Source organism: Odocoileus virginianus, chromosome 28, assembly GCF_023699985.2.
Source record: "Odocoileus virginianus isolate 20LAN1187 ecotype Illinois chromosome 28, Ovbor_1.2, whole genome shotgun sequence".
NCBI lineage: Eukaryota > Metazoa > Chordata > Mammalia > Artiodactyla > Cervidae > Odocoileus > Odocoileus virginianus.
In genome coordinates this window covers 12,231,719-12,303,807 of record NC_069701.1, presented here as the reverse complement: position 1 = coordinate 12,303,807, position 72,089 = coordinate 12,231,719, and the positions used below count along the sequence as shown (strand labels likewise).

The 72,089-nt window shown below is 38.0% G+C and overlaps 1 long non-coding RNA gene across 1 annotated transcript; it reads left to right on the top strand.

The window, feature by feature from the left end:
* Positions 1-20,990: 20,990 nt before the first annotated feature.
* LOC110146652 (uncharacterized) lies at positions 20,991-60,562 on the top strand. Its single transcript, XR_002316604.2, has 3 exons — positions 20,991-21,067; positions 47,446-47,547; positions 59,640-60,562. It is a non-coding gene; the product is annotated as an uncharacterized lncRNA (long non-coding RNA).
* The last annotated feature ends 11,527 nt before the right edge of the window (positions 60,563-72,089 follow it).

Below are 72,089 nucleotides of genomic sequence, written 5' to 3'. Positions count from 1 at the left end.
TTACTCTCAGTAAAACACAAATTAAGTGAAAAATTCTATGGTAGCCACATTATCATATCTATTTTATTCTTAATTCAAGTATCATTAGCCCCAAAAGAATATCTAGTCCTGTGAAAAAATGCATTCAGATGTCTCTCATATTGAGTTAGGTTATATAGGGACCATAACTTTATCTATATATTTTCATCTTACTTCTTATTTTATTTTTATCTTATTTTTATTTTATTATTTTGAAATCATATTGTCAAGAAACAACATCTAGTTTTTTGGTTATAATCTTAAATATTTAGACATATTAACTTTCATTTCTACTTTTGTTCCAAAAGTCAAGAAGTATCAGGGGTTAGCATCTTAGTTACATAATTTAAGATAAATTACAAATAAATCCACATTTGTGACATTGAAGGAACCTATACTTAATCCTTATCACAACATGTAATGTAAGTAAAATTTATAATCCTGATTTTGGGTGTAACCAGTATCTCAGAGATGTTAAAAGGCTTTTCCAAGACAAATAACTAGTAAATTGACAAATCAGGACTAGATTTCAGGTTTTTAATTCAGTCATCTTTCCACCATACCAAGAAAAAGATTTAGTATTTTAAGCCATCTCTACAGAAAGCATTTAAGTGACAATTCAAATTTCATCAAGAGCACCCTTAATTCTAAATAAGGTATTTTTAAAATAAAAATGTAAGTATATAACTTTTAAGTAAAATCCTTTTCCCCCAAACTATAAATCAATCAATTTCTATCATCTTCTCAACTATCTTTATAGTCTTACAATGTTTTTTTCTTGACAAATATGTGGTGCTACATTGTTTTTCAGAATTAAGGAGGGACATTTTTAGTGGGGGGACTGACAAAAGCCTTCCTTGGTACCTTCCCTGGTACCTGCTACCTTCCCTGATAGCTCAATTGGTAAAGAATCCTCCTGCAATGCAGGAGACCTGGTTCAATTCCTGGGTTGGGAAGATCCCCTGGAGAAGGGATAGCCCACTATTCTTGGGTTTGCCTTGTGGCTCAGCTGGTAAAGAATCTGCCTGCAACGTGGGAGACATGGGTTCAATCCCTGGGTTGGGAAGATCCCATGGAGAAGGGAAAGGCTACCCACTCCATTATTCTGGCCTGGAGAATTCCATGGACTATACAGTTCATGGGGTCACAAAGAGTCGGACCCAACTGAGTGACTTGCACTTTCAGCTGACAGAAGCAGTGAATACTGGATTTCAGATATTTATGGATTCTGTGATATCCACTTCTTTGGCTTAAGGTACACAACATATCCTCATCTCCTTTCTAAGTCAAAGAAGTCTTTTTTTTTATCTTCCTGTGAGGAAGTAAAACTCAAGAAGATGAATCCTTTTTAATCTGTGTTTTCCCAGATGTGAGATTTGCATCATTCAGTTTCTCCAGCTAGGTGACATCAAAAGTTCAATTTGGAAACTTACCCCCTAGGAATTTCCTCCAGTCATTCAGTGTTTGTGTCTCATAAGGCGTTAGTCTTGCCAGAGTAATGCCCATAATCACAGTAATGAAGTGACATGAAATATTTTCAACATCTTCTTTGTGGCAGGCTCTTTTCATATATGGCAGGGCAATTTAATACAGTGATTAGTGTATGTATGTCTTTATTGCTATGCAAGAATAGAAAAAGAATAAATTAAATGCCTTTCTCTGGGTTTTATTACTAGTCTACCACTCTACAAACTTTTTCAGAAAATTTTGGGTCCTACAACATCAAGTTTGTCTTTCCCCCAATGAAAAATAAATACCAATATACAAATATTCATAAGAACACTAGCTGTGGTTTTTTCTTTCTTCCTTTTTTTTTGAGGCATGGCTAATGATTGGTGAGGGGAGGAAAGAAGCAGTATCTCAGACATTATAAGTGGAGAAGCAGAAATGGCTGAGTTATCCTCTTATGTGAAAAACACACATTTCTGAGGCACATCTCAGTGAATAATACTGACCTGTATCCCACTTTGACAGCATTGTAAGGGCTGAATAAAGTCACTGCTGGCAGGCATGTCTGGGTTAAGATTTCTGTCCCTTCTAGTTATAGCCTTGGAAACTTCTGAGCAATGACATCTTTTACTTCCATGAAGAGATATAACCCTAAACACACACCCATTCACACCCATTGAAAAGGCTCATATCTCTAATTCTCTACTTTGGGGAGCGTGCTGCTCTTAGAGAAGGTTTTGCTGGTTCCCTAGGCCCTCTTTGCTGGTGTACACAGGACTTCATCATCCAGGGATGCCACGATCTAAAGCCAAGTGTTCCAACTTGGTTTCTTTCTAGAAACAAAGGTAATGTTATAGTTTTATCTTTTGTTTTTTCAATGATATTGCCAAAACTGTGCAGGAATTCTGGCTGAGAAAAGGGTGTAATTCATAACCCTCACTGAATCACAACAGTATTTATTCACCTATATAATATTTTGTATTTATTAAGTTACTACTATATACAAGGGATTTCTCTAAGTGCTAACACTACCCTTTCCAACATGTAGCTTTAAAAGGACTGTGTGGGTTTCTCTTCCATGATAAATGAGCCAGATTGAAAGGATAAGGGCTGATATACTGATGGATCTTTACAAAGTTTTCCTCATTCATTACTTCATAAATTGTATGTTTTTTAAACCATTAATTGAAGAAGGTTTTATAATAAATACGTACTGAATGAATGAATAAGTTAGTAATTGTTTGGAGTGGAACAGAAACGTAAGATACAATAGTCTCCACTTATTATAAGCTACTAGATCCCCAGCAGACGACTGAAACCACAAATATGAAGACTATCAAGCCCTACGTATACACTAAGCTTTTCCCTGTTTTGTCCCTAGACTAACATAAGTTTAAAGTATGCTTCAAGGATATGTTGGATATGCTTCCAGGATATGTTGGATGTGCTTCAAGGATATGTTGGATATGCTGGACATGCTTCAAGGACATGCTGGACAAGGATGATTCATGTCTGGGATGAGATGGAGCTGACACTGTAAGCCAGCTGAGAGTTCATGGTGCTACTCAAAACAGCCACAATTTAAAACTCATGAATTGTTTATTTCAGAAATTTACCATTTAATATTTTCAGACAAGAGTTGACTGAGTAATTAAAATAATGGAAAACAAACCATGGAAAAGTGAGGACCACTGCGGTTAAACTTCTTTCACAGGAAAGTCTTGAGTCCACTCTGTGAAGGCGGAGAGACAAAATTCAAAGCCTCAGCTAGGTCACCTACCAGTAATTGGACCTTCTCTGCACAAGTATGTAACCTTTGTAAACCTCAACTTTAATATCTGTAACATGGGGGAAAAGTATATAGCTTAGAGCATTATTGTAACTTTTATAAATAACATGACACTCTTGGAGCATAGCAGGCACTGAGGCACCAAATCAGAGCTATTTGATAGACTGTTTCTGAGTTAAGCTCAAACCAAATGCATTCACTTGGTTCAATACAACATGCCTCTTATTTGAAGCCTCATGCTGTGAAGACACAAGGGGAAGAGACAGTAAATGTAATATTTATCACTCACATCAGTAGTCTTGGACCGATCAAAGGAAATACATTTACCAGTTGACTAAAAAGCAGAGCTTCATCCCGGCTCCTTGAGAAAGCAGCCTGAAAGGAAGAAAATATCTTAAGCCTGAATCCAATCAGAGCTCATTAATTTTGTGACAACAGAACTGTTTACTCTGAAACCAGAGAAAATGAAAATATTAACACAGGGAGACAAATAGGTATTTGCAAAAGAATTAATTGATCTCAGAAAAGAATAAGGGTGATTTAATGATTAGGCTTCTGTAAAAGTTCAGCAGTTTTTATGCAGTGACACCACTAGAATAAACTTGGCTTTCATTTTACTTCTACAGCATAAGCAGATACACAAAATTAATAACATGGAGCAAAAATAAAAGTGGGGACAAGGAATTTGCAGAAAGATTCTTCAGTTGATGAAGCAATGCATCAGAAAGCATTTAAGAATTTAATGTGGGACAGTCAACTGGGGGAGATGATCAACCCTATCTAGAGAGAGGAATCCAGAAGACCTATTAACTGTATAGGGATGGGAGGTAGGCAACATTCTCTAGAAGGGGGAGAAAAGTCATAGTAAAAAATAAAGGCAGAAGAGCAAAGAATGCAAAGAGATATGAGGTTTACCCAACTGATAATGAAAGAGTTAAAAATCAGTTAACAATGCAAATTTTGGATACAGGGAGTAAAAAGGGAGATGAAAGTATGGATAAATAATATTTCAAGACTAATCTCCCTGACTCATCCTATATTCTTCTGTTCTTTTTCTCTGATCTGGATTTTGGCAGGGTTGACGGAACCAGGGACATGTCTCTAAAGCAGCAGAATAACTTCCAAAACGCGCAATCTGAGAAGGAGTGCTGTGATTTCAAAAGGGCCTGTGGGGAAAGTGGGTGGCGGCCTAAATCGCCATCTGCTGTTTGTTTTTTCCCCCAGCCCCTTTTGTGGCTCTTTCCCAATGCTTCAGAAACTGAGTCATTCCTAGTCAACACCAAGTGCTGTTTGAAATAAAGAACTTAATGTAAGTTTCGACACAATGTATTGGCTCTAACGCTTTACCATCTAACTTCTTTTTAATGAAATATATGCTATTGTCCACCAGGAGTTGTTGCAAATACCCTATAACCCAAATTCAATTTAACCAAAGTTGATTGAATTTACTCCATGAATCAGTTTAATATCATTTTCATGCTCCAGGCTAGGAATAACATAAGAATCCAGTTCTCAAACAGTCCAGTAGGAAGGATTCTGTATATGCAGGTAGCCAATGACCTACCTGTTAGGGATTAATGCACCAGATACTTGGTCTAGCTTGGTGGTCATATGCATCTTGTATTCAAGAACCCTGATTTCTAAGCCCTTGAGTGGATCTGCCTAAGGCCTTTTCTGTGTTTCTCTTACACTATAGCAGAAAGTATAGAATACTAAAACACCTAGAATTCCCATAGTGAACTGCCAGAAATGGAAAAAAGAAAAACAAAAACTCTAGAATGTCATATACAATTTAAGGTATTGGTGTAAGAAAAGTCTCCTTTAATCAAAATGCTGTAATTCACGCATCATATTTATATAAAAACATTTCCAATAAAATTTAAAGTATTATTTAATAATTACTAGAGTTTAAGTTGTTAGATTCAATTGTATACTCTTATAAGTGTAACTTCATGGTACTCTCAAATATTGGTACACAAATTTGAGGAAAATAAATATATATATTTGATTGCATATTTATGTTGTAGAATATGATAGTGTAACCCATAAAAATACAAATATTCAAGTACACAAAGGTATTACATTGGGACAAAATTCAGAGGGACAAGTGGAATGATGATATAATATCAAGGAGAAAAAGAAGTAAAATCTTATCCTTATATTTTTTAAATGAATTTTCCTGGTTAACAATTTCCTGTAATATTTGGATTGTTTTAGATACATTTAACCCATGATCACCTGACCTGCCTCCTGAGAAATCTGTATGTCTTCCTGGACATGAAACAACAGACTGGTTCCGAATAGGGACAGGAGTATGTCAAGGCTGTATGTTGTCACCCTGCTTATTTAATTTATATGCAGAGTACATCATGAGAAATGCTGGGCTAGAAGAAGCACAAGCTGGAATCAAGATTGCCGGGAGAAATATCAATAACCTCAGATATGCAGATGACACCACCTTTACGGCATAAAGTGAAGAAGAACTAAAGAGCCTCTTGATGAAAGTAAAAGAGGAAAGTGAAAAAGTTGGCTTAAAACTTAACATTCAGGAAACTAAAATCATGGTATTCGGTCATACCACTTCATGGCAAATAGATAGGGAAACAATTTAAACAGTGAGAGATTTTATTTTGGGGGGCTCCAAAATCACTGCAGATGGTGACTGCAGTCATGAAATTAAAAGATGCCTACTCCTTGGAAGAAAAGCTATGATCAACCTAGATAGCATATTAAAAAGCAGAGACATTACTTTGCCAACAAATGTCCATCTAGTCAAAGCCATGGTTTTTCCAGTGGTCATGTATGGATGTGAAAGTTGGACTATAAAGAAAGCTGAGCGCCAAATAATTGATGCTTTTGAACTGTGGTGTTGGAGAAGACTCTTGAGAGTCCCTTGGACTGGAAGGAGATCCAACCAGTCCATCCTGAAGGAAGTCAGTCCTGAATATTCATTGGAAGGACTGATGCTGAAGCTGAAACTCCAATACTTTGGCCACTTGATGTGAAGAACTGACTCATTTGAAAATACCCTCATGCCAGGAAAGGTTGAAGGCAGGAGGAGGAGATGACAGAGGATGAGATGGTTGGATGGCATCACTGACTTAATGGACATGACTCTGAGTAAACTCTGGGAGCTGGTGATAGACAGGGATGCCAAGCTGCAGCTCATGGGGTTGCAGAGTTGGACAGGACTGAGCGACTAAACTGAACTGAGCTGAATTGATAATTTATAATTTATTCAATGATCTTATTTACTTCTAGGAGTGCTTGCTCTCTTAGAATCTCCTTTATTTATCCAATGATGATAGGGTTGCACTGTCATTATTTGGTAGATTTTTATTTATATTGGAGTTTTGATTTCTCCACTCAGTACTTTCAAATCCTATATACACTTATTTTTATGTGTTTATTTTTTACATGTATTTGTTTAAGATCAATTTGGCAACCATTATATTTTACTTGGAGCATATTGGTAGGCAATTATATTTAATTCAATTATTGATTTAACTAGATTAAAATTATATCTTAGCATATTTTTCCTGTCCTGTCTAGCATGTGACCTTTTTTGCTCCTTTCCTTGCTTTCTTCTAGATGCTTTTTAATTATTCAATTTTCCATCTTTGTTTAGAAACAAAGATAAAGTCATTTGTTAATCTTTTAGTGGTTACCTGACAGTTTCAGCATGCTTCTTTCCTTATCAGAATAGTTAATTTAACTTTCTTCCTAGGCAATATCAAAGAAGTTCTGGCAGAAAATCTCCATTTACCTGGTTTTATCAAACTAGTTTCTTTTCCTCACTTTACCCTTTAGTGCTAACTCTACTTTCTCAGAGTAGCCTGTGGTAATACACTTTCCCTTCAAACTAAACACACAATTAAAGAAAATAAATAAACCCTGCACTAATTTCCAACTGCACTATATGATTTTCTCCAAATATGTTATCATAATTAGTAATATATTTCTTTTGGATGATATTTAAGTCTTAGTCCTCCATTTGAAGTTACATATCATGAGATGAGACATTTTAATTGTGTATGTGGTATATCTCTGCACTGGATCTTTGTAGACAATAAATTGCTCATTTACAACATGAGTCCTCCTACCATGAATTATTTCAAACTATGAACTAGATGTTACTAATGCATATATGGGAAGATACATAGTACATGACTGAAAGTAGGATTTCTGTCACTTGCATTAGAAATTGCTAGAAACCTACTAAGTGATCCAAAATTCCCCTTTTATGGTCTAAATTAATATTTGAAAAAAATGCTTGACACATGGAATATTTTTAGATAACTTACCTTGGAATATATATAGTTTTGATTATGACACATTTATTTTTTCCAAATCATTTGAGCATTCTTTTTATATTAATATATGTGTTTTTCCTAATAGGTATGTCACATAACCAGATTATTAGTTTCTTGATCTATTTGAATGAAAGTTGCTTTAACTAATAACCTCAGCATATTTGGGTTCACCAAATGAATAAAATACACCACATACATATATCTACTACCTTTGGTGAAGAGAGTGGTTCTGGCTATATTTAGTTAAACATTTAGCTCACCCTGCACAAGAGTCTAGATAAGCACAAGCTTACCTAATGTATTTCTATGCATGCATGCATGCATGCTAAGTCACTTCAGTCGTGTCCAACTCTGTGCGACCCTATGGACAGGAACCCACAAGGCTCCTCTGTCCACGGGATTCTCCAGGCAAGAATACTGGAGTGGGTTGCCATTTACTTCTCCAGTGTTTTTCTATAAGTCTACCCAAATTCAAATCTCCCATTTAAAATAAGACAAGGAGAGATAGAAAATAAACACAGATCATTGGTATGTTACTAGGCTAAAGGATTTCCTGCTAAGAAATCCAAGGATTTATCTACATTAAAAATGTAATTTATTTCAGAAAGAGAATAATTAAGCATTAGTCAATAGCTAAGGCATTTTAGTTGGTATCTTTCTAACAGCTGAAAGTGCATTAAAAGACTAAATCTGGACCTAAGAAAAGCTTCATTAATTAAACAAAAATCCTTTTTCTTCACACTGGGAAACTGTCAAAATGTTTTCTAAAATGGGTATCAAACGAAAGAGATACACAGCTACACATAGAACAACTTTGAGTTCATATGGGTCCTAGAATTTGGAAACATTAGCCATTTGATGAAATCAAACTGGGAAAAGAATTCAGATTCTATCAATGTCTTACATATTATCAAAAGGAATTAATTAAGCATAGCCTGTCTGGAGGGCTCCCTCTATACCCAGCTAACCCCTGTGGGCAATATTATGGACTTTGGAAAATTACTCCCTGACTTTAAGGTTCTTCGACCTGGACTTGGTAAACTGGACAAAGTTCAGTTCAGTTCAGTCACTCAGTCGTGTCCAACTCTTTTCGACCCCATGAACCGCAGTACGCCAGGCCTCCCTGTCTATCACCAACTCCCAGAGTCCACCCAAATCCATGTCCATCAAGTTGGTGATGCCATCCAGCCATCTCATCCTCTGTCATCCCCTTCTCCTCCTGCCCCCAATCCCTCCCAGCATCAGGGTCTTTTCAAGTGAGTCAGATCTCTTCAAATAAGTCAGTCTTTTCAAATGACTCAAATGAGTCACTGCATCAGGTGGCCAAAGTATTGGAGTTTCAGCTTCAGCATCAGTCCTTCCAATGAACACCCAGGACTGATCTCCTCTAGGATGGACTGGTTGGATCTCCTTGCAGTCCAAGGGACTCTCAAGAGTCTTCTCCAACACTACAGTTCAAAAGCATCAGTTCTTTGGCACTTAGCTTTCTGTATAGTCCAACTCTCACATCCATACATGACCACTGGAAAAACCATAACCTTGACTAGACGGACGTTTGTTGGCAAAGTAATGTCTCTGCTTTTTAATATGCTGTCTACGTTGGTCATAGCTTTCCTTCCAAGGAGTAAGCTTCTTTTAATTTCATGGCTGCGATCACCATCTGCAGTGATTTTGGAGCCCAGAAAAATAAAATGAGCCATTGTTTCAATTGTTTCCCCATCTGTTTGTCATGAAGTGATGGAACTGGATGCCATGATCTTAGTTTTCTGAATGTTGAGCTCTAAGCCACCTTTTTCACTCTCCTCTTTCACTTTCATCAAGAGCCTCTTTAGTTCTTCTTCACTTTCTGCCATAAGGGTATTGTCATCTGCATATCGGAGGTTATTGATATTTCTCCTGGCAATCTTGATTCCAGCTTGTGCTTCCTCCAGCCCAGCGTTTCTCATGATGTACTCTGCATACAAGTTAAATAAGCAGGGTGACAAGTGAAATAATAAAAACATAAGTACACCCTGCTTGGGTAATACTACATAGCCAGCATACAGAGGAAGGAAAAACAAGTATGAACTGTAATATTCAGAGACTGCTGCCTAGATAAAAGTGTGTGTGTGTGTGTGTGTGTGTGTGTGTGTGTGTATTGAATAGGGTAGACACTGTTTCTTAAGTTTTTAAGAGTGGATAGAATTGGAAAATATTGGAGGGTCATAGTTCTTTTGAGGGAATTGCATAAATGAGAATTAAGAGAAAAAAAAGATCAGATGCATACTAGGACTAATGAGATACATAGAATATCAGTCTGATTTCCTTGACTCTTGTGGGCCAGTGGAGCTGAAAAGCTGCATCAGCACCTACTGACCTTTGAATACTGCTGGAAAAATAATAATGATATAATAGTAAGAGATGACCATGTGTAAGCCACACAGATGCTTTAATTTTTACAATAGCTCTAAGCATGTATTGTTTCAGTTTACAGATAGGAAACTGATTTTTAGGAAGGATAAGTTGGCAGTCCAAAGCTCATACTAATACATTGCAGAGCTGGGTTTCAATTGACTGCAAAACTGATATTCCATGTGCCTGTGCCAACACAGGCAGAGTTAAAGGAAGATCACAAAATGCCTTAATCCCTGATTTCTAGGAGGGAAAAGGGAATCAACAGCAATTGTACATTTTAAAATGCTCACTGGAGAGGAGATCAAGATGGTGGATAAAAGAATGTGAAACACCCCTCCCGGCCATGAACACATCTACTTCCACTTGAAAAATAATCTCAAGAAAACCAACTGGAAACTGGCAGAAACACTCCTGTACAACCAAAGCTAGAATAAGGGTCCACACAGAATCAGGTAAAAAAGAAGGAGAAGTAATCAGATTGAGATCTGTGCCCCAGAAAGTGGCCCAGAGGAAAAGGGAGATTACACAAGAACAGAGATCCTCTCTGGGGGGTGACTGGTTTGAGCCACATATCAGTGCCCTAGTCCTGGGGTCTGACAAAGGGAAGACAAGCCCCCTTGGCTGGCTGGCGGGTCCGTGGGAATGACAGGAGGGCTATGGGAAAGCCTGGACTCTCCTCCTGAGGAACATGCATGCTACTTGCTTATTCCTGGAATAGGGCAGAGAAGGCAGATTGCACAGGTGACTGACTGGTATCCTGGGTGACTGACCGCCCTAGCAGGCACCACAGCCTGGGCCAAGGGAACACTCCAGCCCCGCTTACTTCACTTCAGAGTTCCACACTGGAATGAGGGGTGAGGAAAGGACTGAGGACTGAGGAGAGAGTTCAGTCACAAGATACAGAGGCTGCTCCATCCTATAGTGGTGTCTGAACACAGTGGAGGCAGTCCTTACTGGCACTTACACTGGCACTTATACATGATCCTTATAAAATACTCATGACATTTTTTCACAGAACTAGAACAAGTCATCCTAAATTTATATGGAACTACAAAAGACCCCAAATTACCAAAGCAATCTCAAGAAAAAGAAAGAAAGAAAGGAAGAAAAAAAAAAGCTGGACATGGTATGCTCCCTGACTTCAGACTATACTACAAAGCTACAGTAACTGAAACAGTATGGTACTGTCATCAAACCAGAAACGTAAATCAATGGACCAGAGTAGAGAGCCCAGAAATAAATCTATATACCTATGATCAATTAATCTATGACAAAGGAGGGAAGACTAGACAGTGGAGAAAAAAGTCTCTTCAATAAGTGGTGCTGGATCGAAACATGTATATTATCTAGGGTGAAACAGATCACCAGCCCAGGTTGGGTGCATGAGACAAGTGCTCGGGCCTGGTGCACTGGGAAGACCCAGAGGGATCGGGTGGAGAGGGAGGTGGGAGGGGGGGACCAGGATGGGGAATACACGTAAATCCATGGCTAATTCATTTCAATGTATGACAAAAACCACTGCAATGATGTAAAGTAATTAGCCTCCAACTAATAAAAATAAATGGAAAAAAAAATAAGTGGTGCTGGGAAAACTGGACAGCCACATGTAACAGAGTGAAACTCAAATATTTCCTCATACCATTTATAAAAATAAACTCAAAATGGATTACAGATCAAAATGTAAGACCTGAAATCCTGAAAGTCCCAGAAAATAAATAGACAGAACAGTCTGACATAAATTGTAGCAATATCTTTTGGATCTTTCTCCTAAGGCAAAACAAATCTAAGCAAAAATAAGCAAGTGGGACCTAATTAAACTCAAAAGCTTTTGCACAGCAAAGGAAACAATAAACAAATAAAAAAGACAACTTACTAAATGGGATAAATTATTTGCAAATGATACAACTGATAAGGGGTTAATATCCCAAAATATATAAACAGCTCTTTCAACTCAATATCAAAGGAACAAACAATCCAACTTAAAAGAATGAACAGAAGATATTTTTCCAAAGAAGTGATACAGATGACAAACAGGCACATGAAAAGATGCTCAACATTGCTAGAGAAATGCAAATAAAAACCACAATGAAATGTCACGTTACATCTGTCAGAAGAGGTATCATCAAGATATCTGCAATAATAAATGCTGGAGAGGGTGTGGAAAAAAGGGAACCCTCATATACTGTTGGTAGGAATGTAAATTGGTATAACCTCTAACGGAGAACAGTATGGAGGATCCTCAATAAACTAAGAATGCAACTACCATCAGATCCAACAATTCTACGTCAGGGTATATATCTGAAGAAAATAAAAACATCAGTTTCAAAATATACATGCACCCCAATGTTCACAACAGCACTATTTATAGTAGCCAAGATATGGAAGCAGTCAAAGTGCCTATCAAGAGATGAATAGTTAAAAAGATGTGAGACATATATGTAGATGCTATATACATATCTATACACTACTATGTCATACAAAGAATGAAATTTTGCCATTTTCAACAGTATGTTTGGACCTGTAAAGCATTAGGCTTAGTGAAATAAATCAGATAAAAACAAATATTGTAAGTTATCAGTTATATGTGGAGTCTAAAAAACAAAATGTATTTATATAACAAAACAGAAATAGACTCACAAATATGGAGAACGAACTAGTAATTACCAGTGGGCATGTCTAGGAGAGGCATATAACAAACACGCAACTGATGCTGTTTGTTACTGTCTCTATTTTGCAGACATGAAAACTGAGGGACAAGGGGTTACCAGCCAACCTTAACCACTCATAACAAACAGTCAGTAAATAAATAAATAACTTAGCTAGAAATGATAACTATGTAAAGTGTGATAATATAAAGGATTATGAAAGATGTAAGGTGATGGGGATGTAATTTCCTAGAGCTTAGGGAGTAAAAAGTGAATAATAGGTGAAATCTGAGTATTCTCTTGAACTACATCACATACAATCTTGTAGGTCATAGTCAAGAGTTTTAATTTTTTGTGGATGTTACTGAGAAATTTTAGGGAAATGGTTTCATCTGATTAAGTTTTTAATAGGTTACTGTGACTAGTGTAGAAAAACTGGAGGGGCCAGAAGTAAATAGGTATATCACCTATTATGTTATTCAGACAACAGAAGATAGTTGTTTGAACTAAGGTAATAGCAGTGGCTATAAATTCCTTATAATCCTATAAGTTTCTGTATGATTCTTTTCCCCTAGATTGTTCAAGGACAGAGAAGTTGGTCACTTTAAGTTTCTGTATGATTCTTTTCCCCTAGAACATTCAAAGACAGAGAAGTTGGCCACTTTCTGGCTGACAAACTCATTCCATTAAAATCTGTTGTCAACATTAGCTGGGCATAAAGGGACACGTGTGTCCCTGGGCAGCCTTCGGTCTGTTCCCGCCTGGCAGCCCTCCTCAATCCCACTCACATAGAGGAAAGATGGGTTTCTCTGTGTCCCCCAAGGAAGTTCTTTTGCTTTTTTATATCTTTGCCTGCCCTCATTTCTGAGGTATTTACTTTTAAACTCTGACATTCAGAGAGGGAAAGAAAGATAAGAGCCACATGTTGTAATGGTAAAAATGAAAGAGAGTTGAAAATATATCACACAGTCATAGGTCAGAAGAGAGTCCAGCAGAGTGGTAAAGACTATGTAAGGATTCCTACTGCCTTTTGCTATCTTTGATTCAGATACCATTTCCTGACCTTCATTTGCAGGTTGACCAGGACACAGGGGGACATGCTATACACAGGAGATCTCAACAGGCATCAGTGTTTGACCAGGGGACCAACAACTGAGAACAGAATTGCATAACTTCAAACGACAGATGAAAACCAAGCACGGCCATAGGACTGGAGGCGCTGGAGTGTGGTCGAGTTCCTAGAGCACTTGCTGAACTTGACATGTAGCCTGACCTTATGTAGCATAGTGCACGCTCATCAGCACACAATTTCAAAATCTGGTGTTTGTGGATATTATCCTGGACCTCTCCAGTAATTTCAGATCTGTTTCAGTATTTAATTTCTCTGTTCTTTTTATATTTGCTTAATTCCTCAAGCCCTCTCCAAGGACCCTGGATCTAACTTATCATTGGCTTTTTCTACTTGAGGAATCTCAGTTCTTGTACTTCTCATAGCAGAGTCTCTCTGAATCAACTTCTCATTATCTCTAGCTGGTCGGTGCTCTTGTTTGCCCTCCTAGTATTCTATTCAAGGAGAAATAGGAGGATTCAGATATTGGGATGTAGGCACACACACAAAAAGAAATATACCTTGTTTCTTGAATTGGCTCCAAGAAGGGTACTTCTCAAAGAGCACGTCATGCGTCTAATTGTTAGAGTTGAAGCATAGGATAAGAAAATGATTCTTCTTCAGGCTAATCTAGTTTTCCTGAGTTGTCTGTTTTATGACCAGACCAGAGAACTGATCATAAAATTAAAAACGAGGCTAAATCTGTTTCAGGAATCACTTGGCAACAGATGTGGAGAGTTGGGCAATTTAGAACTTTTTTTTGTGGACCATTTTTTTCTTTTTTTTGTCTTTATTGAATTAGTTACAACATTGCTTCTGCTTTGTTTTGGTCTTTTGGCTACAAGGTATGGAGGATCTTAGCTCCCTGACCAGAGATCAAACCCACTCTCTGCAATGGAAGGCAGTCTTAACCACTGGACCACAGGGAAGTCCCGAGTTGGACAATTTAGAAGGCTGAACACACAGAAAGTTTACTTATATTTGTGTGTTACTGCCTCTCATTTTCCACAGGAGGGCGTATAGGCTTGGGAAGACAACACACTCACAGAAAAGGTGCTCTTTTAAGGAAACCTTTCTTTTCATATTTTTATTATCTATGATTTGTAGTAATGTTTAAACTTATAATGAAAGGACAGTACAGTAATAATTAATTAATAATTTCAAATAATCATTCTAAAACCCCAAATTCTATAACTTAAGCACAATTTTTTTTCTTTTCAGTTTTTTTTTTTTATTTCATCTAGTTAGAGAATGATCTGTGTATAATTTGTGTATTGTTTTGCATTTATGTGTGTGCATGTGCACATATGTGAGAAAGAGAGGAAGAGAGAGTATGTGTGTTTGTTTGTATGTGCTAGTATTCTGCCATTTCATAAAGAATATCAGCATGGATACTTCACATTTTTCTACAAAATTTTCAGATGTTTGTTAGTTTCCTTTTACTTCCACGTCAAATTATTGTAAATTTAGGTCTTCACACCACGTAAATTTATCATCTCACAGTTCTGTAGGTCAGAAGTCCCAGGCTGGGTTGACTCCTCAGCTCTAGTTCTCAAAGCATCAAAATCAAGGTGATGGCAGGGCTTACTTCCTCCTGGAGAATGGAAGAATATGCTTCCAACTTCACTCAGATTGTTAGCTGAATTCAGCACTTGTGATTGTGGACTGTCACATGCATGTCCTTACTGACTGCTAGTGGGAGGGCATCCTTAGTTCCTGGAGGCTTCTCTCTGATCCTGCCTGGAACGTATGTATCCTAGAGTAAGTGCTATACAATGTTTAGTAGCTCAGTTGTGTCCAACTCTTTGCAGCCACATGCACTATAGCCTCCCAGGCTCCTCTGTCCAAGGGGATTCTCTAGGTGAGAATACTGAAGTAGGATGCCATGTCCTCCTCCACGGATGGAGGACAAGGATCAAACTCAGATCTCCTCATTGCAAGTGGATTTTTTATCATCTGAGCCACAAGGGAAGCCCAAGAATACTGGAGTGGGCAGCCTATTCTTTCTCCAGGAGATCTTCCCAACCCAGAAATCGAAGCAGGTTCTTTACCAGCTGAGCTACCAGGGAAGCCCTAGAATATGTGATACCATGTCAAATTCTTCTGACACTCGGAATCTCTCTGAGTTCTTCTTCTGTCACCTACCTATCTTCTACTTCTTCTGCTGATGTCGCTCTCACTTCAGCTAGAGAGTTTTCTCTGATTTCAAAGGCTTATGTGATTAGATTGGACCTGTTTAAATAATTCCAGATGATCTTCCTTTTTAAGACTTGTGACCATACTTACAATGCAAAACCTATTTTGTTGTGTAGGTAACATATTCACAGATGGACACTTTTATTTTGATTGAGAGAATTATACATCCTGTCAGTGTATGCATCATCAGTAGCAACTTCATAATCATGTTAAAATAGTTATGTTTTGGGTTTGGGTTGTTTTTTGGGTTTTTTTTTTTGCTACACTGTGTGTCCTGTGGGATCTTGGTTCCTCAACCATGGATTAAACCCAAGCCCCCTGCAGAGGAAGCACAGAGTCCTAACCAATGGATTGCCAAGGAATTCCCAGCAACTTCATAATTGTAATGTAACAGGATATTAAAGAATATGTTCTTAGGACATTTAGTTGTTCTGAATTTTGTGTTTTGCAATTATAAATGATTCCTTATTACCTAGAACTTTTGCATTATTTCCTTAATCAAATATCAAGGAATGATATCACTGTGTTGTACAAGGAAGCACGTTTTTTTTCAGATTATTGCTGTATTGACTTACAATAAGTTTATACCAATTAATAAAGTTCAGCCCTAAAAATTTACCATTTTATAACTACCTACCCAGTACTGAGGCATAAATACATTTAGAGGTATTTTTCAAGTCAAAAACTGCTGATAGTATTAAACTTTTGTCAGATGTATATTATGATTTCTGTGACCTCCTTTGTGAAGTACCTTAAGTACTATTTTCTTAATTATTTTTGGCATCTTGATGCTTTATATAAGCTACTTAAAATTATAGCAATTATCCACTCATCTGTCATCCATAGAAAAATATTTTCCTATGTAAGTTATTACTCTATTTTAGGTTAACATTTTTCAATGTAGATAGTATAATCCTTTTAAATATTCAAATTTATCATCTTTTCCTTTGGTCTGATAATTTTTTATTCAAATCTGGATAAGTTATTAATTCTTCACAGATCCTATTTACTTATTTATTTAGTTCTTTAATTCATCTCTTACTAATGTACGTGTAACATTTTGATCTACCTTTCAAGGATTGATTTGCATACTTGGCATTTTTCAACAGAGGGCAGCACTTTGCATTTGTTCTGCCTTGTGGGTGCATATTTCAACCACAGAACACCAAATGTTCTGAAATCTTGCTCCTGCATATACAGTGAACAGCATGTACAAGAGCATTTCTATGGAAACAAAGGATGTATTTTCTTATCACAGAACTTCTGGGAGATCCTTAAATCTACTTTGAAATGCAATAAATGCTCTTTAAATCAATAATTTTGGTGAAAATAATAAAGAACGAGTGCATGTTACAAAAAAAAAAAAAAAAAAACTGAATCAGTTTTAGCAGAAGACAGCGATGACCGATTTTATCCAAACCTTTAGTACAATCGATTCTGACTGAATGACTAAGCTATTAAGGCTTGAATCTCCTGCAGATAATGTAACCAATTTTTTCAAGAACTGCAACTAAAGCTTTATTCTATATATGATTTAATTTTAAAATTTTACATTCTGTTTTTAATCTTCATAATAAATTCAGATCAGTGTCATAGCTCACAAGGTCTTTTATATTCTAGTCCAGGCCTCAAAATTCAAACAAGTGTTGTCTATTTTAGTTTCCAGGCAAAGTGAGTGTTTCCCACCCTTGTATCCTCATTCTGTTTTCTGTCTGTGTGTAACTTTCTTGTTATACCTCAGGCTCTACCAGGACCCATCTTTGCCTTATTGCCACTATATACAGAACTTGAGCACATCAGAAAGCACATAATAGGCATTCATTAAGTAAGGAACGAAGAGATAGTGAGATTTAAAATCTTATGCTTATTAGCTTGGTAATCCCTTTACCCTCCTGATATTTTTAATATTGTCTAATATAATAAATATGTACATAATCCTGACTTTGTCTCATTTCAGTAAAAATTATATTAGTGAATAATGGGCCTTTTCCTTTGGGGGATTTTATGGAATTTAGATGATTTTGTAGGATATTTTGCTATTGTTGATTACAATAGATTAATGGAACTGGGAACTATAATTCCATTAGAGGCTAACGGGCTTAAGTTACATTCACTCTCTGTTTTTAAATGCATCACGATTTTAGGTCCATTAAGCCTGGAGGTGAAGTCGCTCAGTTGTGTCCGACTCTTTGTGATCCCATGAACTGTAGCCTACCAGGCTCCTCCATCCATGGGATTTTCTAGGCAAGAACACTGGAGTGGGTTGCCCTTTCCTTCTCCAGGAGATCTTCCTGACCCAGGGATCGAACCTGCCACGAACCTGCAGACACTTTACCATCTGAGCCACCAGGGAAGTCCAAAAAAAAGTTGCTCAGTCGTGTCCAACTCTTTGTGACCCCACGGACCCCCTATACAGTCCATGGAATTCTCCAGGCCAGAATACTGGCGTGGGTAGTCGTTCCCTTCTCCAGGGGATCTTCCCAACCCAGGGATTGAACCCAGGTCTCCTGCATTGCAGGCAGATTCTTTACCAGCTGAGCCACATTGGAAGGACTGATGCTGAAGCTGAAACTCCAATACTTTGGCCACCTCATGCGAAGAGTTGACTCACTGGAAAAGACCCTGATGCTGGGAGGGATTGGGGGGCAGGAGGAGAAGGGGACGACAGAGGATGAGATGTCTGGATGGCATCATTGACTTGATGGACATGAGTTTGAGCAGGTTCCAAGAGTTGGTGATGGACAGGGAAGCCTGGAGAGCTGCAGTCCATGGGGTCGCAAAGAGTCAGACAGGATTGAGCAACTGAACTGAACTGATGATGTTCTTTATATTTTTATGAAAGTTAAGAAATTCAACCGAGTTTAAAATGTATGTCTTATGATTTTTAAATCCTCTTTTAAATATACTTATATTTTTTTATATTATTGACTTTTCTTATTTTTTTCTTAGACCTGTCCAATTTTTCTAGAAATAAGAAATATTAGATTTTCTTGACTTTATTTTTTCATTTTACATTAAATTACTTCATTTAATATTTATGTAACTAATTTGTTTCATTTATCAAGATTTGTCATTTTACCAACTTCTTCATTTTCTTTTTCTCTTTATTTGTCCAGGGAAATTTACTACCCAACATTTCGCTTTTGAAAAAACCTTATAGCAGGGGGTGCATATTCCACAGAGAATGAGAGAAGGAAGGGATGGAAGAAGTTCTTGTATCATAATTTAGCATGACTTCTTTGAAAAAAAATAGATCTGTCTTTAAGACAGAATGGCTCAAGGAAAATTGAGCCATTCCCATGCATGGAAATCCACAAGATACACGCCGTAGCAAATGTACCTGTGCTCCACCATCTTAGAAAGCACAGCCTGGAGGCACACAATTCCCACAGCTGGGGACACTGTTCTGCAAGCTGCTGCCCTTCCCAGAGTGCATTTGCCTCTTTCTTTCAAAGCCAGCCTGGATATCAGGAAATTGACTTTTCACCTCATCCTTCTATGCTACTGAACTGTCCATCTTTTCCAGGGCTGGTCCTGAGAACCTGGATGGCTGTCTCTGAAGTCATTTTCCATATGGCATCATCTGCCTTTTCAAGGATCCTGGGAATGTCTGCACTCTTTTTTACTATAATTTAAAATCAGCATGGAGATTTGGGGGCAAATTGACTCCTCCATAGCCACCTTCTTTTTTTTTTTACCTTGGCCACACTGTGGCATGTGGGCTCTTAGTTCTTGACCAGGGACCCAACCCATGATCCCTGCATTGGAAGCACTGAGTCTTAATCTCTTCATAGTCAGGGAAGTTCCCACAACCTTTCTTGAGCTTCAGGGCATCTCTGGAATGATGGCTAACCTGCCTGTTAACCTAACCCAGGGCTTTCGAGGTGGCTCAATGGTAAAGAATCTGCCTGCGAGTTTAGGAGACAGGTTTGATTCCTGGATTGGGAAGATCCCCTGGAGGAGGAAATGACAACCTACTCCAGTATTCTTGCCTGGAGAATTCCATGGAGAGAGGAGCCTTGCGGGCTATAGTCCATGGGGTCTCGAGTCTGACACGACTGACAGTGACTAACATACTCACGCTAGTTGGAAGGCATAGGTTTTAGTTATTTTTCAGTGATTTTCCTTAAGCTTTGAAGATATAAATTGGCCTCAACTTTTGTAACAAATTTAAGGAAGTCTGTTTCTATCACACTATCAAATATGCGAGGCATTTGCATGTTTAATTACATATTTAACACACCCTCTTCTGCTATCATTGTGATAGAAAATTTGTTTTCATCGAAGCCATCAAAAATCCCTATTACTTTGATGTATATCTAATAGTTGACTTTCTAGCATATCATCAACGTCTGCGGTTGCTGGTTTCCCCCACAACTCACTTCTGCATTTATTTTTCTCATCAACGTATATTTACATTTTTTTTTTTTTAAGTTGCATACAGTTCAGAGGGTTGCAAGGAGTCAGGACACGACTGAGCAACTAAGCAGACAAGCAGGGGACGGTTGGGCGGGGGTAGGCAGGCTAGGGGCTCACCGTGCCCAGAGGACAGAAGAAGATAAGCTCTGCTTGAAGGGCATCAGAACACAGGAACAGAAACCACCAGACCCTTCCGCCATATTGCAGTTGCTGCAGAATTTCTGAACCCTCCGAGACAGCTATGTTTGTCCCTTTTTGTCTCATACGAAGAAAGGTCTTTACACTGTTCTTCTCCTCCCAGGTATAAAGAAAGCATACGTACCTCACCCAATCAGCAAATGACTTGCAACATTTCTGTCCTGTTTCATTGTTTCCCGGCTATAAAAGCAGGAAGATGTCCCATGTTCGTGGTCGGCTCTCGCTTAAGCCAGTGCACTGTTCTAACAGCATCTCCCGCTCTAAAAGACTATTCTCTTTCCTTCTGTCTCTTGTCTGGAAATTTTTTTCCAGCCCCTGCACAGAACACGACAGGGCTGACTGGGGGGTTAAGAGGGCAGCAAGCCACAATGCCGCGCCCGTGGCAGGAAAGAGAATCCAAGGTCAGGGTCGCCCTCAGACCACACGGCACCTGCACCATCACGTGACCTTCGTGGATCTCGCGAGACTGTGCGAGCTCAGGCGTCCTGCCTGCGACACTTCAGTGAGGAACTTGGAGTGATGAAGTCCGTTAGGCTTGGTATATAGGAAAATGTATTTATTTTCTTTTCACTCCTATTTGGCAGCTTACAGAATTCTAAGTTGTATTGTATTTTAAGCACTTTGCATATTATTCTGTGCTTCGTCACCGTCTTAGAAATTCTCTCACCTGGTCGTTTTTTTAAATTCCCTCTCCTCGTCTATTACTCCTTGTGTTGGATAACAAACTCCATCATCTTGCGGGAAGCCACAGAGAATGAAAAAAAAGGAGGTATTGGAAAACAGATGAAGATAGGCAAGGTGCTGATGGCCCTGAAGTTCATCAATTTATAGTGTCCAGAGAGGGGAGCGGAGAGAGACAACTGCTTCACATTTGGGCATTTTTCAGGCTGGTGTGGCAGAAGGATGAGTCAAGTTTGTGAGCGGAAAATTCTGCTTGTAAAGGGTTAAAAGACCTAATTCTGATTCAGGAGGGATAAAAGTGAACTCAGAAAAGGAGTGATTGTACAGATTTATGTACTTTACTTCTGTTACTGAACCAAGCTTAGGTTCCTTTGTCTGTGGGCAGTAATGCCAATCTATCCACACTAGGTTGTGGTGAAGGATAAACACTGTGGTGCAGCGTTTATCTGCTGGGTGCCAGACCAGCAAGGGGTCTAGGTAGCTAGTGCTTAAAGACCTTTCCCCCAAGGCTTTCGAGGAAAAGTTTTTAAAGACAGGGTAAGAGGGGTGTTGTGGGCTGTGTGATTGACTCATGGTCTTTCTTCTGGTGAGTGATGAAGTACTCTGGAGTCAACATCGTCCATCTTCTGTTTCCAAGCCATCTGGAGTCCATATGCTTGTGAGCAGCACAGAAATACCTGCAAAATAGCTCAGAGGATATGGCTCAGAATATTATCTATAGACCCTGAGGAGAAACTAAATGTCCTTGACCTTTTTAATGGCTAAACTGTTATTACTTTGTCTTGTTTGACTGTTTTCCTTTCTTTCTGCATTTTCTCAGTTCTCTGATTAAGTTTAGTCTTTGGAACTCCTGGAAGATCTAGGAGGCTAAAGTTTCTCTACAGACAAGAGTCAGGAGGAGGACATGGTGTCAAGGGCTGGGGCTCTCTTGCCGGAAAGTCCCATTGGGTCCTGCTTGGTTACACTTAGAGCATGTTCTGGTTGACTCCACATTAAGAAAATCCAGTGCTGAGAAAATTTAAATTCCTTCAATTTTCTGGAAACTTTAATTTTCATCTTTAGCCCTAGTTCAGCACTTTTTCCCCCCATGCAGAATACCCACTGCAGAGATGATCTGATCATTCTCTATGGGCAGTCTTTGATCCCCACCCATTGGATCCAGTTGGAAACAGACATTTTGACTTATTTCCTCAAAGAGTCTTGATGCCACTTGTCCCAATGTGAAATAAATGTGAATAGACTGGGGGAAGACAGATGGTCATGTTCACCATAGTAAAAACTAGGATTTGATTAATAGGTAAATATATTCATATTTTTTAAAGCAAAAATATATAAAACTCAAACAGAAAATTTTTATTTCTTATTTCTTCAGCTCTGGCTCTGATATATCCAGTATCTGCAGCCCTGGCACTTAGTAATTTATTCACTGTCTGGTTCTATCAATCTCTCAGTTGATTCTCTCCTTTCTACACATACCCTGTTCACTAATCTTTGCGTCTTAGTAAGAAAGAGACAGGTTCACTCATATTCTTTTGCAATGGAAACTCCAGACCCTACCACCAAATAGTTAAAGCCTTCCCTTAGTTTACTAAGGGTGCAGCCAAAACTTTGCTGTTACAGACTTACAGATTGTGTTATTATTCAGTCCCTAAGTCCGTCTGACTCTGCAACTCCATGGACTGCAGCATACCAGGCTTCCCTGTTCTTCACCATCTCCCAGAGTTTGCTCAAACTCATGTCCACTGAGTCGATGATTCCATCCAACCATCTCATCCTCTGTCATCCCCTAATCCTCCTGCCTTCAATCTTTCCCAGCATCGGGGTTTTTCCAGTGGGTTGGCTCTTCACATCAGGTGGCCAAAGTATTAGATTTAACTTTAGCATCAGTCCTTTCAATGAATATTCAGGGTTGATTTCCTTTAGATTGACTGGTTTGTTCAGGTAGCCCTGAATAGTGTCCAACTGAGGCTCCTTCCTCCACATTCTCTACTTGCCAGAGCAGGAAGAAACACATAGAGTTACACTGAAGTAGTTATTACTTTGTCTACCAGAATTATACCAAATTTTATAATACAATTAATAAAAATGTAATTGAGTCCCTTTACATCTGTTTATAGATCAAACAAACTTACACTAGCCTGAGAGACTACACTGACATGAAATCAATGTATTTTACACTCAAAGTTCTGATTAATGAATAACTATGAGAAAGAAAAATCATATCTGAAGCACAACTCAAAGCATGGGATCAATTTACACAAAAACTGAATTACAATGAATTTATGGAGAGAAAACAGTGAGATATACTTTTATTACATTAATTAATGTAAAATAATTACACAGAATAAAAATGTACTTTTTTATACCACTGACCTTACAGAAATTTAACTTATTGATGCATCTGTAATGAGAACACAGAAATAACCATTGAATTCCATGTTTGCTTTGGGCCAGATGGAGGAATTCACATTCTATCCATTAATGACTGTGACTTTGTAAATATCTAAATCTTTTCCAAGTCTCATGTTTTTCTATAAAATGTGAACTAATATATAATTTCTAAGGCTACTAGGGATATGTAGGATAACAGTATTTGTGAGGATGTTTCTACAAATATAGAAAAAGTACTTAATCAATTCTAGTTTTTAAATTCTATGTTGTCTTTAAAAAGAGTAGCTGATAAATGTAACTTACAAATATGAAGACAAAAAAGTTAAAACTAGAAATTGCATATTTAAAGAAAATAGTTACAAAGATCAGGATTTATTTTCCCCTAAGACTTTTTGTTTTTGTTTTCCCTCTCCCCAATTTTTCCTGTGCCCATACAACTGCTTTCGGCTCTAAACTAACACCTTTCAAATGATGTAAAGCAATGTGATGTGGAAATTACTAGAAAACAAAAGGAATCAAGCACAGAGGAACAATCTTTATTCCTTTGAGAGAAGCAATTGCATAACTACAGATGGAAATTATAAAAAGTCTTATTTACCAAGGCGTTTCCCCTGTTCTTTCAATATTGGAAGTGAAATCACTGTAAAGAGAGCTCTCAGACCCAACATATTTCAAATGACCCAGTCACTCTCATTCTTTATCTTCTTGCCCAGACATAATGCATTTTCCATTGTTTCTAATTCCATTAATGAGGGAAAAGACATGCAAATAAATTCTTGTTATAAAAATAATCATGCTATTCAGCAAACATTTGGGTTGAAGACAAAATATGATTAAAAACAAACCATTTTCAGAAGATTCAAAGGACCTTGTCTGTAAAGTGGGTCACCAATAACAATAACAGTTTCATTCTCTGATGAAAATTAACTAAAATTAAATGCAGACATATATGAAACTAATTCAAGTTATATCATGTAAATTGCTTCTCATTTTAAGTTCTGATTTTATATAGTCCAGGGTTAGATGACTCCGAGCTATCATGAAGTTTAGTTCTTCCTGAGATAATCAGATACTGATCTCCATATTAATTGCTCAGAAAGGTTTTGGGAACAGCTCACATTATAACATCTCCACAGCTAGTAAGTGACAGAGATAGTAAGAGCTGTTGGGTAAGAACTCAGATTCTACATCCAAATTGCCTTTGTTTAATCTGTGTGACTCTGGGCAGATCATTTACATTTCCATGCTTCAGCTTCCTCATCTGTATAATGGAGAATAAAAATCATAAAATACCATATAATAGGAATTTCTTAAGGATTGGATAAGTTATGTGTATCAATAACACAGAATGATGTTTGGCACAAATAAGCACTTAGCATTAGCTGTGGTTGTTCCTAGGCCTTGATGGGCGCAAACCTTAAGATCTACAGTTTATACTTTGCACCTGGCTATTCCAGATCAGCAGGTTATTCTATAGGCATACTGGCTATATGTCTCCCAGAACAGGTAAGAATGGTCACAGGTACATAAGACTACCCACCGTCACCCCTGAACAGTGCCCAGACTGCACTTCTGGGCCCTTGGGAAGGAAGTTTCCTTCACTTAACAGCTGGTTGCCATCCATATTCCTCTTTTCACACTATTAAGTTGTAACTTTCATAGACAAAGGGAGATTGTATCGTCTATATCGTTTTAAAATCAGTGCAATCTTTCCATTAACCAGGGTCATCTCACATTTATTTCATTCACTAACTGAAACGCAGTTTCAGTTCTGCCTAACGTTCTGCCTAACGCAGAAACCCAACTCAAACTAACAACAAATGTAAAATGTAAAAGACACAACTGAGTCACAGTGTTCAAATGATATCACCTAGACCCTTGAACTTTCTCTCGGCTCAGCTTTGCTCTGGGCTGGCTGCACTCTCAGAGAGACTCAGGCAAAGGAGACCATGCCCAACTCCAGACTGATGTCTTCACAGCTGGTAATAGCAAAGATGTCTTTTCTCTTCTGCTATCCAGGAGAGCCTGAGGCCTGAGCAGCTCTGCATGGGACAGATACTATCCCAGGAACAGTCTAAAGGAAGTGACTGGGGAAATGGATTCTCTGGTCAGCAAAAGTCACAGTGCCACCTGGATGGCAAACGATGGGTGCCTCAGCTCTGTCTAAACCATATGGAGACAAAGGCTGTGTTGCTTCGGTAAGGGGAAAAGATGTTAACTGGAAAAAGCAGCCTATTCATCACATTCTACCTTTCTCTTGCTGACTCCTTTCAATCATAGTAGTCCGTCAAACAGCTTCTCAGAAGTTTGAAGTAATATAATTTTAAACTACTTTTTAAAAAATAATTTCTGTATGCGTTTGGCCAAATTGAAAAGATAAAAGTGTTAAGTAAAAAGTCAGATTTGTGTATTCATTAATCTTAACTTTCTGTAAAAGATTTAGGACAATGTTTCCTATCAATCGTAGTATCTTATTTTTATTTGCCTCTCACATGACTTTAGTACTACAATTCCTTCACACTTATTTTCAAAGTTTTTAGGTTTCCTAATTTTTAAAAGATTTTATTGGCTCTACTAATAATTTTTTTTGATGATTATTGGAGATTTACTTTATGCTTATTACAGTGATCAGTATTGGCTCTCTTAGGTGTATAAATGATATATCTACATATCTAAATATATTCCTTAGTCCTCACAACATCCTAAATCATTATTATACTTTTACATAGTTTTAAGTATAGTTTGCCTTTCTGTGTTTGTGTGTGCTCAGTCATGTCCGACTCTTTGCAAACCCATGGACTCCAGCCCCCCAGGCTCCTCTCTCCATGGGATTCTCCAGGCAAGAATACTGGAATGGGTTGCTATTTCCCTCTCCAGGGGATCCTCCCAACCCAGGGATCAACCTATGTCTTCTGTGTCTCCTTCACTGCAAGCACTGAAAGCAAATTCTTTACCACTGAGCCACCGGGTAGTTGTAGCTATTACTATATATATTTTATGTGTAATTATTAGGAAATTATTAAGAATTGTGTTGTCTTAATTAAATAAATTTTATTTTGAAATAGTTTTAAATTTACTGAAAAGTTGCAGAGATACTGGTACATTGTTTTTCATTTCTCTTACTTTCTCTCTCTTTATATATATATATATATATATTATATATATATATATATATACATACACACTGAGCTCAGTTCAGTTCAGTTGCTCAGTCATGTCCGACTCTTTGCAACCCCATGAACCACAGCATGTCTCCCAGTCCATCACCAACTCCCAGAGTTCACCCAAACCCATGTCCATTGTGTTGGTGATGCCATCCAACCATCTCATCCTCTGTTGTCCCCTTCTCATCCTGCCCTCAATCTTTCCCAGCATCAGGGTCTTTTCAAATGAGTTAGCTCTTCGCATCAGGTGACCAAAGTATTGGAGTTTCAGCTTCAACATCAGGCCCTCCAATGAACACCCAGGACTGATTTCCTCTAGGATGGACTGGTTGGATCTTCTTGCAGTCCAAGGAACTCTGAAGAGTCTTCTCCAAAACTCCAGTTCAAAAGCATCAATTCTTCAGGGCTCAGCTTTCTTTATAGCCCAACTCTCACATCCATACATGACTACTGGAAAAACCATAGCCTTGACTAGACAGATCTTTGTTGGCAAAGTAATGTCTCTGCTTTTTAATATGCTGTCTAGGTTGGTCATTACTTTCCTTCCAAGGAGCAGGAGTCTTTTAATTTCATGGCTGCAACCACCATCGAAAGTGATTTTGGAGCCCAGAAAAATAAAGTCAGCCACTGTTTCCACTGTTTCCCTATCTGTTTGCCATGAAGTGATGGGGCCAGATGCCATGATCTTCATTTTCTGAATGTTGAGCTTTAAGCCAACTTTTTCACTCTCCTCTTTCACTTTCATCAAGAGGCTCTTTAGTTCTTCTTCACTTTCTGCCATAAGGGTGGTGTCATCTGCATATCTGAGGTTATTGATATTTCTCCTGGCAATCTTGATTCCAGCTTGTGCTTCTTCCAGCCCAGCATTTCTCATGATGTACTCTGCATATAAGTTAAATAAGCAGGGTGACAATATACAGCCTTGACATATTCCTTTTCCTATTTGGAACCAGTCTGTTTTTCCATGTCCAGTTCTAACTGTTGCTTCCTGACCTGCATACAGGTTTCTCAAGAGGCAGGTCAGGTGGTCTGGTATTCCCATCTCCTTCAAAATTTTCCACAGTTTATTGTGATTCACACAGTCAAAGGCTTTAGCATAGTCAATAAAGCAGAAATAAATGTTTTTCTGGAATTCTCCTGCTTTTTTGATGATCCAGTGGATGTTGGCAATTTGATCTCTGGTTCCTCTGCCTTTTCTAAAACCAGCTTGAACATCTGGAAGTTCACACTTCACATATTGCTGAAGCTGGGCTTGGAGAATTTTGAGCACTACTTTAGTAGCATGTGGGATGAGTACAATTGTGCAGTAGTTTGAGCATTCTTTGGGATTGCCTTTCTTAGGGATTGGAATGAAAACTGACCTTTTCCAGTCCTGTGGCCACTGCTGAGTTCTCCAAATTTGCTGACATATTGAGTGCAGCACTTTCACAGCACCATCTTTTAGGATTTGAAATAGCTCAATTGGAATTCCATCACCTCCACTAGTTTTGTTCATAGTAATGCTTCCTAAGGCCACCTGACTTCGCATTCCAAGATGTTCAGCTTTAGGTGATTGTGAGTGATCACACTTGTGTGATTATCTGGGTCTCGAAGATCTTTCTTGTACAGTTCTTCTGTGTATTCTTGCCAACTCTTCTTAATATCTTCTGCTTCTGTTAGGTCCATACCATTTTAGCCTTTATTGAGCCCATCTTTGCATGAAATGTTCCCTTGGTATGTCTAATTTTCTTGAAAAGATCTCTAGTCTTTCCCATTCTATTGTTTTCCTCCATTTCTTTGCACTGATCACTGAGGAAGGCTTTCTTATCTCTCCTTGCTCTTCTTTGGAACTCTGCATTCAGATGGGTATATCTTTCCTTTTCTCCTTTGCTTTTCACTTCTCTTCTTTTCACAGCTATTTGTAAGGCCACCTCAGACAATCATTTTGCTTTTTTGCATTTCTTTTTCTTGGGGATGCTCTTGTTCCCTGTCTCCTGTACAGTGTCACGAACCTCCATCCATAGTTCATCAGGCACTCTGTCTATCAGATCTAGTCCCTAAAATCTATTTTTCACTTCCACTGTATAGTCATAAGAGATTTGATTTAGGTCATACCTGAATGGTCTAGTGGTTTTCCCCACTTTCTTCAACTTAAGTCTGAATTTGGCAATATATACACATACACACACACACACACACACACACATATACACACCACATTACTCTGATTCTGGCTTAATAAATATTTCTATTCAAACACAGGTTTATATAAAGACCAACCAGTTCTGCTGGAATTTCACTAGGTAGAGAATTTAGAACTGTGTTTGGACAATTGTCCTGTTTAATTTATCCTTTTAATATTATTTTGGTTATTATTATTAATTGTAATACTAGGAAATATTCATATTTTCTCCATAGAGAACAGATACAGGAAATAGGGAAAAAAAACAACAACACACTATCATTACCAGAACATTAGCTCTGGTTTGTTATGGATGTCTTGAGCAAAAACCAACAATGAAGAGAATATCATCGGTTTTAGCTAAATGAAAGATGTTTATCAGAAACAAAAAATCATCTGAGAATTTATAATGATAACATCATAAATTTGGAATGGACCCAAGATATCGTTCAGTTCACCTCCCATACTTTATATATGAAGAAACAGATACAGATGTATTCAGTGACTTTTAGAAAGGACGATGTGCCTATTAAGAAGCAGTATTGGAAATAAACCGTGGCCTCTGATTCTAAGTCCAGAACTTTCTCACCTATTCCAAAATAAATGGTATATTGCTAACCACTTAGGCAGTTATTCTGCACTAATTTTTTTATAAGAATGTGAATTTCATCTCTTTTAATATATTACTGAATATTATGAGACTCTGTCATAGTTAACAGTAGCATCATGATCTGGTTTGCATCTGTTTTAGTACTTAACATTGTTAGTTTTGGATTCTGCCTCTGCCATTACCAGTGATGTGGTAATTGGCAAATTACTCTAACAGAGTCTTAATTTTCCAAGATATATATAGCAACAACCTAAGTTTACTGTGAGGATCAGACTGGGTGTTGACTTGAAGAACTTACTTTGGAGCCTGGCATATAATAGGTCATCAATTAATATTGCCTCCTTTTTTCACCACTCCTGTGGAGAGGGACTCTTTTTCTAGGATATAAGATGATTTAGGAAAAGCCTGGATGTGGCAGGCTTTTAATACCCAGTTATACTGGGTACTAATCCAAGTCTTCCCTTTTGTATGTGCGACTAATGTCTCTGACATATGGCTTCTTCCTCAGTTAAGCAGGAATAGTACGTGTCTCGTGATGTGATGAAGATCAGATGTCTGGAATACAGTGAGCAGTCAGCAATTGTTCTATAAGTTCTTTCATTTCCTATATTAGCTACCATTTGACACTAATATGAGATTCACTGATTTTTTGGTAGTTTTTAAAATGAGTTAAAAATTTGTTATAAAATATTTTAAAATTATCAACCTTGTCGATAATTTGCTCCAGAGAGCAAAGTGTCTATGGCTCTTTATAGACCTGCTTCTAAGGAAAAGCTATAATTGAAAATTCCTAATAAGAATATTTCCTGGAAAAAATGCTTTCTAAACCATCTGGATAATGTCTTTTAGAATATAGCAGCAATAACCTGTATTCCTATTTATATATAATATAGACAATATATTGAGTAGAAGGAGAAAGATAATAATAGATAAATCTGTTTTGGGTGCTTTATATAGTATCTTAAATCTTCAAAATAACACTCTGCATTAGTAAATTCACAGATAGGGAAGCAAGGTTTCTAGAGAGTTAAATTATAAAATGCCCAGCCTGACACATTTAGTAAGGTATTGATTCTAGATTTGAATCCAGATATAGTTGCCACTGAAGACCTTTCTCTTTCCAGAAACTTTACTGTTCTTAACTTCCAATATCTGAAACACTCTATCTTCCTGTGATGAAGATAAGATGTAATAAACAATTAAAACAGAAAAGTATATGAAAACTGAGAACACAAAAAGAATACTAAAGCTGGAAATTACTTTCCAAATTACTGGCTTCCTATTCAAAAGACAGTAATATGCACAAATACCTGCACCCGTAGTTGACTATTTTGGTTGGCTCCAGTAGAAATTAAAATAGACCATATGCAACCTCTCCTTTCCTGGACACCAGTCTTATAATTAATGATCCCACTCTTTCTACTAGAACTAATTAAATTTTGTTAGTTAGAAATTGAAACTGAAAGTAGTAACTTGAGAATAAAATGCTTATACTGTGGTAGAATTTATAAACATCACATCAATGGTTACATGCTGCATAACTTTTATAATGCATAATTCATCAGGTCAGTGGTTACATTCTGCATAATTTTAATGCATAACCTAAAAATTGGGGGTATTTTCTGCAAGCAGAAGTTTTGAATAGAATATCAATTTCCCTTCACAGTTTATGACAAGATAAAACCTACTTTTGTATCCTGTATATCTGGGACACTGTTCTCTTCTAGCCTCTATGCACGCTCCTCCTGTGCATTTTGGAATCATGGTTCCATGGACAGCAGTGTGGAGGTTGACACCTGAAATTGGATGTCAGCTTCACCTCTTACTCACTACACACATTTCAGAAAAATACTCACATCCTAGTTTTCAGATTTTCCCCCATTTGTAAAATGAAAATAGTCTTTCAGCTCCATTTTCAGATTTGTTGGAAAATCCAATGACAAAACATTTGAATACCTGTTTGCTTGCAAATTATAAATGGCAAATGGAAAGACCCTGATATTCAGAATGTACAAATGTGTGTGTGTGTGTGTGTGTGTGTGTGTACCAAATTTTACCATTGCTACAAATCCTTACAACCTGCTCTTTTGCTTAAAATCTTCCTTTTTATAAAAGGCTTTGCTTTGCTTTTCTTTCAGTGGTAAACATTCTCCTCTCTAGAGTTCCTGCCTTCTTCTCTCCCCCCACCCCTTTTGCCTTCTACATACATAACCTTCTGTATAACTGTGTCTTTCCTAGCCATAATCATAAAAATACCAACAATATTGAAGGTAAAGGTAATACCTTTTGTTGTTGTTTAGTCACTAAGTTGCATCCAAGTTTCTTGCAACCCCATGGACTGTAGTCTGCCAGACTCCTCTGTTCATGGGATTTCCCAGTTAAGAATACTGGAGTAGCTTGCCATTTTCTTCTCTAGGAGCTCTCCCCAACCAGGGATGAAACCCAAGTCTCCTGCACTGGCAGGTAATTTCTTTACCACTGAGCAGGGAAGCCCTGAGTTAAGACCTGTGAATGCTTACTTGCTTAACCTCTCAGTCATGTTCAACTCTTTCCAACCCTATGAACTGTGGCCCACCAGGCTCCTCTGTCCTTGGGATTCTGTAGGCAAGAATACTGGAGTGAGTTGCCATTTCCTACTCCAGGGGATCTTCTAGTTATTACTAAATATTTATTATGTGTCAGGCATTGTTCCTAGCATTTTGCATGCTTTATCTCAATATTCAGAACATCCTCATGAAGAGAATACTACCATATTCATCATGGAGACTTCCCCTGCATCCATCTCATCCACTGCTTATGGATTTGTCTCAAAATACATTTCTCTCTCTCTCTCCCCCTCCTTTCTTTTCTCTCTCTTCACTTTCTGCCTTGTCTCTCCATCTCATCTCCTGTTGCTCCAACATCAAATCTACTACATCTGAGCATTACTTCTCATGCTCCTATAAAAGTACCACTGATTATAGTAAAGCTGTGGCTCTAAAATTCACTTCATTCCTAACTTCTACTGATTATAAGCTGGAATATAAGCTGGATTCTTCTAAAAGAAGAATCCTTTAGAAGGATCATCATTCATGCATGTGCAGTGTCACTTCTGCAAGACTCCTCTTAAGATCAGTTCTCTCAGGGCAAAAAAAACAAAAAAACAAGACACTGCCAAGTTGCTTGACATAAATTCCTGGTGACATTTTAATGCCTTTTCTAATGGTAAGAAAATGGGAGTTGAAGTAGAAAGACCTGAATTCCAGAACTACAAAATCATCATTCTGACATCATCACCACCATGAAACAGTAACTGTTATGTACACATCATTTATTATTTATTGTTTTCTCACTTAAGCTTACTTCCCAGGTGGCTCAGTGGTAAAGAATCTGCCTGTTAATGCAGGAGATGTGGTTTGATCCCTGATCTCCCAGTCAGATAACCTGGAGTAGGAGGAAATGACAACCCACTCTAGTATTCTGGCCTGGGAAATTCATGGACAGAGGAACCTGGCTGGCTAGAGTCCATGGGGTTGTGAAAGAGTTGGACACAATTGAGCAACTGAGCACAAAGGCACACAACCATGTACCCTCATCTTATTCTGACTTTATTCAGTTCAGTCGCTCAGTTGCGTCGGACTCTTTATGACCCCATGAATCACAGCACACCAGGCCTCCCTGTCCATCACTAACTCCCGGAGTTCACCCAAACTCATGTCCATTGTATCGGTGATGCCATCCAGCCATCTCATCCCCTGTCGTCCCCTTCTCCTCCTGCCCCAATCCCTCCCAGCATCAGGGTCTTTTCCAGTGAGTCAGCTCTTCGCATGAGGTGGCCAAAGTATTGGAGTTTCAGCTTCAGCATCAGTCCTTCCAATGAACACCCAGGACCGATTTCCTTTAGGATGGACTGGTTGGATCTCCTTGCAGTCCAAGGGACTCTCAAGAGTCTTCTCCAACACCACAGTTCAAAAGCATCAATTTTTCAGTGCTCAGCTTTCTTCACAGTCCACCTCTCACATCCATACAAGACCACTGGAAAAACCATAGCCTTGACTAGACGGACCTTTGTTGGCAAAGTGATATCTCTGCTTTTTAATATGCTATCTAGGTTGGTCATAACTTTCCTTCCAAGGAGTAAGTGTCTTTTAATTCCATCGCTGCGGTCACCATCTGCAGTGATTTTGGAGCCCCCCCAAAAACCAAAACAAAGTCTGACACTGTTTCCACTATTTCCCCATCCATTTTCCATGAGGTGATGGGACCAGATGCCATGATCTTAGTTTTCTGAATGTTGAGCTTTAAGCCAACTTTTTCACTCTCCTCTTTCACTTTCATCAAGAGGCTTTTTAGTTCCTCTTCACTTTCTGCCATAAGGGTGGTGTCATCTGCATATCTGCAATATCTGCAATATTATTGATATTTCTCCTGGGAATCTTGATTCCAGCTTGTGCTTCTTCCAGCCCGGTGTTTCTCATGATGTACTCTGCATATAAGTTAAATAAGCAGGGTGACAATACAGCCTTGATGTGCTCCTTTTCCTGTAAAGAGCAATATTGCATAGGAACCTGGAACGTTAGGTCCATGAATTAAGGCAAATTGGAAATGGTCAAACAGGAGATGGCAAGAGTGAACGTCGACATTCTAGGAATCAGCGAACTAAAATGTACTGGAATGGGTGAATTTAACTCAGATGACCATTATATCTACTACTGTGGGCAGGAATCCCTTAGAAGAAATGGAGTAGCCATCATGGTCAACAAAAGAGTCTAAAATGCAGTACTTAGATGCAATCTCAAAAACAACAGAATGATCTCTGTTCATTTCCAAGGCAAAGCATTCAATATCACGGTGATCCAAGCCTATGCGCCAACCAGTAACGCTGAAGAAGCTGAAGTTGAATGGTTCTATGAAGACCTACCAGACCGTTTATAACTAACACCCAAAAAAGATGTCCTTTTCATTATAGGGGACTGGAATGCAAAAGTAGGAAGTCAAGAAACACCTGGAATAACAGGCAAATTTGGCCTTGGAGTACAAAATGAAGCAGGGCAAAGGCTAATAGAGTTTTGCCAAGAGAACGCACTGGTCATAGCAAACACCCTCTTCCAACAACACAAGAGAAGACTCTACACATGGAAATCACCAGAATGGTCAACACCAAAATCAGATTGATTATATTCTTTGCAGCCAAAGATGGAGAAGCTCTACATAGTCAGCAAAAACGAGACCAGGAGCTGACTGTGGTTCAAATCATAAACTCCTTTTTGCCAAATTCAGACTTAAATTGAAGAAGAGAGGGAAATCCACTAGACCATTCAGGTATGACCTAAATCAAATCCCTTATGATTATACTGTGGAAGTGAGAAATAGATTTAAGGGACTTGATCTGATAGACAGAATGCCTGATGAACTGCGGATGAAGGTTCATAACATTGTACAAGAGATAGGGATCAAGACCATCCCCATGGAAAAGAAATGCAAAAAAGCAGAATGGCTGTCTGAGGAGGCCTTACAGATAACTGTGAAAGGAAGAGAAGTGAAAAGCAAAGGAGAAAAGGAAAGATATTCTGACTTAGCCAGTTTGTAAATCCAAATGAGTAGCTTTCTCCCCATATTCTGAGGACTGGGAATGCTCAGGGAAAATATGATCCTACTTGTGATGTTGAACTAATACAGTGTTTGGTGATTGGTTTTCTTTGCTTCGTGTGTTTGTTTTTGTATGTGAAGTCCTGGGTACTTCACACACAGCTCAATATCAGAAAGCTCATTTTCAGTAAAGTTCTTTAGTCAGGGTTACTGAGGTTTAGTCCTATGTCCAAGGGGCAGAGTCAGAAATACAGCACAGGCCTGTTGGCTTTCAAGGCCAACATGCTCTCTGCTCTATTTGGTTGCTTCAGTTTCTTCTGAAAAGGAAGGTGATGTTTGTACATTTAAAGTCATGTTCTTATCATTCACAGACAACTCCTTGATTTTCTTGGGTAATTTGGGGCATAGTTCTAACTCTTGGGACAGTAGTTCCCTGCCATTTGGGATATCAAAAATATAATGTATTGAATTATATCTTGGCTATAACAAAGATAATATAACTTTAAAAACTTTTTCTAAGTTTTAATCAGGAAATAATCTTAGCCTCTGAGAAAATCTTATTCAATAATAACAATCAAAGTGGTAATAAAATATGTAATTTCACCATCTTAGATATGAAAGACATTAATGGGACTTTTCTATCGATCCAAGCCTTTTCTAAAATTTGGGTGCTGTGAAAACATCCCTTAAATCAACTGAGCCATTTATTTCCTGGTGTTCTCGCCTTTCTTGTACACTTGATGATTCTGCCTCTCTTGAATAACTGCAGATTGCAAATCATTTTAATGTTTATTCCTCCAATTGACTTTCCTCTCAGATGTGAATAATTCATCTACACTTCTTTCCATCAGTCTCCAGTGCCAAATCCTATTGTATGAAATGCTAATGTAATCTTGATGATTTTTGTGAGCAAAAGTAGAGAGAGAAAAGTAAATTCGTCTTTGAAAAATATATAGCCTTCATTGAATTTTATATGAAAAGAGAAAAGAAATTAGTTGAAAAGACAACAGATTTGTGTATATTAAACACTACGTATTAAACTTCGATGGCACAGTATTTGGTGTTTATGTTATGGGCTAAAATGTAAACAGCAATTAGTTTTATGGTATAGGCAAAAATGGTATCTTTCCAATTATTATATCATGAAATAAAATAATTTTGAGTTAGAAGACAAAGACTAAAGGATAATAAAATGTGTCTTGGCTTAATAACAGTTGACAGATAATGGATTTGTTTTTAGTTTTTCTTTTGAAATAGGTCCCCAAGTTCTGTTGTTTCTGCATATTTTGAGGGAATATTTTATATAAAATATATTTTATATATTTTGTAAACCTCAACATTTTGGTACTGCCAAAAGGAAAGAATACCAGAATTAGATGACAAGAATAAGGAAGATGATGTATTTCTAAATGGTTGTATGTCATGATTTACAAAGATGGCATGATCTTCATCTGAAAGACTAATGTATTTTTTCTCTACACCTGATGAAGCTGTGGCATATAAGGGGTAATAGTGTAACTGGAGATCACAAATACCAGTAAAGGAGCCTGTTTTGACCACCCCAAATAAGAAAAAAGTAAATACATGGAATAGAATCTAGAATGATAAAGTTAATTAGGAACTGAGTGAATAATTAAAATGAGCTTTTACTGGCTAATCAACCTCCTCTACAATGAGCTTTTTAGTGATTTAGCTCAGAAGTTTTTCCATGGACCACTTTCCTTCATCTAAACTTTGTATCTGTGACTTGGTAAGGACACCAAAGAAATATATGCCAGACTGAGTGTTTATTATGAAGAGGGACAAAGCAAGTGTGTGTGGGAGAGGTATACTGAGAAGAGCTGATTTGTACTGAGCACTGTGCTTTGGGTTGTGTATCATCTCTCCTAATCTTCAAAACAGCCCTACAAATATTGTCATTGCTAACTTTAATTATACCTAAGGAAACAAGATAAGTGTCATGCACTCAATGGACATGAATTTGAGCTAATTCCAGGGCACAGTGAAGGAGAGAGGAGACAAGTTTGCTGCAGTCTGTGAGGTTGCAAAGAAGCAGACATGCGTTACTGACTACACAATAACCAGGAAACAGTCAATACCTGATACAGATGGGCTGAAATTCACACCATGAGCCTCTGTTCCTCCCTGTGTACTGTGTGCAGCTGACCACAGTATTCCCTGTGTTTTTCGCATCACCATGGAGTTTTAAAAGTTTAGAAAGACTACACTTTGAATCCAGGAAATTTCAGATATGTCTAAAGCTACTCTTTTTATGTAAGATGATCTTCCTTTCTATGAGCTACCTTCGAAATCCCTACTCATTTTCCTAGACCTAGCTTAAAAATCGTCTCCTCTGTGAAGACCTCTCTGATAGTCTAGATGTCATAGATGACCATCTTTTTCTTGTTTGCCATAATGACTTGGACATTCATAATATTTTTATGCCTGATTATTATAATAAATTTAATATTTATTGATCATTATAATTTTAAATATTTCATTATAAGTATTATAATGATTTTAAAGTATTTAATTATAAGCTTCTTATTCTAATGGACTATAGGCCCCTTGAAGGAAAGTACCAAGTCTGATTTATCTTTTAATTTCCACAAAATATAAAATATGATAGACATTCAACAAATACTTGAGTGAAAATATAAAGCACATAAAGAGCTAAAATGATTAATTTACATGAATATGCATAACTGATCTATGTGGCTTGAATATCTCAATGTGTCTAAACTTACTATAAGGAAGTATCTCCAGAGAAGGAGATTTCAAAGAATTATATATAGTGAGTACTAATATTCATAGTCATAATTTTAAAATCTTCTCAAAGCCCTCAATAGTGTCTTCCAAATCATCTTCTAAATCATCAATTTGTCACAATCCTCATAGTCCCCATGATGTTAATGGAAATACCACTTCTGCCTAAAATGACCCACACCATTCTTTTTTCTATTCATACTTGCAAGACCCAGGTCACACTTTACCTTCTCCAAGCAATCTTTGTAAATACAATTCCAGTCTTCCAGCCCTTCTTTTTTGGGGGAGGTGGTGCATGGGGCAGTTAGATTGTTTTTATAGGTGTATTCTGAGAGTGACAGTTGCTTATCATCTGGAAATCTGGTAGCTGTGAGTGGCTGAGTTCAGTGTAACTCCTCCCCCTGGAAGAAGTGAGGGAGCCCCAGGTTCTAGCTATTGCTTGCTCAGGAAACCAAGAGGCTGTGGTACTTGGTGTTGATTTTGAACAATTGAACTGTTGCACTACGGTACCTAAGTGATTATGGCACATATAAATCGATGTTTAAATTTGATTCTGAAGGGATGAGTACTGGGTACATTCTTTGCAGAAAGTAATACACACTGGGTAAGTTCTTAGTGTTGCCTTCATATCTTCTGTGTTTCAGTTCATACTCCAGAGGATATGCTACCAATTCCAAAAGTGAGCTGTTGTTGTTCATGGCTCATGCTATTTCTTCTATCTTGACCTTCCTTATCTTTTATTCTTCAATTTGAAGACTCCATCTTTAAGACTTAGCTCAAATCTCAACATCTTGATGAAGTCTTTACTCCCTCCTCTGAGCCCCACTGTGCCTGGGACTAGAAACTTCCTTACAGTGTCACTATAAGGATTGTGTTTTATTTCCTTCCCTGTTAGCTTTGGAGAATGAGACACTTCTTCTAGATTTCAAAAAATCCCTAGCTCCTATCTCACTGTTTGAATTTCAGTCATTTTTGTTGAGTGATTATTAACAACAATAACAAAAACCTAATTCATATGTAAAAAGAATAGAAAAGTAGAATTGTTTCTTTTTTATTAATTTATTTATTTTAATTGGAGGCTAATTACTTTATAATATCGTAGTGATTTTTGACACACATTGACATGAATGTTTCTTTATGGACAACTATAAAAGATAATTAGGATCTTTTAGTATTTTATTATTATTTTGTAACTTTAATATTACTGAAATATTTTAGATATTGAAATACAATGTTATAGGGCAAAACTTTACATTTTAAAATAATAAATCCATAGGAGGTTTTATGAATGATTTATTCTGGGTATAGAGCAGAGACTGTCCAAATCAGCATATCTTGGCATGTATCTCATAAAAGACTTACTTCAAAAGCTTAATGCATATACTAGGGTGACTTCGCCCAGTCATTTTTATTGCAGCCTGCTGATAATTAAATAGAAACGCTTACATGTGCCCAAGCCTAGAGACAGAGGTAATTAGTATGGTCAGTCGAGACGGATTAAGATGAGATTCAGTCGTAGGGAGATAGGTTTGTACCCTCAGTGCAGCCAGCTATGCTACGGGCGCCTGTCTTCAGCACGATGGAATGGGTCCTGAGTGGTGACAAGCAGGCTGTGCTCTTTTCATGTATCTGAGCTTTACGAAAGGGTCCGCAGCCTGCAAAGCATTTTGAGATATCTGAGTCAGACTTTTCTAAACACAAAGCTTGAACAACAGCTTTGAATGAAGATGCATGCTTTTCTTTTGTCGGTTTAAAAAATAGTGTTTGAGTTGCCATGTTAATCACTTAAAAGCTCGACATTAAAATCAAGCCCCAATGGTAAGAGATGAAAACCCTGGGTGAGGTGAGGAAAGAGAAAATGAAGAGACATAGAAGGGGCTAGAGAGAAAAGCAGATAAAATTAATATAGTTTATTTAACATATATGTAATTGGTTTCAGAAAACTGGGATTGTGGGAAGAGCAGTGGCTTAAATTTGTCCCTTGGTCACTATATGGCCTTAAGTGAATGACTTAGCTACATTAACCTCCAATGCATGATTAAATTGATAATAGCATCACTTTGATTTGGAGGATTAAATAAATTCATATATGCAAAGTGCTTAGCAAACAGACACTTTAGTAAATATCAGGTTTTCTTAAATCACTCTTTTAATGAAAATCTGATTCTGGTACTCACTTGCTAAAATCCCTTCTCTTTGGTTTCCTACTGTGATCAAAAACAAATCCAACTTTTACATGACACTCAGGTTTCCTCACTCTCCATCTCTCTGGGATCTCTCCAGCCTCATCCTATGCCTCTTTTTCCTTAGCCCACAGTGTTTCACTCTGACCCCCCTTCAGTCCTTCCAAACAGGTAAATTTCAGAAGACTGTGTTTCTCTTCTGACAGGGATATTCCTCTGCCAGCAAATTTCATGCATAGCTAACCTCTCTTAGTCCTTTGTTCTTTGACTAAATGTTACCTCCGCAGAGAGGATTTCCTGGTGGCTCAGTGGTAAGGAATCCGCCTGCCAACGCAGGAGATGAGGGTTCAGTCCCTGGGCTGGGAAGATCCCTTGAAGAAAGAAACGGCAACCCACTCCAGTATTCTTGCCTGGGAAATCCCATGGACAGAGGAGCCTGGCAGGCTACAGTCCATGGGGTTGCAAAGAGTCAGACACTACTTAGCAACTAAACAGCAACAAAAACCTCCACAGAGAACTTTGCTTGGTCACCCTATTTATGTGAGATCTGCACTCTTAAATATACAAGCACTCCTAATTCCCTATGATTGCACTGTGATTCTTTCCATTGTGTACTTTCAAAATTTTCATTATATTTGTTCATTTACTTTTGTATTATTGGCCTCCCTAGCTACACTTTAATCACCTTGAAAATAAAGACCAGACATGTTTGCTTTAGGTGCCTGAAAAATGTTTGTTACAGGAGGTCGGGGAGAGGTGGAAAGAGTAGTAATATTTTTTTAAGTGCTCAGTGGAGAAGCAGATCATTTTTAGGTAGCAGTTTAGTCATAGGAATACTATAAACTATAGTTAAAGAACAAATTTTTAAAAAGACACAGAATAATTTTCTCTTACTACAAAGCAGTAAAAGATGAAGAACTCCACGGCACGTATAAAGAGACAAGACAGTGACAAATAACGGACCCTGAGCAGCACCAATGCAAGGAAAATGTCTTTACATAAACTTTGATGAGAATTTCACAAATTTTATAGTAAAAACAGGAATGAAACATGTAGCTGAACTCTACTCCATGCTATTTTCAGATTGTGACTATTTGAAAATGAGTAGTTAATTTGAATGAACATGTCACTATTTTAGGCAAGATCTCAGTTGCCACTTACGCAATTTTGGTGGAAATACAAAGGTTACAGTCATTTCAAAAACTGTCATTTATAGATAGCTACAAAATTCACATGCCATTAAGCCTAACAATGCTACCTCTGGTCTCTGTAGATAATAATACAGAATACAAAAAAAGATTTTTGCACAAAGACATCAATGTTATATTTATACATCAATGAAACAGAATAATCATCCTTAATGCATTCACATGATAACTCTCATGTAGAATATAATATTCTGTTTTCAGAGAGCTTGTAATGTTATGGAAAATGCATTCATCATATTTTTTGTGCAAACAGATGAATTTAAATATTTAAAATGGTAATTTCTATCAGCCATTTAGGATTTTAACAAAATTTTGAAAATCAGGGTATATTACTATATCAGGTAAGGTTCGCCACATAAAGAGAACCAGTAATATATTTATCTCTATATGGCATAAGTCAATTATATTAAATGTATTTAAAGTCCTAAAGAGATACCACTTTGTGGACAAAGATCCATATAGTCAAAGCTGTAGCTGGTCTTTCCAGTGGTCCTACACAGATGTGGGCGTTGGACCGTAAAGAAGGCTGAATGCCAAAGAATTTATGCTTTCAAATTGTGGTGCTAGAGAAGACTCTTAGTCCCTCAGATTGCAAGGAGATCAAACCAGTCAATCCTAAAGGAAATCAGTGCTGAATATTCATTGGAAGGACTGAAGCTGAAGCTATGATACTTTGGCTACCTGATGCGAAGAGACAACTTATTGGAAAAGACCCTGATGCTGGGAAAGATTGAAAGTGAAAAGAGAATGGGGTGGCAGAGGATGCGATGGTTAGATAGCATCACTGACTCAATGAACATGAATTTGAGCAAACTCTGAGAGAAAGTGGAGGACAGGGGAGCCTGGCAAGCTGCAGTTTATGGGGTCACAAAGAGTCGCACATGAGTTGGTGACTGAATAAGGACAACAGCAACTGAAAGCCTGAAGTCCTTAAGATAGATATTAGGAAGGGAAGATCATGAGCAGTCTGTAATTCTATGGGCATGAGCTGAAGCTTGTCATCCATAGGTGGGCAGGTAGGAATGAAAATCCAGGAAGGAAAAAGAGAAAGTGATGCAGATCCAGTTGTTTGATGTCCGTCAGCTCAGGGAAAGTCTATTCCAACTTTTATAAGTTCTGATTAGATCAGACTCATCCAAGCAGTCTCCTTTTTGATTAACTTAAACTGTATTGATTACGGGCTTTAATTATACCTGCAGATGCCTTCACAGCAGTATATGAATTACTGTTTGTATTGAATAAGTGGAGAACATGTGTATGTTTGCTACAAAACAGCTGCTGTCTCCCTTCCATCTCCTAGCTCTCTGAAAGAATATCCCTGCAGGAAGCTGTAAGTGAAAACATGCTAGAAAAGCAATTTGGGGGCCTGTAGTTTAGAACAACCAAGTTGACACATCACAAAGCCATCACATTCCTTTTATATACAGAGAAAAAAAATAAATTGATTATAATCTTAATGCTTTTATTAATAATAGAAATAAAAAGAACATACCATTTATTGCAACCTACTATGTACCAGTTACTTGGTATATGATGTCATTTAATATTATCAAATATTTATGATTACTTTGTTTCACTTATCAACTGGAATGAAAGTTATGCAAAAGAAGAACTTAATTTGACTTGTGAAGAGTTCTGTTCCCAATGCCTAGAAGAGGTTCGGGAACTTGAACATTACTCTCTAAATAAATCAATAAGCAGACCAACCAATAAAGAAGTTTAACGTGTTTACAACAAGATTATAAAATAATTACCCTCATTTTATAAATAATAAAAATTTAAATAACCTGTCCTAGATGTGAAACAGATAAACGGTAGAAACAGGTTGAAAAGTGAAAACTGAAAGTTTAGTCGCTCAGTCGTGTCCGACTCTTTGAGACCCCATGGATTGTAGCCTACCAGGCTCCTCTATCAATGGGATTTTCCAGGCAAGAATACTGCAGTGGGTTGCCATTTCCTTCTCCAGAGGATTTTCCTGACTCAGGGATCGAACCCGAGTCAGAAACAGGTTGCAAATCCCTAAAGCTTTTAGTTCCAAAGTCTGAATTTTTTGTATACTGCTATTATACCCACTAAATGCATTTATTTATTCTTATATAAAGGCCCTTTATGAACTGTAAGATGTTATCCTAATTAAGGGATCATCACCACTCATTTTATTATTTAAGATAAGAAGAAGGAGAGGAGAAGAGAGCGAGGAAAGCATGAGTAGATACAATTGCATCCATGGAAAAGGGGATGCGAAAACAGAGATCCGGGGATGTGACAAGTGAGGTCAGTGGAAGGCCGTTTGGTCTGGAAAGAGCCCCTGTAGAGGGAACCAGGCTCTGAGACAGACAAGATCAATATGAAAATCCAAAGCATTATCTTTGTTTACATCCCAGGTACTGGAGTGTGAGAGTCTCCGGCAAGCAAGGGAGCGGGGCTATAAGTGATGAATGTCCCACTTCAATGACACTTTGCAAAGCCTTCATCATGTACTGGCAGGAAAGTCACAAGAGAATAAATGACTTTCTTTTAAGTTCCAAGAGCAGGACAGAGAAGACAGACAGTGTGAATGTCACAGTCCCCATTCAATTGATTTCTCAGTTGCTCATACTAAAGAGCAATGTCCCAAGGGAAGAGAAATAAACACACAGACCCAACCAAATTTGAGTTGTCTGTAATGAAACCCAGTAAATTTATCTTATTTATTTTTCAAGAAAACTTTGCATAGAAATGTAACAAAATGCCAAAAAAAGAAAACCAAAGAAAAATTAATCATTATTTATTTCATCATGCCTACAATTTTTTTCAAGTTTTCCATTTTAACTTATGAGTTTCAGGTTTAAATTTACACACTGGCAAACACTTGCAAATCACATAGTTATGCTTCATATTAATAAAACCACATATATTAAAATGAAAATTAATAAACCACAAAAGAGAATGAAAAGTTGTTTGGAATTTTCAAGTATTACTTGCTCATCCCATGGCCTCTGTAAAAATGTATTTTCCTTATGCATACAAGGATTCGTTCACTGACTGTAAAATTGAGAAAAATGTATGGGGTGGAGGATACTATTAGCAGTAACATTTCAACTAAACTATAAAAAGTAACGTGATTTTTTCAACAATCTGGAATGAAGATAGTTACATCATAGATCTAAGGGAAACTAGAATCCAATTTTTTTTTTTAAAAAAGGAAAATAAATCATAACAGGAGCACATCTAGACTATAAAACAAGTAATCCCTGTCCCTTTGAGAATCAGTCATTAGTTTACAAAGAGGATGAGTCTCTTGGTAGGAAGTCAGTGAAGTCACCCACAAAAGCTCGGAAAGGCCAGTTGCATAAAATAGGATATTTTCTCCAGAGTATATTCCTCCATTCATCCTTTCATCTCTTCAAATATTTTGATATTTATTGAGCATCTGTTCTGAGCCAAAGACTGTCCTAGGAGTTGGAGATTCATTGGTCAGAAGATTAAGGTTTCTGGTTTCTGATTTCAAGTAGTTGATAGATTGGAGAAGCCATGTGAACAAGGATTCTCAATTCCACACAAATAACTGGTGTTATAAAATAATTGATGAGGTGATGCGGTAGACTCACTGGAGGAACACCTCAATTCCATTCAAGACTTTATATGTTTTTCAGAGGAGTCAGTGCCTAAGGTGAGGCTTGAACAAAAGAGCAGAAATGAACAGGATGAAGAGAGCACAGCGGAGGTGGCCAAGAGGGAACAACAAACAAAGAAGTGAGGATGCTCAGTCATATCTGGCTCTTTGCAACCCCATGGACTGTAGCCCACACGGCTTCTCTGTCCACGGGGCTTCTCCAGGCAAGAATACTGGAGGGGGTTGCAATTTCCTCCTCAAGGGAATCTTCCCAACCCAGGGATCAAACCTGTGTCCATCTCCTGTGTCTCCTGGATTGCAGGCGGATTCTGTACCACTGAGGCACCTGGGAAGCCTGTGGCTCAGGTTAGGAATGTGAAAATAGTTTACTGTGATTAGAGTATAGCAAGGAAGAAATTGGTTTTAGGTGAGGCTGAAGAGGGATGCAGGGAGTAGATCATGAAGAAATTGGTAATTCAAGATAAGGCATTTCATTTGTTATCCCAAGAGCAAAGGGGATGTCATTGTATTTTAATCAGAGAAATTAAGTCTCTCAATTCCAGAGGGATGCAGTGGTTTCACAGTTTCAGACTATCAGCTCAGACAGTCAGGACATGGGAGGGGTGGGTGAGAAGCCCTACTAAATAGATCCATTCCTCTCCCCATCCCTGGGGCTCTCCTCTGAGCACCTGCATAAATGAACTCTGATTTACCATTTGAGGAAGCCCACTGGAGCAACAGCCAAAAAGCCTCTGGAAAATACTCTCATTAAGATTACACAAATACAGATCTATTACCAACCTAGCAAAACAAAATTATAGCCATAGATCAGTGTCCTAAGGATTTCAGTGACACTAGTTGTAACGCCTTTACCCAGCTGGCTTTGGAATTCTAGTACAACACTCCATTTTTTTTTTTTTTTTTTTTTAGCTGTAAACCAACAGACTGGACAACACCATGAGGGCATTTGTCTATATTTATATTATATTAAGAGCCTACTCAGAAACATGTGATGCCTCATTCTCCTGACAGCATCTCTGTTTTATGATTCCTGTATTGAGGATGATGTGCGAGGTCTAAGTAGTCTATATTCAATGAGTCCTTGAGTTACACTCTTAAATCAAATGATCCTTAAGAAAGAAAGAAATTGAAGTCACTTAGTCGTGTCCGACTCTTTGTGACCTCACGGACTGTAGCCTGCCAGGTTCCTCTATCCATAGTATTTTCCAGGCAAGAATACTGGAGTGGGTTGCCATTCCCTTCTCCAGGGGATCTTCCTGACCCAGGGAATGAACCCGGGTCTCCCACACTGCAGGCAGACGCTTTACCGTCTGAGCCACCAGGGAAGCCCAGATCCTTAACTCTAAATATTTTTACCCCTTACAGCAGCTTACCTGAACTGTCCATTTCTGTGACTGATGCTGCCTAAAAACCTCCTTTCTCTTTATACTCTGTGTAGACCTCTTGATGAGAGTGAGACAGGAGAGTGAAAGAGCTAGCTTAAAGCTCATCACAAAAAAACTAATATCATGGTATCCAGTCCCATCACTTCATGGCAAAGAGAAGGGGAAATAGTGGAAGCAGTGACAGGTTTTATTTTCTTGGGTTCCAAAATCACTGAAGTTGGTGACTGCAGTCATGAAATTAAAAGATGCTTGATGTTTGGAAGAGAAGCTATGATAAACATAGACACTGTGTTAAAAAGAAGAGACATTTCTTTGCTGAAAAAGGTCCATATAGTCAAAGCTATGGTTTTTCCAGTAGTCATGTACAGAGTTGGACAATAAAGAAGGCTGAGTGCAGAAGAATTGATGCTTTCAATCTGTGGTGCTGGAGGAGACTCTTGAGAGTCCCTGGGGCAACAAGGAGATCAAACCAGTCAATCCTAAAGGAAATCAATCTTGACTATTCATTGGAAGTACCATTGAAGAAGCTGAAACTCAAATACTTTGGCCATCTGATATGAAAGAGTCTACTCACTGGAAAAGTCCCTGATGCTGGAAAACAATGAAGGCAGGAGAAGAAGGGGATGACAGAGGATGAGATGGTTGGATGACATCACTGACTCAATGGACTTGAGTTCAAGCAAACTCCAGGAGATAGCAAAGGACAGAGGAGTCTGGCGTGCTGCAGTCCATGGGGTCACAGTCAGACATGACTTAGTGATTGAACAACAATGACAGAGCTCTATTAGAGATCATTCTAAATCATTCTGTTAGAGATCATCTGCACTAAACTCATCACCTCTTTTGGCCCTGGCCACCCCTTTGGATTGTGGGTTACTGGAGCACACAGGCTGCATCTTGTTCAAAGTAGAGGCTTAGAGAGTGGGGATTTAATCTCTCCTCTAAAATCAGGGAGAGTGGGAAGTCGGGTTGTTCAAGTAAGGTCAGATCCATCATGCTTGGCAGACCCTGTACCTGATTTAGCCTCAACATCTCTGGTGCCCAAAGCCTCTTTATTTCCCCTCCATTCCTCTCTGCAAGCAATTTATGACACCCCTCACCACTACCACTCCTATGCCCAACCCCTAGATGGTCTCTTTTTGCCTTCTGCCTACCTGCCTCTCCCTCTGTGTTTTGTCTTCAGATTCAAAAATGAACTAAAGCCTGAATAGCCTGCAGGTATTCTTCTGTGATTTCTATCATCTGACAACTGCAGATGGATGACATGAATATCAAGAAAATTATGGTAAGGAAAAGATATTTGAAAAGAAATACCTGACAAACTGGGGCTTTTACATTTTTATATAAGGAACTACAAAGCTCAATGCTAAAAAACAACCCATAAAAGCAACAGGGTTAAATGACCAAAATAGTGTATGACTTCTGGGTTGGTGATGATTTTCTATTTCTTTACTTGGGTGCTTGTTATATGCAGAATATTCCTTTGTGAAAATTAATTTAGCTATTCACATATAATCTGTGCATTTGGGATTTGTTTAACTTTGATAGAATGATATAAAATGAAAGGGAATTGAAAGTATTTTTATATAAAAAATTGCCTTGTGAGTTTCTGGCCTATAGTAATTATTAGGAAAGCTATTTTTAATAGAAAAGGCAGCTAATCAATCAATAATAAGTAGTTAATAAATAAGTCCTTTCTAATGTTCCAAAGATAAACCCATAGAAATTCATATGTCTGTTACCAGTGCAAGCACTGAACTTACTTTTTTCTGAAGGAAGCGGTACACAAACATGCAAGAAAGCATTATTTTCTGTTCTACTTAACTTGCCAGCACAGTCTTAAATGTTAATTTTTAAGTTGGTACTTGATTGATTGATTTTATACAGTTGCTGGGCTTAATCTTCAAAATCAGCAAGCAATTATAAGCATCAATTAATGGGCTAAAGATTTTTCTATTTGAGACCACAATTCTATTTAATTCTAAAGGCACATTTTTCAGGCATTATTTCTTTTACAATGAGGAGATGGAGGCTAGTGGTATTTTAGTGCAAGTGTGCTCAGTTGTGTCTGACTCTTTGCAACCCCATGGACTGTAGCCCACCAGGCTCCTCTGTTCATGGGGATTTCCCAGACGAGCATACTGGAGTGGATTGCCATTTTGTCTTCCAGGGAATCTTTCCAATCCAGGGACTCAACCCATGTCTCTTGCATGTCCTGCATTAACAAGTGCATTCTTTACCACTGCACCACCTGGGAATGCTATCAAATTCAGGTTTTCCAATTTCACCAACTTGTCTTAATTGTAGTTTTACAGAAATGAGGATGGGAGTGACAGTGGAAGATTTCTGTTTATCTGTTCTAGTTAGTTTCTAAGGGAATTTGTTTCTTCAGTACCCCAGAGAGGGGCTCATGATCTCTTACCATAGGTGTCCATGGCCTGTGTGGGCTGATGTCATCTAAAGAAGCTGACTCAAATTGCCAGAAGAGGGTGACACCTCCTTTGAGTTCAAGAATGGACCTGTGAGATTCTCCATGAACCTGTGGTCACCTTATCTTTGACAAAGGAGGCAAGGATATACAATGGAAAAAAGATAACCTCTTTAACAAGTGGTGCTGGGAAAACTGGTCAACCACCTGTAAAAGAATGAAACTAGAACACTTTCTAACACCATACACAAAAATAAACTCAAAATGGATTAGAGATCTAAATGTAAGACCAGAAACTATAAAACTCCTAAAGGAGAACATAGGCAAAACACTCTCCAACATAAATCACAGCAGGATCCTCTATGACCCACACCCCAGAATTTTAGAAACAAAAGCAAAAATAAACAAATGGGACCTAATGAAACTTAAAAGCTTTTGCACAACAAAGGAAACTATAAGCAAGGTGAAAAGACAGCCCTCAGATTGGGAGAAAATAATAGCAAATGAAGCAACAAAGGATTAATCTCAAAAATATACAAGCAACTCCTCCAGCTCAACTCCAGAAAAATAAATGACCCAATCAAAAAATGGGCCAAAGAACTCAACAGACATTTCTCCAAGGAAGACATACAGATGGCTAACAAACACATGAAAAGATGCTCAACATCACTCATTATCAGAGAAATACAAATCAAAACCACAATGAGGTACCATTACACGCCAGTCAGGATGGCTGTTATCCAAAAGTCTACAAGCAATAAATGCTGGAGAGGGTGTGGAGAAAAGGGAACCCTCTTACACTGTTGGTGGGAATGCAAATTAGTACAGCCACTATGGAAAACAGTGTGGAGATTTCTTAAAAAGCTGGAAATAGAACTGCCATATGACCCAGCAATCCCACTTCTGGGCATAAACACCGAGGAAACCAGATCTGAAAGAGACACGTGCACCCCAATGTTCATCGCAGCACTGTTTATAATAGCCAGGACATGGAAGCAACCTAGATGCCCATCAGCAGACGAATGGATGAGGAAGCTGTGGTACATATACACCATGGAATATTACTCAGCCATTAAAAAGAATTCATTTGAATCAGTTCTAATGAGATGGATGAAACTGGAGCCCATTATACAGAGTGAAGTAAGCCAGAAAGATAAAGACCATTACAGTATACTAACACATATATATGGAATTTAGAATGATGGTAACGATAACCCTATATGCAAAACAGAAAAAGAGACTCAGATGTATAGAACAGACTTGTGGACTCTGGGAGAAGGTGAGGGTGGGATGTTTCAAGAGAACAGCATCGAAACATGTATATTATCTAGGGTGAAACAGATCACCAGCCCAGGTTGGGTGCATGAGACAAGTGCTCGGGCCTGGTGCACTGGGAAGACCCAGAGGGGTCGGGTGGAGAGGGAGGTGGGAGGGGGGAACAGAATGGGGAATATATGTAAATCCATGGCTAATTCATTTCAATGTATGACAAAAACCACTGCAATGATGTAAAGTAATTAGCCTCCAACTAATAAAAATAAATGAAAAAAAAAAGAATGGACCTGTGAGATTCTCTTGATAACAATCTAGCAGCAATCTTCATCCCCCTTGTATTTTGTAAAATCTTCACTCTATAAAATGACTAAGAAGACTCTTTAGGACTTAACTTCAGTTTTTTTTTTTGTTTTTTATATCCCTACATCTCACACTAAACACTATTAAGAGCATCTGTAGATCTATTTACTAACTTGAAGGGGATTGGTGAAAAGGTATACTGGGTTGACTTTGGGGTACAGGGTTTATATAAGTAGAAAACATAGTGTATTAGAAAGAGCATAGATTTAGAAGAAAATATTAATTAAAGAAATACTGTTTAAAGAGTCTTGCTATGTGTCAGGTGATTTAAACGCACTATTGTATTCTCACAATATGTTGAATATTTCTGCGTTGCACTGTGGTAACTAACCTTAGCAAATGCCTCACCAATTCATGGAGTTAAGCCATTCACACCAAGCAAACCATTTCAGATTCTTCTGACAGCTCACCTGTCATATGAAATCTACCTCAGTGACAGACTTGCTTCACTTCATTCTTCTTGCTTTTCCCTTCTGTTTCTAGGGATACTGTCACTAGCTTAAGCCGGGGCAAAACTCTGTGACTGAGAGAAAATTATATTATATATAAAGAATATACTTTGAACACCTCCCCTTCTCCTCTCTTTAAGCTAGAGCCCGCTCTATCCTTCCTCCTCAAATCTAGGTCACAGATTGTCTTGCTTTGATTTACTTTCTTCATTACACTTTATTTACTACCCTGTTATAATTAGTAAGGCCATGAAGAAGATTTATCTTTTAGGAAACAGGAGATCTAATTTATAAACAGCTCTTCCTCACACCTGCCTAGTCCAACTCTTGTGACTTAACAGGGTGTCTCCTGGGTCCTTCTTGTTCTGCCTAGAACCTCAACTTCTTTTAGGGTTCTTAACTGTTCTCCATATTCATTCAATTTAAACATATATGCAGAGACTATATATCTATACTTTTAGTAAAACTACACTCAAGAGTGACAAGGGGACAAAACTGGACCTTGACATAAAGCTACCAACTGAATTATATATTCCTCAATTTACAAGGGAATCACGTGGTATTTGAATATGAAAATGTTAAGAAAACAGAATAAAATCACATAATTACAAGAGACAGACTCGGATTTCTAAATTAGATCTCTTTAGAGAATCGAAATCCTGGGCTTTCAACCCTGACTCTTGACTGACAAAAAGATCTTGCCACTGTATGCCTTATTAGTCCCATTGAGCTTCAATTTCCTCATTTTCAAAGTGAATATTTTAACATTCTAGATATATATATATATATATATATATATATTACACACACACACATATAACTTGATGATTATGAAAACTAGCCTTACATTTCTCATAGCAGCATAACAGGTAAAAACAGTATCCAAATATTAACTACTCTTGTTATTCTTTTTTTAAACTTATGTTAATGTTGCACCATATCATTTAATTATTGTTTTTGCAAGTTTTTTTTATAACCCCTTTAATGACTAACTTGTAAAGGAATACAAAGTTTCTTCTGTATTACACAGGTAGACTGAGCGTCCTGGGTGGGCACAGGGACGCAGTGGGAGACGTGGAGAAAGACTGAAAGGATTCCCGATGCTCTTAAGCCCCTCCACCCTGATTTGAAAGAAGTTACCACAGGCTTTGTGTAGGAGCATATTTCTGTCTTGTGCTTCATTGTAAAGTCCAGAACAAAAGTTTTTCTTCATTATCAGTCCCAAACATTGATGCAATGAATTTCTTAGATCCGTACTTATTCTGGGACAGACAGAAGTTCTGCTTTTGACTGTTGTTTAATCATCTCCCTCTCTAGACTGATTCCTTCTCTGATGTTTTTTAACACTATTTGCTCTTATTGAATCCTTTCCCTTTCCACATCTCTCATCATTCCTTCTCTCCACATCACTACAACTTTTTTGTTGTTGTTGTTGGGGCAGAGAAGAACGACTTTATTCGGAAAGCCAGCAAACAGAGATGGCAGATTAATGTACCAAAGAACCTTCTTATCCCTTTCAGAATGCAGGCATTTTTTATATTAAAAGGGGAGGAGGGGTGGGTTGGTTGTTGCAAACTTCCTGGTGCAGGAATTCTTTGTTCTTACAATTGTCCATTATGGGTCAGTTCATGATGTTCCTGTAAACCTCCAGCAAGACAAATCTTATTCTCTGTTCTGCAACTTTTTGGCTCTAGGTGAATGGAAAAGTGTTATACCTTTAAAGGTCAGAACCTTGAGAGCAGGCTACCCTGTATATTTCAGGCTATAGGCAACATTCTTCACTCTAAGCAAAAGCAATTGAATACAAAGGTTAAAGTAAACGAAAACTTCTAATAGGGAGTCAGGTTTGTTCTTCCCTATTACAATAGTCATCCAACAGAAACCCACAAAATTAGAGCCTTCAGAATTGGCCCTCAACATGTGGCCTTTTAAAAAACATTTTCAACATTTTTTACATATTTCATAGTTTTTTTTCCATTTATTTTTATTAGTTGGAGGCTAATTACTTTACAATATTGTAGTGGTTTTTGCCATACATTGACATGAATCAGCCATGGATTTACATGTGTTCCCCATCCTGAACCCCCCTCCCACCACCCTCCCCATCCCATCCCTCTGGGTCATCCCAGTGCACTAGCCCTGAGCACTTTTTTTTTCTTCTGTAATCTACATCAGAGTTTCTGCTCTCAAAGTCTGAACTATTAGAGAAATTCCCAGAGACAAACATTAAAGAGATATGAAATAGTTCTTTAACTGTAATTACAGTCCCTGGGGATTTTACTTTTATTTTTTTTCCACCTGAAGAATTTGTCCTCAGTTTTGTCATGTTAAAAGATGAATGGATGGTTGATTAGTTAATATGCTCTTCTTCTAAAACCTTCTTTAAAAATTACAGCCTGAAAAAAATCAACACTTTGAATCATTGTTAGTTAAATGTGAAATATCAAGCAGTAGGTAGCCAGAGTAATTTAAGAAATTATGCATGGATTTCTGTGTCTGTTGGTAAGCCATGTTGGGTGTCTTGAAGCTGAAACAGGCTGAATCTGAGACTATCAGCAGTGGACAATTATAAATAAAAGGAATTTTGCTTTCGCTATATAGTGTTTAGTGATTTGTCATACTCATGAATAACTCATTATATTTTGCACTCCATGCTAAGTTGCTTCAGTTGTGTTCAACTCTTTGCAATCCTATGGACTGTAGCTCTCTAGGCTTCTCTGTTCATGGGGTTCTCCAGGCAAGAACACCACAGTGGGTTACCATTTTCTTCTCCAGGGGATCTTTCTGACCCAGGAATCAAACCTGTATCTCACAACTTCTGCATTGGCAAGCGAGTTTGTTACCACTAGCTCCACCTGGGAAGCCCATTATACTTTTAGTGTCCTACTAAAGTCAAAAAGTACATACTAGTCCAAGAAATACATATGAGACAACCATTTTAGAATTGGCACATGTATTTAAACATCTTAAAATTTTTTAAGATTATCCCCTAATTCAGTTTTTTAAAGCTTCTTGATGAATACTATGTTGTGAAATTATATGTAGATATATATATATATTAGTTCAGTTCAATTCAGTCGCTCAGTCATGTCCGACTCTGTTGAGACCGGCTTGACAAGCAGGGTTTCCGAAACTGCAATACGGCAAGAGAATGAGAAACAAGACAGGAATTCAGACAAAAGCGAGGATCAGGGGACGGACCAACACCGCTCCAAGGTGAAGGCGCCGAAACTGAATCCAAGCCAGCTTTATTATACTTTCAGCCGTGAATGAAAGAATATGCAGGGAGTTAAACTATAACTCATGTAGACTTCAGGGCCAAAGAACAAAATGGTCATTAACCATTGAATAATTAGGAAACAGTAATCAATAACAAATCAGTAATTAAAACTAATATTCTTATCTATAGATTTTCCACCAGATACGTAAAACATGTGACTCTGAGACACCAGTTGAGAAACTGTCTGGGATCGGTTTTCCGACCCCAGGATCATATCTTGTTTTCAAGATTATGAACTCTTCCCTCTGGACTTGTTCCAAGAGTCTCATGCCTTATAGCATCCAGTTTATCAATAATTATAAATTTCTTTTGTGGCCCTTGCCTGTGCCTGCTTTTCTTTTATTCTTCCTGTCTCCTACACGACTATTTGCGAGCCCATGGACTGCAGGCCTCCCTGTCCTTCACCAACTCCCGGAGCCTGCTCAAACTCATGTCCATCAAATCAGTGATGCCATCCAAACAACTCATCTTCTGTCCTGCCCTTCTCCTCCTGCCTTCAATCTTTCCCAACACCAGGGTCTTTTCCATTGAGTCAGATCTTTGCATCAGATGGCCAAAGTATTGAAGTTTCAGCTTCAGCATCAGTCCTTCCCATGAATATTCAGGACTGATTTCCTTTAGGATGGACTTGTTTGATCTCCTTGCAGTCCAAGGGCCTCTCAAGAGTCTTCTCGAACACCACAGTTCTAAAGCATCAATTCTTTGGTGCTCAGCTTTCTTTATGGTCCAGCTCTCACATCCATACATAACTACTGGAAGAACCATAGCTTTGACTAGATGGATCTTTGTTGGCAAAGTAATGTCTCTGCTTTTTAATATGCTGTCTAGATTGGTCATAGCTTTTCTTCCAAGGAGCAATCACCTTTTAATTTCATGGCTGCAGTCACCATATGCAATAGTTTTGGAGTTCAAGAAAAGAAAGTCTGTCACCGTTTCCATTATTTCCCCATCTGCTTGTCATGAAGTGATGGGACTGGATATCATGATCTTCGTTATTTGAATTCTGTGTTTTAAGCCAACTTTTTCACTCTCCTCTTTCACTTTCCTCAAGAGGCTCTTTAGTTCCTCTGTTTCTGCCATAAGGGTAGTGTCATCTGCATATCTGAGGTTATTGATATTTCTCCGGGCAATCTTGATTCCAGTTTGTGCTTCATCCAGTCCAACATTTCACATGATGTACTCTGCATATAAGTTAAATAAGCAGGGTGACAATATACGGCCTTGATGTACTCCTTTCCCAATTTGGAACCAGTCTGTTTTCTATGTCTGGTTCTAACTGTTGCTTCTTGACCTGCATACAGATTTCTCAGGAGGCAGGTCAGGTGGTTTGGTATTCCCATCTCTTTAAGCAGTTTGTTGTGACCCGCACAGTCAAAGGCTTTGGCATAGTCAATAAAGCAGAAGTAGATGTTTTTCTGGAACTCTTTTGCTTTTTCGATGACCCAACAGATGTTGACAGTTTGATCTCCGGTGTTCCTCTACATTTTCTAAATCCAGATTGAACATTGGAAAGTTCACGGTTCACATACTTTTGAAGCCTGGCGTGGAGAATTTTTAGCATTACTTTGCTAGTGTGTGAGGTGAGTGACATCTCTCTCTCTCTTTCTCTCTCTCTCTCTCTCTCTCTCTCTCTCTATATATATATATATATATATATATATATATATATATATATAGTTCCCCGGGTGGCTCAGTGGTGAAGAGGCCGCTTGCAATGCAGGAGCTGCAGGTTCAACCCCTGGATCAAGGAGATGCTCTGGAGAAGAAAAGGGCAACCCACTTCAGGATTCAGGCCTGGGAAATCCCATAGACAGAGTAGCCTGGTGGGCTACAGTCATAAAGTCACAAAAGAGTCAGACACAAGTTAGCGACTAAACAACAACAAATGTATATATGTGTATATGCGTGTGTATTTGTTTCTGCCCCTGGTACTAATTATTTGGCCCTTGATCCTAGTTTCTAACAGAGTTCCTAATATCCTTCTGATTTCTTGAATGATTGGGGTGTCTTATGCAGAGATCCTAAATCCCTTGGAATTTCCTGGATGATAGGAACATCTTTCGTTCTAATAGGTGATGACTCTCGGTGGGCTTCTAGATGGAGGCTGTCACTAGGAAGACCAATTCATGATTAGAAATTTGGAACTTACAGCCTCCATTTTTCAGAGAGGGGAGGGGACTGGAAAACAAAGTTAATAATTGATTTATTATGATGTTTGTCATATATCTGTTGTTTAAAAATCATATTTATCATTATCTATATTAAGGCAGGATAGAAGTTGTTTGCAAGTTGTCAAGATGAGAATGATAACTACAAATATTACTATCACTATTATTTTTATTAAACTATAACCAGTTTTAAACAATGGGAATATGACAAACATTATATTAAACCCCAGAGACATAATATGAATACATGTAACATTTGTTATCCAAAAGCTCAGAGTAAAGTTGTCCATCTGTGACACTGTGACATTTACTCATCTCATTTAACCATCATAGAATTTCTTTAGGGTAGGCATTATTACTGTATATAATTTTTCAAAAATAGGAAAACAAGGCTCAAAGACGTTATTCCACTTATCCATTCACACAGGTAGAAGGTGTAAGATTAAAATTCTCTTCCCTAATACTGAAAAAAAAGTTTGTTTTGCCACATGTCAAGCATCGTTACTAGAGGTTTTCAGCAGTTGTGTAGTGTTTAATGGAACTAGGGCTTGAAGTAAAATAATACAGTTGGGAAATAAAGAGAGAAATTGACATTCCAAATAGCAGAAAAGATTTCTGTACAAAGATGTGAAAGTATGATATGGCTAGCTATACCATCCCAAGAAGACATTAAATGTTGACAGTGTTTGTATTAAAGAGCCATATTGAACTTCTGGCTGAAGAGGTAAATGAGGAACAAATTATAGGTTGTGATATTGTGTTAAACTGAAAGACCATTAGATGTTATGAAGCAGAAGAGGAGCATGGTCTAATTTGCATTTAGGAAATTTTTCTATTCTTCTTACTAACAGTGATAATAGAAAGAAAATTTAGTAGTTTTGCCTTTGAATCTGAAACTAAACAGAATTGTATAATCCTATCAATTTGTTCAGTACTGTCAGCGTGAGTAAATTTCCCAGTGGAAAGATAAATGTTAATAAAATTTGACTTTATACCTTCCAGCAATACCTAGTTTGATATTTAAGAAACTTGTCATGTTCTAAAATTGAAATAGTTTTTATCAATATATGTTTGCTTTAGGCATTTCATCATTAGTTGGCATTCTTGACTTTGAACCGACATATCTTATTAGCATGACCCATGGCGCTTATTTTATGGTTACTGCTAGTGCCACTATAAATTAATAGAATACTTGTGCCTGCAGCATGGATTCTGTATGCAGAAGCGCAAATGGAAGACAATGGATGACTTCTCTGAAGACAGGGTCTTCCAAAGTTTATTCTGTGTTATGTGGGATATTTATAAGCTTTAAGTGAATTTACCAAAGACTATCTCGATATCTTTAATATGTTTATGTTTCTCATTTCTCAAATTGGGCATACTAAAACATTCGTCCAGGGACACTTATTTTTCCCCCAAGAAACTTGAGTCCATCCGTCAGGAAAATTATATTGCAGTGATGATAACAGTGCAATTTATTAGACATCTACCCTGGTACTAGCATTCTGCTAGGAAATTATGTAATTTCATTGAATGTAACCCTTAAAGTAGTTCTGTATAGTAGGCGTCTATTTCTATTTAACAGTGAAACTGAAGCTTAAATATAGTTAAATGCACACAGTTATCGGCAGACCTGGTATTTGGAAGTTACTATGTATGTCTCCTAAACGTATGTTGTTGTGAACATGTCATGCATCAAAGAAAAGGGTGGGCATGCTCAGCTGTTGTCATGTCGAACTCTGTGACCCCCTGGGTTTTAGCCTGCCAGGCTTCTCTGTCCATGTGATTCTCCAGGCAGGAATTCTGGAGTGGGTTGCCATTTTATCCTCCAGGGAATCTTCCCGACCAAGGAGTTGGACTGGCATCTCCTGTCTCCTGCATCGGCAGGTGGATGGGGGAAAGGAGATGGGACAAAACCTGGGAAAAGATTGGCCAGTTGACAGAAGGGGTTATACAAGGGGCACACACCTGGAGAAAGGTCAATAAGAATAGAATGTCTACCTCTGAGTGCCTGACAGAACAATTAGGTCTTGCAAGGCAAGATATCAGAATATTTATATTGGCAGGCAAAAGACCCATTTCTAAGAGGGAAAGAAAGAGAAAGACGGAGTAAGAAATTTTAGGACTTGAAAAGTTAAGTAAGGAAGGCTGGATCCTAGGGAGAAACTGAATTCCAGCACCAGAACTAGAGGCCTTGTGAGCATTTATATCTGAAATCATGGTGGTACTCAGTTATGGAGGAAGAATTATAAAGAGGGTAGAGTTTTCCGTTTGAAGACCTAGATACAAATCTGGATCTATCATTTACTACCTTTAGTTAACGATGTTTAACCTTAGTTGGTAAATCACAAAATGAGAATAATACCTCCTTAATACCTAATACTTTGGTCACCTGAGGCAAAGAGCCAACTTATTGGAAAAGACCCTGATACTGGAAAAGATTGAGGGTGGAGGAGTCAGGAGCGACAGAGGTTGAGATGGCTGGATGGCGTTACCAACTCAATGGACATGAGTTTGAGCAAACTCCAGAAGATAATGAAGGATAGGGAAGCCTGGCGTGCTTCCTTCCTTTGGGGTCGCAAAGACTCAGACACCATTTAGCGACTGAACAACAACAATACCTAATACTATTTAGACTGAATATAAGTTTATAAATTCTTTGAGTAAAGAACCTGGTAGTTAAAAATAAAAGGAAATTATGAAAGTAGCATTGTACTAAAGACACATTTATATGACCAAAATTGTTGCATGCAGCCTCATCTGCTAGCTAGTAACACATTTTTATTTATTTTGGAACTGATCATTATTCTGTATAAAAACTAATAAAATGCATTTTATATCATTCAGACCATATAGAGTTGTCACCTCCTGTTCACAATTAACACAGCTGGTTTATTATACCTAAGGTGGACTTTTTTTATACTGTCATGTCATATTTCTGATCTAAGTATTTCCTAATATTTAGCATGGTGTCTTGAGATATTGGGGAGGGGAAAGCTAGTGTTGGTAGACATATCCCCATGTTGCACACTCCACTCTGTTAATATTTTTCAGTTTTTTCCCCTTAAAAATTCTATACAGTAAGATGCACAAGATGTTAAGCACACATTTTGATTAGGTTTGACAAATGCACTCACTCACTCCATCACTATACTGAATATCTCCATCACCCCAAAAAGTTGTCTTGTGCCACTTTTCAAGCAGATTCCTTCAGAAATACCACTGAATTCAATTCCCTCACCATAGAGTAGCTTTAACAGGTCTATTCTAGAATATTCTAGAACTAGATGGAATATATGTATTACATATTTTTCTGTAACATTTCTTCACTCAACATGGTAAATTGATTTCAAGCATTTTGTCTTCCTTCAGCAATGTGTGGGGGTTCTGATTGTTCCACATCCTTTGGTTTTACAGATGTAAACAGCTCTGAGAAGATGCTGGTGTCTTAGAATGGAATCCACCTATCCTGAATATTTGATGGGGCAGAAGTAGAAGAGCAAATGCCAGGAACTAACAAACACTTCCCTCTCATTTTTCCTAATGTTTTTATCCCAGCATACCTTTTCTAGTACCTTTATCTAATGTTTGTGAACATCAGCCTCAGATGTCTGAAATGTCTGTTGTCTAAAGACAGCAGAAGCCTGCCCAGAAAAAGCTGGGTTCCAACTACTCTTTTCCAGTTGATTCTTTCACTTTGTCTCAGGATGTTTGCAGGATTCCTCATCACCCTACAAATTCTTGATTTCAAACAGTTTTCTATCTTAGCAGTGTTTTCTCAAATTTGCTTACTTATGCTGCTTTGATGTGGACATTATTTCCTTAATTTCATGTTTCCCTCTATCAATTCTCTTAAGATTGATTTGCAAGAGGGAAGTCTGCAGCTTGTATTAAATTTGATTCTTTGTAGGCATCTCAAACAAGTTGTTTGTTATATTTGCATACTTAGCATTTTGTGTGGTGTCTGGGTCATAGAAAGGCCTCAAAAAAATATTGCCTACTGATCACTTGAAGCCTCAAGACTTCAGGAAAGCAAGTTATCCCTTAAATTCAAGATGAGGTAATTTATGTCTCAGTGACTCAATAAAGACTTTAATCACAGGTGAAATAAATATTTCACACTTAACATAGTGGATAGTTTTATATATGCATCTTTATTTTGCTTACTGCCATGGTAAGGTTCTAATTAGAAATTAGCAAAGAGAAACAGGGGAACCAGAACCCAGATGGGTGTCCCAGTTCTGTGTTATACCTTGCTGGAGGCACTGATTTTAACCCTCTAAATTTTGCTTATAATTTCAGGATCATTCTGCCAAATGAGGAAGTTTATTTTGTCTTCTGTTAGTCGCTCAGGTATGTCCAACTCTTTGTGACCCCATGGACTGAGGTCCACAGGTTCCTCTGCCCATGGAATTCTCCAGGCAGTAATACTGGAGTAGATAAACATTCCCTTCTCCAGGGGATCTTCCTGACCCAGGAATCAAATCCAGGTCTACTGCACTGCAGGCAGATTCTTTACCATCTGAACCAATTAGTTCCCAAATACAAATATTTTGTAGACATCAGCTGATCATCACCCCAGAAATCCAATCCATAACCAAGGTATATAATTGACTTTATTTTATATCACCTTTTAAAATGCATATGAGCAAGCAAGGATCTTTTAAAAACTCAGGCTGTCTTCACTACTATGCCTGTTTATCATAATGACAGAATGTAAGACATTTTAAGGTGAGGTGCAAATAATGAACTGAAAACAAGTCTGCAAGCCATAACTTTTGATAGAATAAATTAAGGGGACCTATCTGCCAAGCTATGAAACCCAATTGAGGGGCGGTAGCCCTGAAACAAAAAAATCACAACTCTTGGAAACCAGTAAAACTGGTGTGGTTGTAAATCTGTCACATAAAAATCAAGAAACTGCTTATAGTGTCTTCAAAAGGCCAACTTTATGGAAATTATGGTTGAAGGTATTTAAAATAAACACTGTTAAGTAATACATTTCCCTGAGTACGCCTTTATCAAACAACATGAATGGAGTTCTTCCTATCTAACCTATAACTGTTATATTCAACCCAAACTGCTTCAATATCTTGTATGTTTTGAATAGAAATTAAAGAGGCAGAATTTCTTTTGTGCTGAGAATAAGTGTAAAAACTGCTATCTCTCTGTTTGAGGGGTAGGGTATTTGGGAAGATGGCGAGGAAAAGACATGCCTCTCTGAACTAGGATGTCAGGTTGACCTCTTTTGTTTGGAGGACTGGGGTAGCTTGAATAAGATTAAATGTAGAGATTTTTATTTTACACATTTAGGTATCCTTTATAGAAAATACATTTCCATGAGTTAATTTGTGTTAATTTCCATGAGTTTTGACAGCCACTCAGAAAAGACATTGACAATTTACTTCACTACTGAATAATAGCTTGTACCCTTTCAGTCAATCCTTACCCACAGACAGACTTGTTCTAATTTATGTCAAACAGATTAGTTTTGTCAACCATAAGTTTCATGAAAATAGAATCACACAGACTTCTGCTTCTGATTAAGAAGTACTAACTAAGATTAGATCTATCCTTCCATTTGAAAGAAGTAAAAAAGTAGGAAAATATGTGAAAAAATTGTATTATATTGGACATCAGGTAATGATCTCTGAGACATAACAATGAAGTGAGGCTTAAACCTGTCCCAGCTTGTGGTCATAAGTGAAATTCCATGTAGCTGTATAGAGCTGGTGAACCCAGGCAGAGCTGGAAAGACCTGAATAAAGGACATAGTACTAAATCCAAGGAAATGAAATTGGCTGGAGTGTTCTAGGAAAGAAAGAGCTGCCGAGATGCAGGACGTGGGAGATCTACACAGGATCCCCCTCATGTACTCACAGAGTACTAATCAGAGTATATGTGTGAGTGAAAAATGACCAAGAGACAGTACACAGCCACTCTAGATAATCAGAAGAAAGAAGGTTTTGCACTTACGTAGGACCATGAAGAGTGCCCGCATTAGCCAGACTGGAGAGCTTCATGGTTTAAAAAGCACTGGGTGGAGTATTCTGAAGGATCTTGCCTCGGTAGTAAGAGATAATCACACCTAGACTATTGAGTACCCTTCGCCCATGTGTTAAGTCGCTTTAGTCGTGTCTGACTCTGCGATCCCATGAACTGTAGCCCACCAGGCTCCTCTGTCCATGGGATTCTCCAGGCAAGAATCCTGGAGTGGGTTGCTGGGCCCTCTGCTAGGAGCTTTTCCCGACCCAGGGATCGAACCATGGCTCCTGCATTGCAGGTGGATTCTTTACCACTGAGCCACCTGGGAAGCCTCCCCTTTTCCCATATAACATACCTTAAGAGCTAGACCAGAAAGACTCAAAATGTCTCTCTGGGTACCATAACTGTACCCAGAAAAAAAAAAAATCCAGAATATCTGTGCACGTGTGTGCGTGTGTGTGTGTGTGCGCATGTGTGTGTGTGTGTGTGTGTGTGTGCGCACGCGCGCTCAGTTTCTCACCTGTGTCTTACTCTTTTTGACTCCATGGACTGTAGCCCGCCAGACTCCTCTGTCCATGGAATTTTCCAGGCAAGAATACTGGAGTAGATTGCCGTTTCCTACTCCAAGGGATCTTCCTGACCCAAGGATTGAATGCAGTCTCCTGCATCTCCTGCATTGGCAGGCAGATTGTTTACCACTGTGCCACCTGGGCAGGCACGAAATGTCTAGCATCCAATAAAAATGTTATTAGACATGCAAAGAAGCAGATGTATATGATGCAAAATCAAGAGAAAATTAATCAATCAAAATCCTCAAAGAACTAGCACAGATGTTGGAAATTTAGATCAGGACATTAAAACAGTAATTTATAACTGTATCAAATATACTTTAAAAAGTGGAAGAAAAGGTTTAACATGTATAGATATGAAATACGTAAAACTAGAGGCAAAAACTACAGTGCCTGAGGAGAAAATACCCATGTCTTTGGTAAAATTCTTCTATATCTTTATACATATTATTTACATTATTTTCCACTAGATTCCTTAGAATTTTTGCAGTGCTTTTGTTGTTGTTGTTGTTGTTTATTTGTTTGTTTGTTTGTTTAGTTGATTTTATCTGCCAATCACTGCCACATCTGGGTCATCTCTGACCACTTCTGGTGATTCTTTAAGGAATGTGGATCATATTTTATTTTTCATGTATTATGATTCTGAATTGAGCGTTGAATATTTTTTGACAACTCAGTAGAGGTTGAAATAAATTATATCCATCTTCAGAAAGTGATATTTCTACTCTCCTGTCAGTTTGCTAGAGTAGGAGCTGGGTTGATATGAGGCAAGATTGAACTGTTTGAGGTCTATTGCAGGCTTAGTTTGATTTAGTTTCAAAAGAGAGATCAAAAATCATTTTCCAGCAGAGACTAGGCTCTTAGCAGTGGCGAGGTTTCTGAAATCTTCTCTGGCACGTCCCGATGCCTAGCCCCTAAGCTGTGGGCACTCTCTTACTGCTGTGTCACTAGCGTGTCATTTGTGGAGAGTCCTTTCTCTCTCTCTGGGCTTCCCTGCTGGCTCAGCAGTAAAGAATCTGCCTGCCAGGAGACTTGCAGGAGATACAGGTTCGATCCCTGGGTCGGGAAGATCCCCTGGAGAAGGAAATGGCAACCCACTCCAGTAGTCTTGCCTGGGAAATCCCACAGACGGGGAGACTGGCCCGCTATAGCTCATGCGGTTGTAAAAGAGTTTAACATGAGCGAGCTACTAAACATTAACTCTCTCTTTCTACTCCGACCTTCAGTTTTCTGTCTTGTTCTTTTTACTGATACTTCCCTGCTTTCTGTGATGACTGGAATTACTTTGTAGGAACTTCTCTCAGCCCTTCTTCCCTGTCCTGTCCTGAGTCATACACTTAACGTGTATGATAGGGATATCATACATATACACAGACAATTTAATGCTTACATACACAGTGTTTTTCCTGAAATAGATTCAAATTAGTTATAATGTTTTCTTTTAAATTACACTATGGAAATATTTCTGTGGCTGTACAAGATGTTCTAAATATCTGGATGCATTGATTTGAAGTGACTTGTTGGACATTTAAATGACAAAGATTTTTTTTAAATTACTGAAATGTTGTAATAAACAAAATTACATTTTTTGTTTCATTTTCAAATCATGGGGATTTTGTTTTCTTAACTTCTCTCTAGAACAATATGAGTTATAAATAAAATTTGAGATTACAGCCTTCCTTCCAGAAAGCCTGTTATAATTATTTGCTTCTATATGTTTCATTAGTCCATAAGTTCATCAAGAAAAGAGGTTGTGAAATTCAACATTCACTTATGCCCTATGTCCTAGTAACATACACACACACACACACGCAGAGAAATATATATATAAAACTATTACTCTGCTCTGGTATAAAATCAGTACAATGTGATTTACTGTTTTATTGGACCTTATCAAGATTTTACTCATTAACCTAAAATGCTTTGGGCTTTGGGGGTATAAAGCCAAACTCTATTACAAGTCATAATTATTCAAATATAACATTCCATGTTTCACTTGAAGTCCCTGTCCCAAAGGAAGTTCTTTTCTTAAAATATTTTTATTCTTTCCTTATAATGAAAATTGTATTTGCTTTCCACTTATAAGTTTTAATACCTCTTTTTCTTCAGATATCTTTGCTTAACTTTCAAAGAATCAGATTAATGCTATTTCTTTCATTACAACTAGCAAAGTCCAAGTAACCTAGTCCAGCCAGAATTACATGGCTAATGATCAATATCTAAGCAAAAACAATCATTCATCCTCAAAAGTCTGAAATTACACATTCTTAGGACTAAATGGGAATTTGTTTTAACCTCAGACCAAATTATTGTTTGTCAGGAGAAATTTATTGCATTTTAAAGCACCAGAAGATAAACATATTTCAATATAGACTGCCATTTCTTTTTTGCAAGCCAGTATTTATTTAAGCCTATTTTTTTCCTCTGTGCATATTTCTGGCTTTTCCCTCCCAAGCTGTTTGCTGTTTTATAGCAAATGAAAATATGTTTGCGGAAATTGCATATAAAACTGTTTATTGAGACTTAAATCTTCTGTGGCAGTTTTTTTTTTTTTTTCACCAAACCTCACAGTTGCAGTTTCTCTCCCTTCCTCCCTCCCTCTCTCTCTCCCCCTCTCTCCGCCCCTGTCTCTCTGCTTCTCTCCATGCCCTTTCTCAGCCTCAACATTTCACTCTCTCTCTCCAAGAGACTTTGTATAATTAAAATCCTGTATCTTCTATAACCTCGGTCTTTCAATCCAGTAGTTCGGCTAGGACACTGTAAGGTAAAGTTCAACTAATTTAATGCCACAGAGCAGATGAGTACAGAAAGGATAGTCACATGCCTAGGATCCCAAATGTTTATATTTTGCATTAAAATATAAAGAAGGTAATTTTTGCATATCATATTGGTTAGAATTTTGGTTTGGCTCCATAAAGAGACTCCATAGTGGCTTAAAAAAAGCAGAAGTATTATTATTTTTTGAAAGTTTAAGTCCAAGTATAAAGAAGTTAGTACTAATCTGATACAGCAGGGCCATAGTGGTCTGTAAGCAGATTGCTTCCAATTTTGCTGCTGTGCTACCCTTGGGATGCAGCCCAAGTTGCTGAACAGAGATAAAGAGCTTTGACCCCACTATTTACACGATAGCTCCAAAAGATGCACATATCTCTTTTCCTTCTTATAGTTATTTGACTGGAACTAATTAAAGGAGCTTACCTGGCTGCTAGGGAGCTGTAAAAAGATGACATCTGTATGTGATGGTCACAAGCCTACCTAAACTTAAAGGTTCCATTGCTGAAGAGTAGAAATTAACAGTCTCTGGGGATTCATCAGATTATGCTTAAAAGGGAATAGAAAGACAGTTTCTATAAAGGGCAGAGAAACAGTGTAATAACAAAATAAGATGTGGAGTAGGAAAATGTTCTCTATGTGAGGCTAATATTCAGTATTTTTATGCCGAAGGGGATGAATTATTAAAAAGGGAAAATCTGTTGATTTAAGACAGAGAACAATTACAGGAGTAGAGCTCTTGAATGCTTGATATGAAATGGAACAAAAGAATAAAATTAGTCAGAAAAGGGCAAATCTCTATGACCTCATCAATATATCAGTTCAGTTCAGTAGCTCAGTTGTGTCTGACTCTTTTCAACCCCATGGACTGCAGCACGCCAGGCTTTCCTGTCCATCACCAATTCCCGGAGCCTACTCAAACTCATGTCCGTCACGTCAGTAATGCCATCCAACCATTTCATCCTCTGTTGTCCCCTTCTCCTCTTGCCTTCAACATTTCCCAGCATCAGGATCTTTTCCAATAAGTTGGTTCTTCATATCAGGTGATCAAAGTGTTGGAGTTTCAGCTTTAACATAACTCCTTCCAATGAATATTCAGGACTGATTTCCTTTAGGATGGACTGGTTGGATCTTCTTGCAGTTCAAGGGACTCTCAATAGTTTTCTCCAACACCACAGTTCTAAAGCATCAATTCTTCAGTGCTCAGCTCTCTTTATAGTCCAACTCTCACATCCATACATGACTACTGGAAAAACCATAGCTTTGACTAAATGGACCTTTGTTGGTAAAGTAATGTCTCTGCTTTTTAATATGCTGTCTTGGTTGGTCATAGCTTTTCTTCCAAGGAGCAAGTGTCTTTTAATATCATGGCTGAAATCACCTTTGCAGTGACTTTGGAACCCCCCAAAATAAACTCTCTCACTGTTTCCATTGTTTCCTCATCTAGTTGCCATGAGGTGATGGGACCAGATATCATGATCTTTATTTTCTGAAAGTTGAGTTTCAAGCCAAGTTTCGCACTCCTCTTTCACTTTCATCAAGAGGCTCTTTAGTTCTTCTTTGCTTTCTGCCATAAGCGTGGTTTCATGTGTATCTCATGTTATTGATATTTCTCCTGGCAATGTTGATTCCAACTTGTGCTTCATCCAGCCTGGCATTTCTCATGTTGTACTCTGCATATAAGTTAAATAAGCAGGGTGACAATATACAGCCTTGACGTACTCCTTTCCCAATTTGACACCAGTTTGTTCTCTGTCCACTTCTAACTGTTGCTTCTTGATCTGCATACAGATTTCTCAGGAGGCATCTATATATGGAATCATAAAAAAATGAAAAAAAGCTATAGAAATACAGAGCAGATCAGTGGTACCAAGGGATCGGGGTGGGAAGGATGGGACAAAAGAATGAAGGTGGTCAAAGGTACAAACTCTGCTATTAAAATCAGTAAGTTCCAGAGCTGTAATGTACAGCATGGTGACTGTAGTTAACAATACTATTGTATACCTGAAAGTTACTAAGAGAGTGGATCTTAAAAGCTCACATCATGAGCAAAAATATGGGAGATGATGCATATGTTAACTAGCCTTATTGTGGCAATTATTTTGCAGAATATACATATATCATCATTATTTTGTACATATTGAATGTATACTATGTTAACAATCATTTATATTTCAATAAAAATGGAAAAAATAAACAGTGAAAATGTTAAGCAAGAACCAAGGCAGTTCAGTAGTTATAGTAGGAGGGAAGAAACCAAAAAATTTTAATCTGCCTCTTGGCTGGTAGACATGGCAATTCTTTTCATGTTTCCTCTATTTACCCAGTCAAATAAGAAGCTAAAGCATTAGGTAAGTTGGAAAGATGGTGAGAATGTTGGATGTTGGAAGTTTAAAGAGGGAGGAGAAGATATTTATATAGTTTTTCAGAGAATCAGATGGAGAACCAGGTGACTGAGGAGCTATAGATAACTGTTTTTAAAAATCCTAGCAATATAAAGTCATAAATTTAACACAACATGTCACTGGTAGCATATTTCCTGGAAATATATTCAACTGTTCAGAGGTAGATATAGGATAATCACAGAGTTGAGAATTATGATCGTTTGAGTTTTACCAGACAAGTATTCAAAGGGAAGAAATACACAATGAGAGGATAGTAATGTTTAGAATCAAAAGCATATGATGCTTGCTTGGTATGAAAGAAGTCAAGATGTGAGGGGAGTAATAGAAAATTGATGCAGTCAAAAATGAAGACTATGACAGAGTTGAAGAATCACGGAGTGTATGGCAAAAACCACTACAATATTGTAATTAGCCTCCAATTAAAATAATTAATTAATTAAAAAAAAAGAATCACTGGAGTGAGGGTACAGCTGGTGTGAGATGAAAAGTTACGAGGTTGTGGTCAAAATGATTTGTGGACCTTGAGTGTAGCTATGAAAATGCTTGGCTGAAGTGGTTAAAATCAGTGAAAGAAGGGGGTCAAAAGAATGTTGATGATGACAGTCCATGTGTTTCAGAGAGCTGAGTGGAAGGAGTTGTGCCTAGGATATATAAATCATGTTAAGGAAAATATACAGCATTGTAGGGATCAGAGATGACCTGAAAGGCTGAGGTTCTTGTGGTAACAGAATCAAAGGATTGGTAGGGCGTTATGAAATCAGTCCTAATGGCCCCTCATGGTTAGATGGTAATAAGTTCTAATTATAATCATTGGGGTGTAGGAAGTTGAAATCCTAAGCAGTTTGCTGTGATACAACAAGGATTATGTATATAGGATGTGTGGCAGTCTCAACAGAAGCAAATACAATTCCTCAGACACCTGTTCAAATACCTCAGTGCAAACCTCAGGTCAGGAGTGGTCATATCAGGAGAACATAAAGGAGTTGACACTTTTACGCTGTGAAAATATCTACTACTATAGTATGTAAGGCCTTGGCTAGGTGGTTCAAATTTTGAAGAATTAGTAAAAATTATTCAGATGAGAAGAAGATCTCATCACAAACAAGAACATGAACAAAGGGAAATTTCAAAGGTGTGAATGAACACAGAAAAGTTATGAAACAATGATCAGGTTTTGCCATGTGACTAAAATTTAGGGTAAGAGTGTGTGTGTGTGTGTGTGTGTGTGTGTGTGTGTGTGTGTGTCTAACTTTTGGGGGTTTAAAAGGGCTGGAGATATATATATATATATTATATATAAATATATATATAATATAAATATATAAATATATATACTCACTATTATATATATAATATATATGTAATATATATTGTATATATAAAATGGTGAGTCATATTTAATTCTGAGAGTTATAAATTTGAACTTTATCCTGAAGGCATTAAGAAAGTATTAAACACTTTTTTTTCAGTAAGGAACACTTAAACTTGTGTTTTAGAGTTATCCGTTTAGAAAGAAAACGGATGATTGATTAAAAAGGGTTAATGGTGAAGGGAGGAGATGGTTGCAATATGCTAAATTGCTTGCATTGTATGTTATTGCCCAATAAATAGTAAGCCTGAGAAGCCGAGTGTTGGCTGCTCAGTCGTGTCTGACTCTGTGCGACCCCGTGGACTATCGCTTGCCAGGCTCCTCTGTCCATGGGATTTCCCAGGCAAGAACACCGGAGCGGGTTGCCATTTCCTTCTCTAGGGGATCTTCCTGATGGAGGGCTGAAACCCAGGTCCCCTGCACTGCAGGCAGATCCTTTACCTTCTAAAACGCCAAGACCCTTTGAAAAGCCATTACAACTATTGTTTTCATTTCCCAGATATGTGATTTGATAAACACTTCTCTCTCAACCTACAAGTTAAATTGACTAGCTATAGGATATCATAGTGACATGATTGTGTGCAGATAAAGATAATCCCTAAATAAGACTCAACTTGACACAAATGGCACATAAGAGTTTAGGAATGCTGTCTAATGCAACTGGCATCCAGTGTGTGCATGTGCGCATGCCGATGTGTGTGTGAATGAAAGAGAAGTGTGAAGGGGCCCAGGAGAATGAGCGAGGAGCAGATGCCAGTCTGAGAACAGGAAGGTTTATGCCACACTGCAGCTTCACAACTAATCTGCAAGGCTGCTGAGAAACCAGCCTGTGATTCTCCTGTCACTCCATTAGGAGACATATGCCATATATCACCAAATATTACACCACAAATGGCAAGACGCTGTGAGACAATAGCTCTCTTTTTTTTTCTAAACTCACATACCAGTCCATGTGAAAGATCCTTAGTGACTGGAAATGAAAAAGAATACAATGAAGAGGGATACAAAATCTGGGGAAACAAGAAAGCATCTTCTTTTGCTGCTTTGAGGTGACTGTATAACATTGGTGGCAGTAGTGGTAAAGAACTCACCTGGCAATACAGGAGATATAAGAGATGCTGGTTTGATCCCTGGATTGGGAAGATCCCCTGGAGGAAGAAATGGCAATCCATTCCAGTATTCTTGCCTGGAGAATCCCATGGACAGAGGAGCCTGGCAGGCTACAGTCCATGGGGTCAAACAGAGTTGGATATGACTGAAGTAACTTAGCACATAAAACATTGAATACCAGAAGTGATACCTTAATTGCATTATTTTTAAAGGAAATATTAAAATCATGCTTCCTGCCAAGCCCTGTAGATACAAGGATAAATAATGTAGAGTCTTGTACTCAAAATTCTCTAGTAAAGGGTACAGTATAAAGATCCTTGTAAAGAAAATTATAATTACAATATAGTATGTAGTGTCTCTAACAAAGATGTGAACAAAGAACCATGAGAACTTGGTAAAGGAAGTGACTAGTTGTGCTTTAGGGCAAAAATAAACATTATGAGGACCATGTTCCAGACACTAAAGAAGGCAATTTGCATATGCTAAGTATCAACTCCAGGTCAAACAGCTGTTACTTAGATCTGGATTTCAAATACAGCCTCCAGCCCTGTGCTACTTCATTATACCACACTGCTTCTATTAACTATGGTATATTGAGTTATAGGATTTTATATGAGAAGAGATTAACCTTGAATAAGAGAAACCCCAGAAGCCCAGACTTCCAACTTCTAATTTGTGAAGAAACTTCATGTACATAGAATAGATGTAGAACCAGTGGTTGGAATTGTACTTGGCAGTGACAGATTTTCTCTTCTTGGGCTCCAGAATCACTGCATGGTGATTGCAGCCATGAAATAAGAAGACAATTGCTTCCTGGAAGGAAAGCTATGACAAATCTAGATAACATTTTAATAAGCAAAGACATCACTTTGCCAACAAATGTCCATCTAGTTAAAGCTGTGGTCTTTTCAGTAGCCATGTATAGACATGAGAGTTGGACCATAAAGAAGACTGAGCACCAAAAAATTGATGCTTTCAAATTGTGATGCTGGCGAAGACTCTTGAAACTCCCTTGGACAGCAAGGAGATCAAATTAGTCAATCCTAAATGAAATCAACCCTGAATACTCATTGGAAGGACTGATACTGAAGCTGAAGCTCCAATACTTTAGCCACCTGTTGTGAATAGTCAACTCATTGGAAAAGACCCTGATGCTGGGAAAGATTGAAGCAAAAGCAGAAAAGGACAGCAGAGGATGAGGTGATTTGATGATATCACCGATTCAATGGACATGAACATGGGCAAACCCAGAGATAGTGAGGGACAGAGAAGCCTGGCCTGCTGTAGTTCATGGAGTTACTAAGTATCAGACATGACTTAGTGATTGAACAACAACAATAGCCCTATGAGAAAAAGTTTCAAAAATTTGAATTTAGAAAAGACAGAGAAACCAGAGATTAAACTGCCAACATCTGCTGGATCATCGAAAAAGCAAGAGAGTTATAGAAAAACATTTACTTCTGCTTTATTGACTATGCCAAAGCCTTTGACTGTGTGGACCACAACAAACCCTGGAGAATTCTTAAAGAAGTGGGAATACTAGACCACCTGACCTGCCATTTGAGAAATCTGTATGCAATTCAGGAAGCAATAGTTAGACTGAACATGCAACAACAGACTAGTTCCAAAGTGTGAAAGGAGTACGTCAAGGCTGTAT